We start from the raw sequence: 71,717 nt of genomic DNA on the forward strand, positions 1-71,717 counted from the left end.
ACTGACACAGGAAGAGAAGGGAGTTACCTTACCAATGTTGAGAGGGCCATTCAATCAGTGGCTGTAGTCCACTCCCAATAAAAATATATTAAGAACAGGTGTGTTAAACTTGGGTTGGACAGGGTGTGGGCTTAACTTCTCTTTCCTCGGGCATTCAACAGAATCACAGGTGAAACACATTCTTGAACTATTCTCCTGTACAGGGAGTCTGCAAGTGAGATTCCCATGGGATGATCTGTTCTAGGGAGGGGAGATCCTGCACTCCCAACCACCCTCTCTTTTCCCAGGGACAAAAGAGGGCCCCACCTTAACATTGAGTTCCTTCCCTCTGTGGTTGAGGTCACTGGATGCTTTAGCTTATAACATATATGTCAGCAAGAGCCACAGCTTTTTGAACCAATCCAGGGGTTTACCACAAAGAGCTTGTCTGATTTCTTCAGAAAATATGCTCAGGAATTGTTCTTGTGCAAAAAGATCAAACTACTGATCATAATTCTCTGCCCCTTTCCCTTTCACCCATTTTTTCATCAAATCATATTTATACGAGTATTTTCTGTAACTTTCTTTTTGTCATGCATTTTGAGACATCTAAATTTCATTCTATACACTTTGTAATACACGCTTTTTAAATTCAGCATATTTCAAAGCCTGTTCACTTGGCATTTCATTAAACACGTTGAATGCTTTACTAGCCAGTGTGGGGATGTCAACTACTTCCAGTGGCAGCAAGTTCTACAATCTAAGCATGCATTGATCAGTTTTGAATTTTTTACCTTTTCATTTCATTGAATTTCTCACTGTCCGTTTCTTATGAGACATGGAAACAGAAGTGTGATGCTAGCAAACCAGGTGTCAGCTCATGCCAAGGTCCCCATGCCTCACTTGGATACTGATCAGAACATAGCCGGAATTGCTCTGGTTTGCCTGTGTGTTAGTATTGTTAAAATACATATTCGAGTTATAAAAATGTGCGTAGTGTTAAGACTTTATTGAACAGTGGTAAATCGCCGCATTCATTAATCTAATGTATAACATCTGTAGTCCATATTGTAAGGTAATAAGTAAGCATTTGTGTTTATAATACAATAATTCTACGATGGGGAAGGGTCCCAGAACTCTGGCTCTACCCCAAGACTGATCATCTACACAGCAATTTTAATATGGCAGCCCAAGCCCCAGTCAGCAGTCCGAAGCCTGCTGTGATCATGGCATGGGTCTTCTATTCTAGGGTAGATGTACCCACAGAGCTTGCTTAGTCTAGACACTTTTATTACTTATTGGAATTTAAGATTATACACACAAATGAGTTACAATGACTTTACCTGCTTTAACCTTGTAAATAACTCATTTCTTTTTCTTATATAATAAATCTTCAGATAGTTTACTATAGCACTGACTACAAGCTTTTGTCTTCGGTGTAAGATCTAAGGTGCAATTGATCTGGGGTAAGCGACTGGTCCTTTGGGACTGGGAGTAACATGAATATTGCTAGGTTTCAGAGTATCAGCCGTGTTAGTCTGTATCCACAAAAGAACAGGAGTACTTGTGGCACCTTAGAGACTAACAAATTTATTTGAACATGAGCTTTCGTGGGCTACAGCCCACTTCATCGGATGCATGTATGAATATTACTGTGATCTTTGGTGTAAGGGACCATCTATCACAAATATAAGCTTACTTGGATTGCAACACAGATCGGCATCCTGTCTATGACTCCATGTTAAGGCTGTTACAGTGCCTGAGGAGTGTATACTTGATAATTGGTTGGTGAAATCTAAGTATAAAACTCCCACCCAATCTGGGGTTTGTGCCCTGGTTCTTAATAGTCTGCCCAGAGGGTGGTATTCTTGAGCTATGCATGGCAGGACATCTTAAAGAGAAGGTCCAGGTCTCCCATCTTTAGGCCATTCAGTATTTGACATACTCCTTCCTGAGGTAAACAATCCCAACCTTTCCCATCTCTTCAGATAAGATTTTCCATGTCCTTAATCAATATTTGCACTCTTCTCTGAATCCCTTCTAATTCCGCAATATGTTTTTTTGAGACAGGGCGACCAGTATTGCACACAATATTCCAGATGAGGCTGCACAACTGATTTATATAAGGGCATTATAATATTTTCCATATTATTCTTCATTTCATTGCATACATATCCTCATATTTGTCTTTTTTTTTAAATAAAAACACCTGCACATTCAGCAGCGGTCTTAATTGAGCTGTCTAGCATGACACCCAGGTCCCTGTCCTGCATTAATGCAATTAATTAAGAACTTTATAATGTGTGTGACTAGTTTAAATTTTTTCCTCCAATGTGCATTACTTTGCATTTATCAATATTAAACTTCATTTTCCCCTCACCTAGCATATTTAAATGTCTCTGAAATTCCTCACGGTCCTCTCTGGTCTTCATTAACATCAATAACTTAGTTCAATCTGCAAATTAACTACCTCATTACTCACTCATCTTTCCTGATCATTAATAATTATATTAAACACCACTGGATCTAGTACAAAACCCCTTGATGCATTCTCCTGTTAACCTTCTGCCAGAATGATTTATCATCAGATCAATAGACTCTACAAGAATTTCATACAAGGCCTCAAAGAATATAGGATATACAGATGACCAAATTAACAACTGAAGAGGAGACATGAGTCCAAAGCAAGACCCCAGGATGCTCAAGAACCTTGGACTTTCAGAAAATTTGGATCTGGAGCAGGAATCAACCTGAATTAATAACAGATTATGAAAAAAATTAAACTGAAATAGTCATAGGCACTCTAGTATTACCATTCATGTGTTCTACATATTCAGCCAAATACCTCTTGCACCCATATAGATGTGTGGAAATAATGTTGCCCCAAAGGAAAGTCAAAACTGACATGGAGATCAAATGATGGCTTCACCCACAACTAGCTAGACTGGGGTAGTCAACAGGTGGACCACAGGCCAAATCTGGACCACCAGATGCTTTTGAACAGACCCCGATATCTTTTTATTTACTTGTTGTTATTATTTTTATTATCTTCTCTAGAGTCCGGATCTTGATTATACCTTGACAAAAAATAATCAGCTTCCCCTCAGCTAGACTATGCTGCCATTAATTGGAGCTGGAAAAGATCACCCTAGCTTCCAACAATATAAGAGTGCTAATGTTGGAAGTGACTGCCATCTTGTTATTGGGATGATCCAAATAAAAATACCAGGCAAGGCAGAGGGTATGTATGATACTAGAAAGTTAGCACATCCAGCAGTAAAGGTGCATTTCAAGCTGCAGATGAACAACAGATTCAAAGAGTTACAGACACTGACCAATGACAGAAGAACAATGGCAGCTTTTCAAAGAAGTGCATGTGGATGCAGCCAGGATTACAGTGGGAATGAGAAGGCCTAAGAAAGCAAAGGGGCTCCAACCAAATACATGGAGACTTCTTGGAAAGAGGAAGGAATTAAAGAAGAGAATTCAGCAGGAACAAGCATTGTTCTACAACAAAAATATGTGGTCAAAGACAAGCAAGACAAGCTGAGGAGGTGTACAGAAAACTTTTTCTAGTATCTAAATGACTGACATCACAATTCTCAAACAGTTGTGGCATTGTGAAGACATGAGATGATAGGATTTTAAACCACAGAGGAATGACAAGGAGCCTGGTGGATGGAACATTTTTAATTTGTGTTCAGCCAGCCAGAACCACAAACATACACTGATAGATGTGAAGAAATAGTGGATTTACCTATATTGCTAGAAGTAATCATCTTTGAAGAAATAACTGAGGCCATAAACCAACTGAAGAGTGGTAAAGCACCAGGCTATAATAAAACAGATGCTGAAATGTTAAAAGCTGAAAAGAAAGTGATTTGAATTACATGCGAAGGTTGTACAGAATGGTTTGGGAAAAGCAGATGTATTCTAAAGATTGGCGAAGAGGCGTTATCTGTATAATCCCTGAAAAGTGGAACCAGTTTATTTGTGATAACTGGAGAAGAGCGACACTCCTATCTGTACCTGAAAAAGTGTTTTGCATTATCATTTTGAATAGGATGAAATGGTTGTTGAAAAATATTCAGGAAAGAACAGGCTAGATTTCAATAAGGAGTTATGTTCAAATCAGATTTTTCACCTTGAGAAGACTTACTGAGAAAGGCTTAGAATACCAGCAGAAAACAGTTTTAGATTGCATTGATTTTATTAAAGGATTTGATAGTGTCCATAAAGAAGGCCTTTGGAAGATCTGGACACATTTCAGTATAGATTACTGTCTGTCCTGGTGCTGTCTGCAGACGTGGCCTACAAAGTTTTTACCAAATTAGCAAAGAAATGAAATGGTTTAAGATTATTATTGATGTAATGCAAGGTTGCATACTACCACCACTTCTCTTCTGAACTTCCTTTTTGTGATGAGAAGAGTGATGGTTGTTGTTAACGATATTGTTGTTCTTTGAGCAAGAGATAAGCTGGAGAACCTTGATTTAACAGATGACAGTCATCCTGGATACCAGCATGGATGGAATGAAAAAATTTGTTATGAGCATAAAAGCCGAAGCTGCCTAAGTGGGACTTGGTATCTGTATGCAGAAGTCCAAGATTATGTATATAGGAGAGAATACTGTCAACAATGGCAGATGTGTAATTGATGGGGAAAAATACAGAAGAGTTGATGACTGTTTATCTTGGAAATACAATATCTTCTAATGGCTAGCTTACTAAAGAAGTGAAGGAAAGAATTGACAAAGCAAGTGAATAATTTTCTCATTTGTCAAAGATCTGGAAAAGTAAGAAGATACAGCTACACACTGAAATGAGATTGTACAATGCTATTATCCTTCCAACACTACTGTGTCAGAACTGCAGCAGATGTTGGAATACACAAACAGAAAGATGAATGCATTTCACCAGCTTTGTTTGAGAAGAATTTTGGAAACTCATTGGTTACACAATCTCTCCCATGTAAGTATTGTACGGCACGAGTCAACAGACTGTGGACTTAGTTAAACATAGATGACTATGGTGGTTTGGTAATGTCATCAAGCTGCCTCAAGGCAGAAGCACAAGGTATATCTTAGCTGTGTCTACACCGGATCTTCGTTGAGAAAACTTTTGTTGTTCAGGGGTGTTAAAAACACACCCCCCCCCCGAACGACAAAAGTTTTGCCAACGAAAAGTGCTGGTATGAACAGCGCTTTGTTGGCAGGAGCGCTCTCCTACCAACAAAGCTGCTGCCGCTTGTTGGGGGTGGAATTTTTGGCAGCAGGAGAGCTCTCTCCTGGTTGTTTTTTGGGTTTTTTTGTGCAAATCCTTGCGTGAAAGTCTAATTATTTTAATCTCTGCATTCTCAAACAAAAGGTAGTAAAACAGATGATGTTTCTGAGTAAATGTTAATGTCATTCTGATATTCAAAGATTTAGCATTTGCAGTATTTATCATATTTTAGCCTGGCTCCAAGTTTTGTTCCTGCTAAACATTCTTCAAATTTGGCATCCATTTCTTGGCTTTGAGCCTCAGTGAACCGATTCTTCCAATCTCCAACAGTACCTGCAAAAGAACAATGGAATAAACTAATAACTATTCCTGGAAGTATAAGATCACGTCAGGTAGAGGTAGGTAACAATGAAATGCTGACATAAACAGCTGGAATGACTGAACTTATTGTCACATTTCAAATCAATATGAGGCTTGAAATCTTTATGAATGGGGATGGTTTTCTTAAAATTGTAGGTTAAAGAAAACCCTTTGCACTACATTTTGCAGGTATAGATGCATGCACCTTTTATAACCAAGGGATTTTCCACAGAACTAATATTTTGAAAGAACAGCATTCTGTGCCTGAGTGATCATCTAGCTAGGGATGTCCACTTTCAAGAGAAGAAAATTCATTATCAGCTACGAATTAAACACATTAATTCTGCCTTTGGGAGCTCCTGAAAAGGTCACAACAGTCATGTATCTTATCAAGTCTTTTAAATGTTAATTAGCTCCCATGACCAATTTGGATACCTGCTCTAAACTCTGTGATTATCATTACTCTGTATAAATGTACCTTTTCTGAAAAAGATGGAACCTAATTTGCCATGTGTTTCTTGGGATTTACTGCTCATTGATTCGAATGTGGCATTCTCTGCAGTAGACTGAATCTTCTCCTCAGGCAGAGAGAACCCCAAAAATTGAGCTATTTGTTTCACTCCTCCAAGTAAGTTCTGAAAAACAAGAATGTGATAAGAGTTATGTATGAGTTAAAGCAAACATGTCAGACATTTTCCCTCTATCTTGTCAAATGAATGTAGTTGATAATATTCTCATCCATACAAAGGGCAGAACATTAGAGGAATATATTAAGTTCAGCAGCAGGAGGTTGCAGGAATGGTGGTTACTTTTGATAAGATTTTGGAATGTGCCTCCCTTGCCCAAATGGCAATGTGTTAAGTGAATGCTCTCAATCTTCTGCATGGATCTCTTTCTATTAGTATTCATTACTACTGATAGCATTTATCTAGCCGCATCAATTAGTATTGTTCTATATAAGCACTGGCATTATTTAATTTACCGTTTAAGATCTTCAAACTGCAAACACGGACATGCTTAACTTTAAGCATGTGAACTGTCTCACTGAAGTCAATGGGACTACTCTCATGCATGTGCTTAATGTTGCAGGATCAAGGCTTTCGTGCTTGAGAAGGGAATTGGGCTGCAAATAGAAGGACTAGTAGCCAGCGGGAAAACAGGCTGCAACATCATATACCTGGTCTTTTCACAATAAGGTTTTGCCTGGGACAAAATGAAAACTGGATGGGACAAGATGCTTGAGAATATACTGAAGGGAGCAATTCTGTATCAGAACTGAGTACATGACCTAATAAGTCTTTTCTATTTTTAAATTTCTACACAAATTTACCTCTTTCATTTCTTCATATGTGATGATCATGATATTCTCTTCATCCATGTGTTTGTTCCAGGCAAGAGCATGGTCAAAATATGAGCTCCAGCAGACTAAAATGAAGTTAAGACAGGTCAAAAAACAAGATAATTTAAAGCAGGGGTCTCAAACTCAGTTTACCTTAGGGTCAGTGCCAGTGCTCAAATCTTCCCAGTGGGCCAATAATGTCACTCATGCTGCCCAGAACCTGCCCATCCCAACTCCACCACCCACCTACCTAAGGCTCTGGGAGGGAGTTTGGGTGGGGGAGGAGGTCTGTGGTAGGGGATTGGAGTGCAGGCTCTGGGAGGGAGTTTGGGTGCAGAAGGGGTGAGAGGTTGGGCTCTGGGAGGGAGTTTGGGTGGGGGAGGGGGTCTGGGGTGCAAGTTCTGGAATGGAGTTTGGGTGCTGGGTGCAGGCTCTGGGCTGAGGCAGGGGAGGGGGGTGCAGTTTCAGGCACTGGGAGGGAGTTTGGGGGTGGGAAGGTGTGTGTCGGAAGGGAGGGTACAGGCCCTGGGAGGGAGTTTGGGGGAGGGGAGGTATGGGGAGCAGGTGCAGACTCTGATAGGGAGTTTGGTGGCTGTGGGGTGTGAGGAGGAGGTGCTGGCTCTGGGAGGCAGTTTGGGGGAGGGAGGGTGTATAGGGAAGGGGTGCAGGCTCTGGGGAGTTTGGGCGTGGGAGGGGGTGGGGGTGCAGGCTCTGGGATAGGGTCAGAGGGTGTGGCACTTACCTGGGGCTCCAAGGCGGCGCAGAGGGCCTCTGCACGCTGCTGCCCCCAGGCACCCCCCTCACAACTTCCCATTGGCTGCAGGGGCACTCGGGGCGGGGGCAGCGTGCTGAGGCACAGCCCCGCCAGGGTCCACAGGGAGGGGCTGGAAGCCACGTGGAGCGAACTCAGGAAGCCACTCAGCTCCGCTGCACTGCTGGTGGTGGGCGAGGCCCTAGGCCATTTTAAATCATCCGGGGGGCAACGTGGGGGGAGGAGCGCCCAGGGACAGCAGGCAGGGCCAAAGGAGAGACATGGCCCCAAAATTGCTGGAGCCCCGCAGGCCACACTGGGGAAAGTCTCAGGCCGCAGATGGACTGTGGGCTGGGACTTTGAGAACCCTGATTTAAAGTATATTAAATGGCCCCAAGATGAAATGTCCAGGTTAACTTCAATATAAAGTCCTGGAGAGCTTAGATCTTCTAATCCTTCAGTTCTGCTTGTAGTCCTTCTCTGTATTTTAGTTCTATTTTTTATTTTTTTTTGGCAGATATTATTTTGGAAGTCATTCACTCCAGACTTGACTTTTCACTTTCTTCTTCCAACTATTTTTTCATAATCAAGCTATACAGTTTCTACATGATAAGTTTTTAAAAAAATCTGTTTACAATAAATTAATTCTTGAATACATTTTGTAGTAATCAGTAACACAGCCATGTGCGTATATTCAATCTATCACATAACCAGGCTAACAGTGCACTTATGGCGAAGTTAATAACTCCAACAACACAGATTTAAGTCCTGCAAACACTCACCATATGAATAATTTTCTTTACTTCAGTGGAATTATTAACGTGAGTAAATTTTACTCATATGCCTAAGTGTTTGCAGGAGTAGGCCCTTACAAAATATTGACAATTAGTTTCTACAATAATTGTTTACTAGAATATGGCACAGATGCTTTGCTGTATTAAATTTCCTTCTTTTGCTGCAGGGGCTGTCAGGCATCTTATGGTTATGGTTCCCTGATTCCCTGCCCAGCTCAGACCTGGCTCCAAGGTAACTTCAAGCAGCCTAGAGGCTACTCTAACCTTTGGTAAGTGGCAAGATCCACAAAGAACTATTCATCAGTTAAGATTAGTCTCTTGACACCCCCCCATGCCGGTTATAGCGGCAGAATAGTACAAGAATCAAGTATGCCAGCTTTGCGTCCATGGAGAGCTCTCCTACATGAGGGGATTTCTCAGCTGGCCAGATCCAGCTGATTTTTGGCCTCTTTCATGACAGAACTGCACAAAAAGGGGTGAAATAAAGAGACTTTGTTTATATTGTACATGGACACTGTACTGTACTGTCAGCAGCTTCTCAAAATTCCTGAAATGCACCTCAGTGTCTGAGTAGCTAGTATGACACAGAGGTTGACTCAATATTTTGCTAAAATGCAGTTCTCTGCAAAATGAGTATGTAAAACAAGGCATCCTCTTACTAAACAGCTCTTGTTTCCCTGAGTGCATACAGTGCCCTCTCTGCTTACTTTAGGAAATAAGAAGCATCTTTAATGCTTTTCACTCCTTTTAACTCTGCCAAATCAGCACAGTTAGGAGAGTACAAGCTAGAATCTATTCCATCTTGTGCTTCACCATCATAGCATCAAAATAGCTTGCCAAATTGGAATGATAGGCCAGTGGGGTTGTACAGATGTTACTAAGAGTACAGTTTGGCCTGCAGAGTCCTTATCACTGGCGGCGGTGTTGAAGAAGGAAAGAGCCCAGCTTGATTCACAAATCCCCGATGGAATTTGAGGAGCTGGCAGTTACATAAAACATTGTTTATTTATAAGCCTAGCGCTTCTGATCTGGGAGTAATAAAGAAATGTGCACAAAATCCACTATGCCATTTTTACAGTCTCTTTTTCCCCTTTACACAAGAACTTCATTTGAAATACCTGGTTCTTCAGTTTACAGAAAGGGGTTGATGTAGGTCAGTTGTAGCTCAAACTTCTACTCAATTATAAATAAAGGGCCAAATTTTCAAAAGTGCCTAAGAGACTTAGAAAACCTAAATCCCATTTTCAAAAGTGATTGATAGTATGGGCAGAAAGGTGCCTGGTGGAATTTTCAAAAGTGCTTGAAGTCTATGGGAATTAGGTACCTAGGTGCTTTTAGAAATCTCACTAGGCATCTATCTACATCTTTAGGCACTTATATGCTTTTAAAAATATGGCCTTTAGGTGATTCTCACTGAAAGTCAATGAGGGTTAGACTTCTAAGTCACTATACTTTTAAAATTTTTACCCCAAACCTTTATTTTGAGTTGATCTAAAATGTGTACCCCTGCTCAGAGATGCAAATGAAAGCAAGAGAAAAAAGGAGCTGAGAACAAAGGGGGAGAGGCTCACTCAGAAATCCAGTTGTTAAGATGCAAAATCACAAGAAGGATAATGCCTTGCAGAAAGCTGCAGTTTACCCTTTGTGTGCTGTGGATGAAGTAGAATTCCTGCATACTGCCCCATCCTGACCATTTGAATGTCTCCATAGCAATACTCCCAGTGCTGAGCATTGCTCAGGGTTGAAGAAGAAAGAAGCACCTTCAACTCCTCAGCACCAGGTCCCCGGCCTCCCCAACCCAGATCTTTAATTTGAATCCATTTCAGATTAATTTTAATATGATGATCCCAGATTTCCTTTCTGGACTGCAGACCAAAGAAGAGTTGAGAACATAGTACTAGACTGTTTATAAATGCCACTGAGAAACATTACAAAGATCTAATAACTGTACCTTCTCCACTCATGAACTTCTGAAAGAACTCATCCCAGGAGCTGACATTTGGAAGCCCAGGATTTTTGTTGTAGAAGTGGTAATAGGATACAGCTGCATCTTTTGGATTTCGAAATACCACTAGTACCTTTTAAAACAGCAAAGGCAAAAGAGTCTTCTGTGTTTTAAGGTAACCTTTGATCTCAAGGGTCCTGCATTAAAAATATATCAGCTCTTACAGGAACTGAAATTTGGAAAGTGAGGCCCCAATCCTGCAAACTGATTTGCATGGGAAGACCTTACACCTGCTTGGAGCCCCCATGCTTTTGGGGTGGGGAGCCTCCATGGAGCAATAAGGGCTATCCCATACAGATCACCTTGCAGGGCTGGGATCTAAGATTCGACGTCTTTGTGTGAATTACAAACAACAATCAGTAAAAACTGAATTCCACTGTTATAGTGAAAGATGTCAGATTGTGGGATCTGAAAAAGCCAAGCAGAGAACTAGAGCTGGTTGGAAATTTTCAGTTAAATATTTTTTCACCAGAAAATGCTGACTGGCAGAGAAAGAGGGAGGGAAAAAGAGGCATACACACACACATATCCCAGAATAGCCAAAATCTCAACAGTTAGAGCAGTGGTCCCCAACCGTTTTGTCTGGAGGACACCAGACGAAGGACCGTGGTGGCAGTGGAGCATCCGCCGATATGCCGCTGAATTTCTGTGGCATTTCAGCGGCGACCCCTCTCGATGACACTGCTTGTCAGCGGCAAGCAGCAGCATCGAAAGGCATCGCCGCTGAAATTCGGCGGCATTTCGGCAGATGTTCCACTGCTGGCTAGGATGCAGGCACATTTAGATGCCCCCGTGGGTACCGCGTTGGGGACCCCTGAGTTAGAGCATTAACCTGGAACATGAGAGACCCAGGTTCAAGTCTTTGCTCTTTCTCTCTCTGGTTTTTCACAAAAAGATTCAAAAGTTCTTGGTTACATCCCAATGCTGAACAAAACCAAATGCTGAAACCTTGAATTTTTTTGTGAAACGGAGTTCCTGTTTTCCAGGCAATCCTATAGAGAACTTCTGCAAAGGGAAAACTGGGAGTTGCTTAGAAAGTGGGTAATATCAAACATTATTGAAATGCTCACTTACCTTTGCTTTAGTTCCAAAAACAGCCTTGGGAATATTATCATAATGGAGATGTGTGACAAAAACACGTGGTGAAGGAAAACTTTTTATTTTCTACATGAAAACAAAAAGTACATGTAAAAAAAGGGAACCACAACATTTCTACCTCAAATATGTTGACAATTTACAATATGTATACATTTGCTCTAAACATCTATTTTGCATGGAAAGAGTTTTTATTGGTAATTGTTAAATTGCAGTCGTTCTTTTTGGTTCTTCTCGTCCTTCATGATGTCATCTAGACGGTACTGTTATTAAAGCCTAATTTCTGCAAAACTCTATCATTTTTTCAGATTTCAAAACCATTCCAAAGCAAGTAGCATAGGGAGGCCAGAGAGCTAAAGAAAGAAAGCTGTTTGCATTGTTCTTGCTGTTAGTTCACTATTATTAAAATAAAGGCCTAGCTTTTGTGCCATTTTATGTGGCAATATTTAGGCCCAAAGCAAAAGAAAAAGAGCATGCACCAGCGGCTGCCACTGCAGAAAACACGCGACAAACACAGAGGGACTCCATAGCCTCTGCACTGTAGACAAGAGTTCCAGAGTACATCATGGCAGAGATAAGCATGAGAAGTGAATTTTCTCATGTAGTAAACTGGAGAACAACAGGCTATATTGGCTACTGCCTTGTATCTTGTAGTAGCCACTGCTTTCCTGCTGTGCACCAGCTCCTCCTGTTTAGGGACTTTCCCTTAGACCTTGTCTACACAGGCAAGTTTCTGCGCAGTAAAGCAGCTTTCTGCGTTGTAACTCCTGAGGTGTACACACTGCCAAGCCACTTAGTGCACAGAAACTGCACAGTTGCAGTGCTGTAAAAAAAACCCAGCCCAATGAGAGACATACAGCTTTCTGCACCGGGGGTACAGTGCTGTGGTGCCAGTGTAGACATCCTGGTCGATTACAGCGCTGCAACTGGGCTCCAGGAGGTGTCCCACAATGCCTGTTCTCACTTCTCTGGTCATCAGTTTGAACTCTACTGCCCTGGCCGCAAGTGACTAATCATCATCATCCCCACGCCTTAAATTCCTTGGGAATTCTGAAAGTCCCCTTCCTGTTTGCCCAGTGACGCATGCAGTGTCTCAGTCACACTCCTCTTGCCATTGTAGTTTAAGGAATAACTCCACTGCCACTCATGACATGTTAGAGAGAGCAAGCAGCATATTGGTCAACAGTGTGGGATCCATTCTTGCAGACCGAAGAGGCAGAGCGTGCAGTACACAAACAGTTGAAAGATGGTCCCAAATGCAGATGGAAGCACAGAGATTGCTGGGATGCAAAGCAATGCATTGGGACAGGACCCAAGATTCCCCGTGTCCCACTCCGCCTTCCCACAACTCTTAATGGTAGAAAAGGAAGAGATGCTCTGTGGGATAGCTGCCCAGACTGCAGCACTCCAAATACCGCTGCAAGTGCCGCAAGTGTGAACATGCTATTACGCAGGCAGCTGACAGTGTGAACACACAACAGCGGTTCCCCTTCAGCACTCTCTGAGCGGCACTGTAACTGCTGGCACTGTACCTCTGCCAATGTAGACATACCCTTAGTCCTGCAACACTGTCTCAGATTTTACTCAGGTTTTGCTCCATTGCTATCAGCCCATATGATGTCTTAACTGAGGTTCTTAAATATTTTCAAACGCAAATGAATTAAGTCTCACAGCACCTCTGTGACAAAAACAAATAATATCTCTGTTTTATAAATGAGGAAACTGAATAGGAGAGATTAAATGTCTCGCCTGAAGCCAGACACAGAGCTGTGATTAGAGATCTTCTAACTCTGACTCCCAATCTTGTGCATTACTTATAAAACCACCTAATGAAAAATAACAGTCCATCAGGTGTTACTACTCTTGGTTTGCAGTGATAACATTACACACACACACAGAGCCATATACACTGTTAGAGTCACACATTCTCTTGATCCCACAAAGATTTAGGCATATGCTTAACTTCACCTTGGAAAACCTTAAACTAGGTTAGATAGAAATCTAGATAGTTTAGGTCACACCTTAAACTAGGATAGATAGAAATCAGGGATAATCAACTAATGATTTCATTAAACTTTTCTTTTCAAAACATTTTTTAAATATTGCACTCAAAATCTACACTAAGCATTTGAAATTCTAATATAGCAGTACGAGGTCCAGATTAGAGTTAAAATTAACTTCTGTTCTTTTAGTACACAAAGGTCAATTTCATTTCAAATCACATTTTGTTTCCTGTGTTTTTATATTTTATAATATATTCCCACATACAAAAAGTAATTGAGAGAATTAACTTCAAATTACTTGATGTGGAAGTATATATCCTATCTGTAATGTGTTTTGTACTTATAGGAGATATTGTAAAATAGACATTTAAAAAAATACTATATGCTAAAAATAAGCTTTATGAATAAGTCCATGCTGACCTGAAATTTTTCTGGAACTCCAAATTCAAGCAGTTGCGTATGGTCTGTTGGTGGTACCTCCCCCTTATTCTTTAAAACTGCAGATGTTAAGTCATTTAAAATGTGTTTAACCCAAGTTGTTCCTGAAACACAAAATAACTGTTAGAAGGAAACAAGTAGGAATTTCAGAACTGTAGCCTGTTAAATATCTAGCATAACTTTCTAAAGAGTCATTATACTAGTCCTGCATATAACTTGCAGGTGTTCCATATAACATGTAACAGTTGTAGGTACATAATTTTCAGAAAGAAGTATGATTTTTATATTGTGTGTCCCTTTAATGCAACATTGGAGGTGAGAACGAAATCCTGTACTTTGGCAATTATAAGTTAAGTTACATATCCCCTGAACAACTGTACTTTATTTACATTGCCTATGTGCATATTATGGCAACCCTTGTAAGCACTTCAAGGCTGCTGCTTCTGTGACGTACAGCTTGTGAACAAAGTGTAAGGATATGGCACCCATAGCCTGGGTCAACTGAATCTCAAGGCCTAGATCAACTGAGTAAGGCTTGTGGAGCTAAAATGTCTGGGTTCAGGGGAGCCTGAGCTCTGAAACCCCACAACGACGGAAGGTCTCAGAGCCTGGGTCTAGCCCAAGCACAAATATCTATACTGCCATAGGTGCCGACTTCACGGGTGCTCCAAGGCTGGAGCACCCAGGGGGAAACGTTGGTAGGTGCTCTGCATTCACCAGCAGCTAAGCTAAGCTTCCCTCTCACCTCCCACCCCACCTCCTCCTCCCCTAAGCACGCCACGTCCCCACTCCTTTGCCCACCTCCCTGTTTCCCACCCAGCCACCGCCAAACAGCTGTGGCGCTGTTCTGCACATTCTGCCAGGAACGTGGAATGTTCAGGGAAGGAGGAGAGGAGGAGGCAGGGCCAGGGCAGGGATTTGGGGAAGGGGTTGGAATGGGTGCGAGGGAAGAGGCGGAGTTTGGGTGGGACTGGAGGCAGGCGGAGGTGGGGAGGTCAAGCATCCTCAGAAAGAGGGGAAGTCAGCACCTAAGTATACAGCTGTTTTTAAGATCCATGTCCAAAGTCCTGCAAGTCTGAATCAATTTATTTGGGCTCTGAGACTTGGTGCAGTGGGTCTTTTACTGCAGTGTGGATGCACCAATTGCGGCTCAGACCCTGTTGCTACACAGAATTCTCCTTCATGGGGAAGGAGGAGGGCATTTTTGTTGCAAGACTGAAGAACAGAGAAGTGAAGATAACTAATTAAGAGGTTTCCCTGTAACATCCTCAAACTGCCACCTGTTTTCTCTATTGACCCAGTCAGCTCAGCTACTTCACATATGCTTCCTTTTGGTTTGACAGGGAAGAGTACAGCACAAGCAGTGCTCAGGAGTAGCTATCTGTGGCAAAAAAGAGTATTACTGGGAGAGGAAGGGCTTTGTTCAACGATCATGTGATCCTCTCAAGGGTACTATCATGAGTGGTGGGAGATCCTAGCTCAAGTCCCTTCAGCTCATCAGGAAGAGGAGGAAATTCATCTGGGAATCTCTCATATCCCAGGTGAGTATCCTAAATGCTAGGCTAAAGATTCATAGATTCCAAGAGTCCAGAAGGGACCATTGTGATTATCTAGTCTGATCTCCTGTATAACACAGGACATACACATCCCCCAGATAATTCCTAGAACATATATTTTAGGAAAACATAATATGTCCCCCTCCTCCTCCCCAAAGTCATTTTGTGCAGAGTTAGTCTCCCTCTGAGTACACCTACTGGATCAGGCCCTACAGATGAGATACCTGGGGCAGTGCCTATCTGCCTCTGGCTTGAAGGCTGTGGTGGGGCTTAGGTGTGAGGTAGGCATCAGTGTATTTGCCCAGAGGAAGAAACATAGGTGTCTAGGAGACTTTTACAGCAAAAATGTAGGCGATAAGTACATTTAGTTGTCACTGGGGATTTGTAAATTGGAGAGATGCCTAAAACTAGGATTTTGGTGCCTAAGTCTGGAGTTTGCGCATCTACATTCCTTTGTGGATCTGAGCCAAACAGACATCAACCTGTTACCAAGTATTTTGAAAAAAATCATCAGCCTTGGGCTGAGAACAACTTTGATAAGGGTATTGAATGGCATGTATCTCCCAAAAATGGTGCTATTGCACCCTTAACCTAATGGTGCATGAGGGGGGAGATTCTGCCAAGCAGGACCACGAGTTGGAACATGAGGGTTAAATCCCATCATTGGTTTTGGTATCCCAGGTGGGAGTCTCCCCCACAGCCAAGGTAATCAGGAGCCTAATTAAGCTCACACTCATAAAAAAGCAGAGGGCTGATTTATTTTCACAAGAAAGGAAGACTGGGTTTTGCTAACAAACACCAGGACAGTGCGCTCTGGAGGTATCAGAGAGGCCTTTCCTGTTTCTTTACAGTTTACTGTTAAACTACATTAAAGGAATATGACCATGGATATTCCTGATTTGTGTTATTTTGGCTGAATAAGAACCCTATAAATAAACTGAAAATCTCTCAATGTATTTTACCTGGATTGCCTATGAACTGTCTCTGCAATTGCTCAGCCTATGGTTCTGCCAGAAAAAAAACTTTCAGCTCCAAGAATAGTTTTATTTAGTAAATGGCGTTATAATCTAAGTGCTTTCTCATTCCTGCCTACACACTGCAAGGCCAACAGTATAATTTATTTTTTTATAGATCTCTGGTTAAATTTCCTATATAACTTGAATGGAGATCACCTATTAGTCAATCAGATTCCTTTTAAGTTTGCTCAGAAGAATCTTTCTCTTCTCCTGCATCAAGTAAACTCCTTTCTTCCTTCAGAGCCCTCTTCAAAACATATCTCCTATAATGTCTTTCCTTGTAGGATCCTATTCCCATCTCAAGTTCATACCATCTCTTACAGTGGGATTTTCAAAAGTGCTTAGCTTTGGCCTATCCTTACACCCACTGACTACAAAGGGAGCAGAATTAGGCTAGTGCGGATTGCTTCTGAAAATCCCATCCTTTGTGACCTGTGTGTGAACTGTCTTGTCTGTGTCTGTTCTAAACTAGTGGTGGGGACCATGCCTCCTTATACCTGTGTACAGCTCCCAAGCCTGCCATTAGTGTGTTATTAACAAAATTTTGGGGCAGTTCAGATTCTGATCTGGCTCTGAATTCTGTGGACTGACCTCATCTCTTCATCTTCACCTTCACCATAATGCAGTACACATGCACAAAAAAGATGAATTACAGCAGCTATAGGAATCAAAGAGCTTAGAATACCCTGACAGTTGTGTATTTAAGATCTCCATAATCTTGCACGGTTCTTTGTATTTAATTTACTACAGCCAGAAGCATGTCTGTCACAGCTAGATTAAACACATATCTGAAATTATAGAAGAGGAGAACACACAGCTCACTAACACAGTGCTTCCCTGTGACAAATGAGGATTTACTGCATGTAGCATTTGAATTTCAGTGCTTTTCTGCATTCTTAGAAAATAATCACATGTATTTGACATCTAAGTACTTTTTCTTTTAATTTTGCACCAAAAAAATCCAGACTTACCACATTTAGGATAAGCAACTAGGAACACATCATCTTTTCTAACTTCCATGATGTCCAATGCTTGGAAGGTCTCAGCACGACACAGTGCACTAGGGTATAGCACCCCCTTATACGTGACCAGTAGCTCCTCAGGTTTTTTCCTTTTAGCGGCATCAAGAATTTTGTCTAGTTCCGTAACAGGGCTGTCCACAGCCATGGTTGGGGTTTGCTTTGCCTTTTGCCAGACTCTGCCCTTTAACTATATCTCTAGTTTTCTTTGTGGGGTAGGAGGGAGGAGGAGGCTGATGAGGAACTCTGACATATGAACTCACTGGCTTATCTGTTGCCTCACCCAGTTTCTGTTGCCCAATGAGGGAAATCACAACTAAGTCTTGCATTACAAGATCCTGGTGTGAACTCTTGGTCATGAACTGTATCTGATTTCAGCCAGTGTTGACGATTACATTTAACTTCCACTTCTCTTTGGCATGAATTGTAATGGGAGAAGTAAAGAGAAACTGCTAATTGGCAAAGGGGGAGAAACAAATTGTGCTTGTTCAGCCCCTCAGCCTCTATGTGGAATGATAACACTCTTTCACCTACCTAAAACCCTGCTGTTAAGTTTCCACCTAAGGTAAACTGATCTCTTAAACAACCTGGGAGTTGCCAATGTAGAATCATGCTGCTGTTTGCATGAGAACTAGAAGTTGCAAAACTGAATGAATCACCATAATAAGAGGACTGAAGAGATATGGGTTAACTGCTTCCAGTCACGCTTACAAGATTACAGTGATTTTACAACAGAGAAATTGGGATCTCTTCATAGTAAAGATTGTGCCTAACTTTTTCCTCTAAGCCTAATACTGATAGCCAAGTTAGGGTTTTAGGTAAAACCAACAAAACAGCCCTCACTGTAAAGGCTGGATAGCCCAATATCTAATATTAACCCTCCACATAAAAATCTGTTACTGTCCACAAGGGACTCAACAAGGGAATCCAGTCAAGCCCATTCACCAGTATTCTTCAGAGACTCCACACTTCAGGTATAGGTCAGAAATCAACTTTACTATGGCCTTGGCTACACTGGAGAGTTGCAGCGCTGGTGGTGGCTTTACAGCGCTGCAACTCACTCACCGTCCACACTTGCAAGGCACATACAGTGCTGTATCTCCCTGGCTACTGCGCTGGCTGTACTCCACCTCAGTCCGGGGAATAACGACTGCAGTCACCGGTGATGCAGTGCTGCTCCGCCAGTGTGGCCACCAAAAGCACTGTAATTGGCCTCCAGAGGCATTCGGAGGTATCCCAGAATGCCTGTTCTGCCACTCTGCTCATCAGTTCGAACTCTACTGCCCTGGCCTCAGGTGACCCACCCTTTAAATGCCCCGGGAATTTTAAAAATTCCCTTCCTGTTTGCTCAGCCAGGTGTGGAGTGCAATCAGTGAATGTTTCCAGGTGACCATGCCTCCACGCGCCAAACGAGCCCCAGCATGGAGCAATGGCAACTTGCTGGACCTCATCAGTGTTTGCAGGGAGGAAGCTGCGCAGTCCCAGCTGTGCTCCAGCTGTAGGAATTACGATACCTATGGGCAAATATCAAGGGCCATGCTGGAAAGGGGCCATGACAGGGATGCCCTGCAGTGCAGGGTTAAAGTGAAGGAGCTGCGGAGTGTCTATTGCAAAGCCCGCAAGGGAAACCACCGCTCTGGGGCTGCTCCCCCAACCTGCCTTTTTTACAAAGAGCTGGACGCAATACTTGGGGGTGACCCCACCACCAATCCAAGGACCACGATGGACACTTCAGAGCAGGGGGAGGAGGAGGGGGAAGAGGAAACCGAGAGTGAGGGTACTGGGGTGGGGGGAGACACCCCGGAGTCCCTGGAAGCATGCAGCCAGGAGCTCGTCTCAAGCCAGGAGGAAGGTAGCCAGTCGCAACAGCCGGTACTTGGTGGAGGACAAACAGAGGAGTGGGTTCCCGGTAAGCGGCTTTTATTTTCAGGATCGAAATTTTTCGGAAGAGGAGGAAGGGTTAGGGCTGCATGCATGCATGCCTAGATGTGGAATAGCGCATTGATGTGATCTATCACGTCACGGTAATCGGCCTTGGTAATCTCTTCAAAAGTTTCAGTCAGAGCATGGGCAATGCGCTTGCACAAGTTTATTGAGAGAGCCACTGTGATCCTTGTCCCAGTCAGGCTAACACGTCCACGCCACTGTGCCGCGAGGGGTGGGGGAACCATTGCAAGACACAGGCAAGCTGCATAGGGGCCAGGGTGGAATCCGCATTGCTGTAGAAGACCCTAACGCACTTCCCAGGTGACCCACGGCAGCAAGATATCTTCCAGGATCAACTCCTGTGGAAAATGTTGGGATAGTGTTCAGTGTAGGTGCCCCCTGCAGCTGTTTGCTTTCCCCAATGCACAGAAACCCCGAGGACAGTAGAGTCCTGAAGCAATCAGTCCCCCTTACTTACCATTTTGGGGCTCCCGTGGGTTATGTGTGCTCTCTTTGGGATGGGAAAATTATGCTATTGTGAAGAATGTTACTCCTTAACTGTGTGGGAATAACTGTCTGGTATAAACAATGCTGCCTCTGTTAAGTGTTGTATTTTTTGCGTTTCCAGAAGCTACCTTGAGATCAAAGACTATAAAACCTCTGGAAGAAGCCGCGAAAAAGCAAAGACGACCTGCTGCAAGCAGTTACGGAGCACTCTGTCACAGAGAATCAAAAAGTGCAGGACTGGAGGGAAAGGGAAAGCAGGATCTGCCAAAAAATGCAGCGGGCCAGGAAGAAAAGCACAAAGCAGCTGATAAGCATCCTGGCACGGCAAGTGGACTCTATCCAGGCCCTCGTAGCCATGCAGGCAGAGCACTATCGCCCCCACTACTCCCCCGTCCCAAAGCTCTTTCCCTTGTGCCCCAATGTCAGCTCAAAACCCCCTTCCCCAGCATCCAGGTTCTTACCACCACCAGCTGCCTCCAACACCTGTACGTTCACCAACCAGCCCTGAGAACTACGACCATTACCCTCTGCACTCAACCCCCATCACTATGCAGTATAGCCATCCTGAAGTGCAGCAGTCATTGCACAGGACATATACAAACCTGTGACTGTACAGTTCCCCACCCCACCCCCTGCCCTTTTAGGTTCCCAAAAAGTTGCGTGTCTGTCAATAAAGTAATTTTCTTTTCAATAAATGAATTCTTGGCTTTGAAAACAGTCTCTATTATTGCAGAAAGTCAAAGATATCTTAGCCTAGGAAAGAAACAGGCACTGCAAATCAGCTTAGGAAACACAGATTCCTACTAACATTGTAACCACTGCACTTCACTCCCGTGCAAGGCACCAAACATTACTATTGGTTTTCAGCTTCAAATTCCTCCCTCAAGGCATCCTTAATCCTTGCAGCCCTGTGCTGGGCCTCTCTAGTAGTCCTGCACTCTGGCTGTGCAAATTCAGCCTCCAGGCGTTGAACCTCAAAGGTCTATGCCTGACTTAATCTTTCACCCTTCCCTTCACAAATATTATGGAGGGTACAGCACATGGATATAACCACGGGGATGCTGCTTTCCCCAAGTCTAGCTTCCCATACAGAGATCGCCAGTGCCCCTTTAAACGGTCAAAAGCACACTCCACAGTCATTCGGCACCGGCTCAGCCTGTAGTTGAACTGGTCCTCGCTCTGTCAAGGTTCCCTGTGTACGGTTTCATGAGCCACTGCATTAATGGGTAAGCGGCGTCTCCAAGGATCACAATGGGCATTTCGATGTCCCCTACTGTGATCTTCTGGTCTGGGAAAAAAGTCCCAGCCTGCAGCTTCCTGAACAGGCCAGTGTTCTGAAAGATGCATGCATCATGCACCTTTCCGGGCCAGCCTGTGTTAATGTCAGTGAAATGCCCACGATGATCCACAAGCACCTGGAGAACTATGGAGAAATATCCCTTCCGATTAACGTACTCGGATGGTAGGTGGGGTGGTGCCAGAATAGGAATATGCGTCCCATCTATTGCCCCTCCACAGTTAGGGAAACCCATTTGTGCAAAACGTTCCCCAGAGTCATGGTTCTTCTTAGCAGGATGCAAATAATGGCCCTGCAAACTTGCATCAACACAATTCCAATGGTCGACTTTCCTGCTCCAAACTGGTCCGCGACCGATCAGTAGCTGTCTGGAGTTGCCAGCTTCCAGATTGCAATAGCCACCCGCTTCTCCACCAGCAGGGCAGCTCTCAATCTCGTGTCCTTGCGCCGCAGGGTGGGGGCAAGCTCAGCACACAGTCCCATGAAAGTGGCTTTTCTCATCCAAAAGTTCTGCAGCCACTGCTCATCATCCCATACGTCCATGACAATTTGATCCCACCACTCAGTACTTGTTTCCCAAGCCCAAAAGCGGTGTTCCACAGTGCTGAGCATTTCCTTTAATGCCACAAGCAAGTTCGTGTCGTACGCGGCACGCGACTCGCTATCATCATCGGACTCCTCATCACTTTGGATCCTAAGGAATAGCTCAACTGCAAAAGTGATGTGCTGGTGAAACTCATCAGCATATTCCTCAGCAGTTCCGGCTCCATTTCCCACAGAAATCATGCTGCACAGAAACCATTGAGAGAGTCAAGATGGCGCCAAACGTGGACAGAAATACAGGGATTGCTGGGATGTGAAGCGATGCATCATGGGGAAATGGGCCAGGAAGCAGAATGACCTGCACCCTCCGGCCCCTTCCCACAACCCATCGTGCCAGAATGGGAAGAGGTGCTCTGTGGGATAGCTGCCCATAATGCACCACTCCCAACGCCGCTGCAAATGCTACAAATGTGGCCACACTGCAGCACTGTTAGCTGTCAGCGTGGCCACACTGCAGTGCTTTCCCTATACAGCTGTACGAAGACAGCTTTAACTCCCAGCATTGCACATCTGCAAGTGTAGCCAAACCCTCATGGCACAATCCAGACTAGTGGGGTTGTGTCATCCATGCCCTGAAACCTTGAGTGGCTCATGATGCATTGCTCTAGCAGCTCCTACCTGCGCCACTCAGAAACAGTCTCCCAGCATGCAAGCCACACCTTGAGTGTCTGAATGTAACTGCAGCCTGTTAGCTACACCGCGCTCTGACCAGTATTGGTTAGTGCTTAATTTGTGCTGGGGCTGAGACCCAGCACTTCTGGACTTGGCAGTTTATAGCCGCAGCACCTCTGGACTCAGGGCCGTCCTTAGGCATAGGCAGAATAGGCAATGGCGTAGGGCCCCACTCTGCCTGGGGGCACCACTCTGCAGGCAGCCCAGACAGTGCAGAAGCAGGGCTGCTGGGTCCTAGAGAGAGCCGAATGCAGCACAGTCTGAGGAATGGGATTGGCTGCTGGGGTCTCTGGAAAGGGGAGGGATTGGGGGTTGGGAAAGGAGCTCACCTGTGAGTGTGACTCTTTCCCCCCGGCTGAGGTGAGGTGAGGCAGGCTCTGTGGCTCTGGAACCAGTATCCTTTGTTGTCCCCCATAACATCCATTCTTCTCCCCCCCGCCCCACGGAGCACCCCCTCCTTTCTCCCTCCTCCCCAGGAGCAGCCCTCTCTCTCCTCCCTCCCCTCCGTCAGGGCTGGGTTGGGTGAGTGTGACAAACTGGGAATGTTCCTAATGTTTTCTCTGAATACTGTGTTGGTGCCTCAGTGTCCCCATGGCAGTTCTTAAGTATCTGGCAGAGCAAAAGGCCAGTGCACCTAAATGCCTGACACTCTGTCTCCTAGCAACTGATGGCCTGGGCCCCTCCTCTGCAAAGATGCCAGCTGAAGGTGTTGGAGACAAAGATCAGGTGACCTCCTGGCCCGGGAAATGAGCTGAGCAGAGAGGAGGGGCTGGAAGGGGTTGTTAGGCTGGAGCTGGCTGAGGGCAGACGTGGGGGTTTGGCTCACTGCCCCCAGAATGGACCTGGCCAAGGGGTCCAGTTCGCTGTATCTACAAGCTCTGTTTTAGACCCTGTTCCTGCCATTGAATAAACCTCTGTTTTACTGGCTGGATGAGTCACATCTGACTGCGAAGTGGGGGTGCAGGACCCTGTGGCTTCCCCAGCCTGGGTGGGCTCACTGTGGGAAGCACACAGAGGGGAAGAGGATGCTGAATGCTCCAAGGAGAGACCCAGGAGGTGAAGATGTATGAGCTTCTTGCCCTGAACAAGTCTGCTCCAAGGGAGAGGAGGCTCCCCAAAGTCCTGACTGGCTTGGTGGGGAGCAGTTCCAGAGCATCGCCCGGGGACTCCGTGACAGTGAGGTGCTGCGGGGGAGGGGAGGCTGGCTACCTGCTGAGGAATGAAAGTGAAAGTAACTCACTTCCTGGGCAGTGAGCCAGGATTGGAATGTCACACAGGGCTGGGTTGGGTTAGCCAGATGTGTGAAAAATCAGGACAAGGGGTTGGGGTAGATATCCCTATTTTATAGGGCCATTCCTGATATTTGGAGTCTTTTTCTTATATAGGCTCCTTCCCCCCCCCCCTGCCACTGCTTGTCCTGATTTTTCACACTTGCTGTCTGGTCACTCTAAGTGGGGGTAGTTGGTGCCTATATAAGACAAAGCCCAAATATCAGGACTGGCCTATAAAGTCAGGACATCTGGATCTGGCCACCCTAGCTGGGGAGCGCCTCTCCCCGGGCTGGCAGCTGCCAGCGATTCGTCTCATCCGGGGGGAGCTGCACAGGGCAAGATGAGCTGCTGTGGCTCCATGGGTGACCTGTCTGAGATCAGATGCTGTGCTAACTTCACCATGGTCCATAAGGCTGGTGGTGGTGCCCATTGGCGTGTGATTGCACCTGAGGGTTTGCTGCTGCTGTTGCCACTCTGCACCCCAAGAGGTGGATTTTGGGGTCTATTGCAGCTGTTGGACCAGCAGGCTAGGGGGTGAGCCAAGCATGAAAGCAGTACCGTGTTGCCATTTAGATTGTCATTTAACAACTTTGTTTGCCAAAAATTCTTGCTAACAATCCTGAATCCAATTTCAATATATTTTTTTTTAAAATCAATATCTTAGCCAAAAACAGAAAATTAAGTTGTTGACAATTATTAGTGACAGGTTTGGTTTGAGGCAGGGAGTGGGTTAGTTTTCATCAGAGAAACAAAAAATGTTGACTGACTTTCCTATAGCCTGTTACTCCTGATAAGAACCCCAACAACTGTAATATGCTCATCTCCTTACTAGGGTATAAAGCAGGGGTCGGCAACCTACGGCACACGTGTCAAAGGTGGCAGGTGAGCTGATTTTTGATGGTATGCAGAGGCAGGCTGAGCGGCTCAGCCCATCACTGCTCTGGGGTTCCAGCTGCTGCCCTGTTGCCAGCTGGGATACCAGCCATCGGCCCCACTCAGCACCTGCTGCTGGCCTGGGGACCCCCAAGGAACCCCAGGCTGGCAGTGGACTGAGCAGGCCAGCTGAACCACTCAACCTGCTGTCAGCCTGGGGTTCCATTCACTCAGCTGGCAGCGGGCTGAGTGGGCTGGTGGCGGGCTGAGCGGGCTGGTGGCGGGCTGAGCAGGACCGGTGGGGGGTTGAGTAGCTCAGTCTGCTGCCAGTCTGGAGTGCCAGCAGCACTCAACCTACTGCTACTCCGGAGTTCCGGCTGCCGGCCCCTTGCCAGTCAGGAGCTCAGCCGGCAGCCCCACTCTGCCTCCTGCCAGCCTGGGTGAGCAGAATCCCAGGCCGGTAGCGGGCTGAGGGGGGGTTGGCGGCCGGGATCCTGGCTGGCAGGAGTTGGTGGTCAGAACCCCAGACCAGCAGCGGGCTGAGCAGGGCCTGGGATCCTTGTCTAGGGTTCCAGCCACCAGCCCGCTGCCGATTTGGGGTTTCATTTACTCAGCTGGCAGTGGCCTGAGCAGGACCGGTGGCCAAGACCTCAGATAATAACAATAGTTTATTTATATAATATAGACATAGAGAGAAACCTTCTACAAACATTAAAATGTATTACTGGCACGAGAAACCTTAAATTACAGTGAACTTGGCACACCACTTCTGAAAGGTTGCCGACCCCTGGTATAGAGTGACCATATGTTGTACTAAGATTCTCCTGCTTTTTTTTTTCCCTGTGAGTCAGTATAACTTTTGCCAGCCCAGAATTTGGGCAGCCAATGTTTTACGTTTTCACAATGTTTTCTCCAACTTTCATAAAGTAAATACATAGTTAATATGAGTTAAAAAGGCCAGGGACACTTCTTTGTGAAGAATCTGTACAGCAGATCATGCCCACAGACGATCCAGAAAAGAAATTTGAGGTTGAATTTTTTAATGTTGTGATGGATAAAGCAGTATCTGCTGTTGATGAAAGGTTTAATACTTTGCAAGTACACCATGAACAGTTTGGATTTTTGTATGACATAACTAAATTCAACGAAATAGGAAAACAAGAGCAACTAATGACAAAGTGCAAGAACCTAGAGAGCCTCCTTAAGCATGGTGATAGTTTTGATTTAAATGGACTTGAAATGTACAAAGAATTGAGTACACTGTCATCAATGTTGCCACATGCAAAATCGGTGATGGACATTGTACAGTTTATTCATACCCGCAAACTTGTTGACATATATCGTAATGTGTACATTGCCACTCGTATTCTACTGACAATTCCTGTAACAGTAGCATCAGGAGAACAGAGTTTCTCAAAACTAAAGCTCATTAAAAACTATCTTCGCTCTACCATGAGTCAGGAACGCTTAACTGGTCTTGCTATTCTTGCAATTGAACAAGACACGACTTTGTCTTTGTCATACGATGACATTATTACTGATTTTGCAGCCAAAAAAGCCAGAAAGATTGCTTTTAATTAAAAACAAATCTTTGTTTCATTACCTCTTCATATAAATTTCCAATAAATTTTTGATAAATTAAAAAAAATATATTATTTGCATCATTCGGTCATATCAGAATTTTTTCTATAGTGCTGCTTCTTTAGTGCTAGTCCATCAGCATTACAGTGTGCTTAATTAAGTTAAACTGGTTTTAATAACGTGAATGTGGCAAGTTTTCCAATACTGTAAGCTTATGTTTGTGTTGCTAAGAGCAGATCAGGCACAGGGGCACCAGTTTAATAATCTCGCCTAGGGCACCATAAATCCTAAGGCTGGCCCTGTCTGGACTTACCGCATCACTTATTTTGTGTATGCAAGAGATTCAAGCAGCAGCTCAATCCTCCACCTCCACTCACACATCACTCAGCTGCCAATGTCCATGGAGCGCTGCACGGCTGCTTGCATGATGCTTGAGTCCCGGCATCCTGCCACCTCTAGCTTGTGCCCTGGCACCTCTTTCATTACAAATTAAGCACTGGTTTTGGTTATATTGCAGGGAGACCCCAACACACCACCAGTCTGTATCTTCCCCAGAAATGCAAGTCCTGTACTGCCCACCCCAGCTCACCTCTGCTCCGCGTCCTCCCCGAGCACGCCGTCCTGCTCTAATTCTCCTCCCAGGCTTGTGGTGCCAAACAGCTGATTGGCGCCGCAAGCTTGGGAGGCGGGAGAAGTGAAGTAGCAACTGTGCAGTGGAACCCCTGGGCTGCTGGTGGCACTGACCCGGCATAGGTGGCAAGTTTGTAGAAATTTTGGTGGTGCCCAGAACCTGCCCCCCAAACTCCGCCCCCACTTGCCTAAGGCTCTGGGAGGGGTTTGGGGGGAGAGCTCTGGGGTACAGGCCCTGAGCTGGGGATTAGGGTGCAGGAGGGGTGCAGGCTTTGGGATGGAGTTTGGGTGCTGGGTGCAGGCTCCGGGCTAGGGCAGGAGGTGGGTGTGCAGGAGGGGGTGAGGGGTGCAGGCTTTGGGATGGAGTTTGGGTGCAGGCTGAGGGTGAGGGTGTAGGAAAGGGTGAGGGGTGCAGGCTCTGGGAGGGAGTTTGGGGGTGGGAAGGAGTGTGTGGGAAAGGGGAGGTGGTGCACACTCTGGGAGGGAGTTTGGGGATAGGAGGGAGCGCAGGGGGATGAGGGTTGGGGCTGAGGATGAGGGATTCATGATGTGGGGGGGGCTCAGGGCTGAGGCAGAGGATTAGGGTGTAGGGGGCTGAGGGGTTTGGGTGTTGGAGAGACTCAGGGCGAGGGCGGAAGCACAGGGTAAGGGCAGCCTGCCCTGCCAGTAGGAGTTGGGGGGCCCTAGGACAGCAGACAGCAGTTCTGCCGGGAGCTGTTCTACTCCAGCAGCAGAAGCAGGCAGGGGAGAGGTGCTGCTCTGCTTTCTGTGAGGCAGGGACGCGGCAGGGCGTGGGGGGGGAGACCCGCGGAGGTCGGGGCCGGGGCCGATCTAGGCAGGGCCGGGGGAGAGACCGAGCTCCAAATATTGCTGGAGCGGGGCCCCCAGCCCTGAATATTGCTGGTGCTCAAGCACCGCAAACATATAGAACCTGCCCCCTATAAACCCTGGGCTGCTGGTTGCCGCGGCGGCGCCCTGACCCAGGGGACACCCTGGGCTGCTGGCTGCAGATGCTGCCGGCAGCTCCGAGTCCCTCTCAATCCCAGCAGCAGCAGCCGCTCAACCACTTAAAAAAATGTGGGGGTGCTTTTTAGCGCCCCCAAATCTTGGCGCCCTAGGCAACCGCCTAGTCTGCCTAAATGGTTGCACCAGCCCTGGCTGCCCCCCCTCCCCCGGGGATTGGCACCCCCAGAAATGCTGCCCAGGGACCCCATCACGTGCTCCCCCCCGTAACATTATTAACCCCTTCGTCCCCGGGTCGCTGTGCGGCGCTGGCGCTTGCCGTGCCCTGCACAGGGAGGACACAGCCAGTATGGGGCCGAGGGACACCCGCCATTACCCGCCTTGGGCGGCTGGCGGCTACGTGGCTGTGCAGGGGATTAGGGGCAATAACAAGTTCGCTGGTACCCCGCGTGGGCTGCCTGGCTCAGCGCACACGGGTGGGGGCTGGGTCTCCACTAGGTGGCCCAGGAACAAAGCGGTGGGGAGCGGGCCGAGGGGTGGCTTAGCGCAGCGGCCAATGCTGACATGGGAGGTGGCTGTGGATCTACGAAAGCAGCACGGAAGAGGGGAGGTGCGTGTATGAAGCACTGTGCTGCTTGGGGCCATTTCTGGCGAGGGGCAACTGACACACCATTCCTCGCTTAGGGGTTTCAGCAGTGCCTATCCCTCTGATATCTGAGGCCTTACTTTAGTCATCCTAAATACAGGCTGCACAATTAGGCTGTTTGTTACTATTTGTGATTTGTGTAGCAGAAATTACAAGGCTCTGAAGTTGTGATCACTTATTGATGGAGTATTAACTGGTTTCTTCAGAGATTTATAACAGTTTAGACCATGAGTCTGAACATCACGCTGTCACAGATTCAGCATTAGATTGTGCTAGCCCCTGTGGGAGTATGAAGGATTAACCTCCCACCCAGGTATCCCTTACATCAGGGGTGGGCAAACTATGGCCCAGGGGCTACATACAGCCCTTCAGACGTTTTCATCCAGCCCTCTCCTGCTGGGGAGCGTGGTCGGGGGCTTGCTCCACCCAGCTGCCAGAAGCAGAAGCACATTCCTGCTCTTATAGGTAGGGGCAGCCTGAGGCTCTGCAGGCTGAGCTGCCCACCCCCGCAGCTCCCACTGGCCAGCAAACAGGGCCAATGCGAGCTGCAGGGGCAGCACCTGCGGACCTTTGGCTGCACCTCCACATAGGAGCCAGAGGGGGGACATGCTGCTGCTTCTGGGAGTTGTTTGAAGTAAGCGCTGCCCAGAGCCTGCACTCCTGACCCCCTCCTGTGCCCCAACTCTGATTCCCTTCCCACTTTCCAGACCCCTCAGTCCCACCCTCCTGCAAACTAGAGCCCGTACCTCCAGCCGGAGCCCTCATCCCCCCATGAGCACCCCAGCCACCTGTCCCAGCCTGGAGTCCCCTCCCACACCCTGAACTCATTTCTGGCCCCACCCCAGAGCCTGCACCCCTAGCTGGAGCCCTCACACCCTCCAGCACCCCAACCCCCAATTTTATGAGCATTCATGGCCCACCATACAATTTCCTTACCCAGATGTGGCCCTTGGGCCAAAATGTTTGCCCACCCCTGCCTTATGTGGTCATATTAAGTGTATGCTACACTCAGGGGTGAAGTAATTTACTCGCTCTTGTTCCCTCCCACATACCCTCTGGTGTTGGAGGGAAGCCAAAGCACAGTGCCTTCTGAGGGCTCCTGCTGATGCAGTGGAGCTATGCTTATGGGTTAGTTTTTTTAATAATTCAGTGTTAAGTCACTTTAAACTATGGGCCACATTCTGCCATCCTTACTAATGTTGAACAATACATTACTCAAGGAGTATCCCGATCTAGTTCAGTGGGACTACTCTGGAAGAAAGTAATACTTCATATAAGCCAGGGTGGCAGAATCTGGCCCTAAAGTTTTAATGCCTTATTGTAACCTTCCTTTCCCTTTACATTTGTTAAAGGTAATAAATATTTTGCAATCAAAACATCAGTGTGATGAAGGAGAAGCTCACATGATTTGTAATAAGGTCCAGGAAAAACTCCTCAAAGAATGTCATGATCCAGCTAAGGTGTGCATTACTGATTTAAGGATCTCACATTGGGAAGAAGCAATACAAGAAACAAAGGGTGGTGAGGCTAATCGAAATCTGGCGGCAGAATGTTATTTCCTTTGGAAAACTACACGCCTACAGCATCTAACCCTAACAGAGGAGACAAGAAGCATGCTTACTGAACTTCGAAAAATGGTCCGCTTGCTTTTATTAACTAATGGAGACAAACTCACTCAGAGGGAGAAGATTGAAGCATGTGCCTGTCAACCATACTTTGATGCTATTGTTGTGGGAGGAGAACAGAAAGAAGAGAAACCAGCACCATCTATATTTCATCATTGTTGTGATCTGCTCGGGGTACAGCCTTGGGACTGTGTGATGGTTGGTGACTCACTAGACACAGATATTCAAGGAGGCCTGAATGCAGGTTTGAAAGCAACTGTCTGGATAAATAAAACAATGACAATGCCAGTAAACACTTATCTGCTACCTCATTATATAATTTCTTCTGTTCTTGATCTTCCAGCACTCTTACAGAATATGGACCACAAAACGAATGCTAAGTTAGAAACTGACAAGATGGTTAGTATTAATGACATACATGACAGTGCCAGTATAGAATCTAAGAAATGCTAAGTCCTTAGCCTGCTAATGCTTTTGTTGAAAGTTTGGCCCTAAAATCTTATACATGTAAACATGTTTACTCAAACAGTGGATGGGTGAGTAAGAGTATATTTATGAGTGGAGGTCAATAGAAGAAAAGTATTGAAGTGAATCTTAATGATGGAAATTTTTTGAAAAGAAATGAAGCATAAGTGCAATTGTCTTAAATAAATGCTCTAGATCTGGAAATTACCAAGAGACTTTTTTTTAAGCATAGGTCAGAGACAACCCCGCTTATCAGTCTTTTGCTTTTACAATGAAAAAGGCAAAACTCCATGTTTTGATTTTCATTTTGGTTTGCTGGCTTAGAAATTTTAGCAGGAATTTCAGTAATAAAATATTGTTTGTGGTATAAAACAGTAGAAGGTGGAAGAGAGAATAGGGTAGAATTCTTGATTCTACCCAATCTAATCCATAGACTTCTCAATAAGGATTAAAACGAATTTCCTCATTTGAAAAAGTGATTGGATCTAGTACATAAAGCAGCCCATTCTAAAATTTTTGACTTTGTTTTTTGGGCAAACTTGTTGACTTTGTAATTTTGGAAGCTAGTGACTTTTCACAAATTTTGCAGTGACTGTTCTTAAATGATAAGACATATATCACCTAAAAGCAGCAAAGAATCCTGTGGCACCTTATAGACTAACAGACGTTTTGGAGCATGAGCTTTCGTGGGTGAATACCCACTTCCTCAGATGCATGTAATGGAAATATCCAGGGGCAGGTATATATATGTGTGCTAGCAAGCAAGCTAGAGATAACGAGGTCAGTTCAATCAGGGAGGATGAGGCCCTGTTCTAGCAGTTGAGGTGTGAAAACCAAGAGAGGAGAAACTGGTTCTGTAATTGGCAAGCCATTCACAGTCTTTGTTCAATCCTGAGCTGATGGTGTCAAATTTGCAGATGAACTGAAGCTCAGCAGTTTCTCTTTGAAGTCTGGTCCTGAAGTTTTTTTGCTGCAGGATGGCCACCTTAAGGTCTGCTATAGTGTGGCCAGGGAGGTTGAAGTGTTCTCCTACAGGTTTTTGTATATTGCCATTCCTAATGTCTGATTTGTGTCCATTTATCCTTTTCCGTAGAGACTGTCCAGTTTGGCCGATGTACATAGCAGAGGGGCATTGCTGGCATATGATGGCGTATATTACATTGGTGGATGTGCAGGTGAATGAACCAGTGATGGTGTGGCAGAATGGGAGCCCAGTCTGATAAGGGCTTCTGAGTGCGAGTGTAATAAAAATTAATCTATAATTATGGGATAAGTCTCTCGACTGCAGATGTCCATGGAGCCATAAGGCCAGAAACTCAACTGCTGTAAATTTGTTTTAGATTCATTGACTTCAACGGAACTACAATGATTTATACAAATTGAGGATCTGCCTAATACTTTTTCTTGCCAATAATGCACCACCGTTCTGCCTCAGGCTGCTGCGCCTGCTGGCCTATTTATTGCTGGGAAGGTGTCACTCTGTTTTAGAGAGGAACATTGTTATTTCTGCTGTGCACATGGACAGTGGCTTAAATTATCCATAAAACAAGAAGAAAGCACAGTAACTGCATACTGTGCTACATAGGGGTCATACAAATATTTTTCCTTCATTGCTGAGTACTGTACCAGGATACTTGTAGCTACCAGTGTGCACTTTGGCTACTATTAATTATTACTACGCTGCTGTAAAACAAGAAGAATGTAGAACATATTCTTTTTTCCTATCTAAGGTGCTTTCGGAGTATCAGTCATCATATCTAGGTTATCTGCATGGCTTACACTGCCAGGCTGGTTTTCTCGAGACTGATCTCTTCCAAAATGCCTAGTGAAATTGAAAGGAAAAAAAAAATAGCTGGATCATTTTTATGAGAAAAACAGCAACACAGGAAAGGGTAACAGTCTGTTTTCAGCAGAGTTCTGGTTTTTCCAAGTCTTTATTAATATAACCAGGCAATTACAAAAATAAAAAAAGGTTCCTTTGTTTAAAATATACTGTCAAAATATTCTAATATTCCATCTGCACTTTTACTAAAACTGTTTACTTTGGGAGATAATGTTCCTTATGGGAGGCATATTCTGAAATAGTTTGAAATCTGAAATTCTTTCGATTTTTGTGAAATGCTGATCTGGAACATTTGTTTAACACTAATAAATGACATGCTTTGGGTTTTTAATTGTTAATTTAAAATAAATGATGTACTTATCAAATAAAATCTCCTGTTTTTAAAGCATATTTTCCTTGGCTCTTTGTAGACAGAAATGGTACCAATAAGGTATTTTTTGTTTTGTTTGTTTGTTTGTTTGTTTTTTAAACAGCGTCTGTTTTTCAAAAATAGCAAAGTTAGGCTCCTAAATCCATGATTTTTCACAAGTGCTAAATAGATGTGTTTTCCATTGACTTCAGATAAAGTTGTAGGTGATCAACAATTCTAATAATTGGGCCATTACTGATTTACTAATTTCAGTGGACATGAATTTCATGTTTGTCTTGATAATGCATTATGTTGTTTGTGGATTACAAGTATTTATGAGTAGCTATATGAGATAAATAAACATTTTTGCTAGCACACAAGATATTACAAATATTTTAATGCTTTCTAGTGAGCTCTATTTTGTTGTAACAAGTTGCTTGAAACAAATTTGTAGCCTATTGCTTTTACAGTAATTTATTTTTGTTTTGATTTCAATTTGAAGTACCTATCCCTTGCTGTGCGTGCTTTCAGAGAAACTAAAATGTTTAATTACAAAAATAAAAACTATACAAATGCATCCTCAACCAACCATACAAATCACAAAACAACTCGCTCCTAATAATTTATACATCTGATCACTTGCTAAGCCCCCCAAAAAGATGAACTTCGTGTAGAGATCTGAAGATTAAGCCCTACATAGCACCTTTCTCTGAAAAGAAGCAAAAACACTTTTTGTATGTTAATTACATAGAGAGGCTTGGCAGAATTCAATTTTCTTTTTAAAATAATTTTGACAGATTTTTATTGATTTTAATTTTCACAGTTGTGGGAAATCATGGGCAGACTATTTAATGACAGATGTTGAGATTCGGAAAGTTAAAGTTTTATAATTGTTAACACTCTTAAACTTTTGAAAATTTTGCCAGTTTGCAGAATTCAGAAAAGGATTGGATGTTGTTATAGGTAACAAGAACATTCAGTTACAATAAAAAAAATTAATTAAAAAAAATAGATTTAGAAGGGATATAACAATCTCATGCTTGAGGGAATAAAAGAGCCTTTAATTATTAGGAGTTAGGAAAAAGCCTTCTCTATGGATAGTTTATTCCATCTCTATCTACTAAAAGTTTTTCTTCCATTTTCCTCCAGAGCTTCAGTATGGGATATTGTCCGTGAGAGGATATTGGACTAGATGAGCCACTGATCTGATCCATCATGGTAATTTCTGTTCCTAGGAAATGAGCAAAGTCTTTTTATCCAATATTAATTTTTCTTTAGATTTAATTTTTTATTAATATCCCTCATCCTTGTTTTTCTCTTGCTTTTTTAGTTTGTCATACTAGCTTACTTACTGATAGTCAAAATTTACTTGGAAAGTGGTATGGCCACTTTAAGTACTTCTTCAGTGCAGCTGTTGCTGGAGGGGAGTGCATAATCAGTAATTCTATTCAGCAGTTTGGAAATGGTAGTAAAGAATACCCTACTCAATCAAAATCACACAGTGAATTGAGGTAGCCAAAATGTAATTATCTGATTTTTAGAATATGGCAAGACACTGAGGTTAACACCCCCACACTTACAAAAAGATCCATGATGTCTTTCATGGCCAAGGCACCAAACCTTACACACATCCTTACTTTATGCATTATGAGTAACCCCATGTCACTAGTCACAGTAAATAAAATTACATACCATGTATAAGTAAGTCTTTGCAAGATCAAGGCCCAAATAAGATGATCTTCATTTTGTGTCTTCCAAAAGATGCCACTTCCAGCATAAAGAGCGTAAACCAAAGCCCACAGAAGTCAGTTGAGTGATTCCCACGGATTTCAGAAGGATTTGGACCAGGCCCAAAAATATTGAAATAGGTTATTCTTTCACATGTGAGGTCTGTAGCAAAGTGTTTACCTTCCTTTTAGATCATCTCTGTTCCTTTTAACAATTCTTAGCAGAATATTTAAACAATCACTAATTTACTGCTAGCAAAATATTTCTCCTATAAAACTATGTTTTGGACTCCTTGCCTTCATATCTTAGTTTATTTATTTTGATTTAACATAGAAAAATGGATTATCCCTAGCCATAGGTTCTTTGAGGAATCATTAAGGCCAAGATTTAAAAAAAAAAAAAAAAAAGAGTTCCATAGGTTGACTGATTGCTTCATGAGTATGAGGCATGTATGTGTTGGTACAATAGTTAAGTGAACAACTATATTGAAGCATAAGAACTGTGGGGAAGAGGTGTGCAATGATTATGAACCAAAAAATATACTGAGAACAAAGTAGCCAAGTGTGCATTTCTAATGGGATTTCATGTGGCCCTGAAGAAGCCAGGATGCACAACTGTTTCTGATGTAAATACAGATGCAGCTTAGTGTAAATATTTATTGTTTAACCTTTGTAGAGCCGTAGTAGTGCCTAGGGGCCAAGCAGGTTAGGACCCCATTGTGCTAGGTACTGTACATCCCTATAGTAATGCCAGCCCATGCCTCAACCAGCTTCCAGTCTAAAAGAATAGCTATGTACAGTCATCAGATTCTATAAGGTAGTCTAATAAGATGCATTCTTAATTTTTGCAGTCATTGATAACAGGACATTGACTCTTTCCAGTTCTTCTCTTGTTAACTTCATTGGAAGTAGAATCAATTTAATGGGGCATGATTCTTCCATGGCAGCATACAAGTAACTCCATCTGAAGTCAATGAGACTTACATGTATCCTGCGGGTGTACACTCTGGCTCATTGTACGTTGCTGGCTGTTTTCAAGGAATGATCCAGGACTAGAGTTGTGGTTGTCCAGGGGATGTTGATTGTACCTGTATGTAGGATCTTTGTTTTTGAAGTCTAACCTTAAAAACAAAATTCAAAGTTAACTGCAAAATTAGTTTAAGGCTTTTACCCAAAAGATTAATGATTGTTTGCAGTTGCTTCCTGGATGACAAGCTATCAAAACTAACAAACTAACAGAAATACAATACCTGTATTCTACATAGTGTTTTTCCATTCTTTTACGCATAGCTTTTACTTTTCTACCAAACCTTTTAGTGGATTGTCCCCCATTATAATTCACTATCTAGATCTCACTTTTTACATACAAGAGACATAACAATGCAGGCTTGATGTCAGCTGTGTCTAAAGCAAAACTGCAGCTTTGTGCCTATGTTGTTAGGACCCCAGACATACAGCACTGAATGCTGTCCTTGCTGTATAATATAATTTGTCCACTTATCCCATGTTATTGCAATGGAGTTGCATAGGAGACTTCTAACATCCACATAAACTCATAAGAACATAAGAACGGCCCTACCGGATCAGACCAAAGGTCCATCTAGCCCAGTATCTGTCTACCAAGAGTGGCCAATGCCAGGTGCCCCAGAGGGAATGAAGCTAACAGGCAATGATCAAGTGATCTCTCTCCTGCTATCCATCTCCATCTTCTGGTGAACAGAGGCTAGGGACACCATTCTTTACCCTTCCTGGCTAATAGCCATTTATGGACTTAGCCACCATGAATTTATCCAGTTCCCTTTTAAACATTGTTATAGCCCCAGCCTTCACAGCCTCCTCAGGTAAGGAGTTCCACAAGTTGACTGTGTGAAGAAGAACATCCTTTTATTTGTTTTAAACCTGCTACCTATTAATTTCATTTGGTGACCCCTAGTTCTTGTATTATGGGAATAAGTAAATAACTTTTCCTTATCCACTTTCTCCACATTGCTCATGATTTTATATACCTCTATCATATCCCCCTCTTAGTCTCCTCTTTTCCAAGCTGAAGAGGCCTAGCCTCTTTAATATTTCCTCGTATGGGACCCTCTCCAAACCCCTAATCATTTTAGTTGCCCTTTTCTGAACCTTTTCTAGTGCTAGAATATCTATTTTGAGGTGAGGAGACCACATCTGTACACAATATTCGAGATGTGAGCGTACCATGGATTTATATAAGGGCAATAATATATTCTCAGTCTTATTCTCTATCCCCTTTTTAATGATTCCTAACATCCTGTTTGCTTTTTTGACCGCCTCTGCGCACTGCGTGGACATCTTCAGAGAAGTATCCACGATGACGCCAAGATCCTTTTCCCGACTCATTGTAGCTAAATTAGCCCCCATCATATTGTATGTATAGTTGGGGTTATTTTTTCCAATGTGTATTACTTTACATTTATCCACATTAAATTTCATTTGCCATTTTGTTGCCCAATCAGCTCAAGGGCTAGAGCTAAGAACTTTTTAAAAAAATATAAACAGTCTGGGTGTTTATTTTATTTAAATTTTCAGTCCTTATGAATGAGAGATTTATTAGCAATGCCCAGATCTAATGACAGGCCCAGGTCCTGCAGAAACTTACACATAGGCCTTATTTTACATATGTAAGTAGTCTCACTGAAGTCAATTGGACTACTTGCATTTAAATTAAGAGTGTGCATAAGTCTTGGAAGGATCAGGGCCTCAGTACAGACAGGTGATTTCCAAGTCTCCCCTCTTTGCTCCAACTTTTGCTAATGCTTCTCAGTTCTCTGTATGATCACCTGTATTCCCATTGCCCACTGAACTAGAAATACAGTTTATGCCTGAGGGAAAAAAAATGACACAGTTGCAACAGGAATGATTGGGAGAAACCCCACTTACACAGAGAGGAGATGAGCCTCTGAATTTATCATCAGCTGGTTGACAAGTATAGGCTGCAAGTATTTTTTAAAAGGCTTCTCTCCAAATATATTTCTCTCTATAATATACAGCCTATTCACATTTGATCTTTTTGTGGCAAATAACTGCTGTCAACCAATGGGTATCCAGGCACAGCAGACAAGTATAAAGGATTACAGTGTAGATGTTTTTCCCTATGATTTCAAACAAAATGTTGCAGATTAACTGATTTCAAAAATGGATCTGTGGAATCAGTGAATATGGATAATTCTTGCAACAATTTCCATCTGTTCAAGTACTTTTTGTTTTTGAAGGAATATAGTATATTGCATATGCTAAAGTAATGTCAAAAGGGGTAATATCACATTTTGATCAAAACAGTAATATATTATTGTTCAGGCTTTCTGAAAAAAACCATGACAAGGTATCATTTTGGCACGGTATCATTTCATTGAAAAGATGCTCTGTGGTGTTAACATTGCATATTTTTTTGGCATGTAAAATCTCACAGGATGGAGGGAGGAGGGCTAGGATTTATCAGGATGGCTGCAGTAGATGAGTTGACAGGTTTTGTTTTCCAAACTGTTGATGTCTTCCATTGTGTTTTGTTTCAGATATTTAAAAGAGAAGGGTCTGGAACATTCTAAGTGTAAGCAGAGTCAGGATAAGCTCTACCCTGACATCTGGTGGAAAGAATTTCAGAGAGTGTATTTGCATAGGCACGCCTACCCTATCCCAGACTGCTGAGCTGTGGGACTGCTTGGTGACAAATGACTCACCCTCAGTTGGGTGGTACTTGCTAGACAAGGGACATGGGTTCCAAAACCCAGTGAATTGAGAGAGGCTGGGGATGGGTATCTGTGCCCGGTGGTGCAGTCTCCTTGTGGTGCCAGAAGCACCAATTCCACCTCCTCCTCTCTCCACTGTGGAATGTCAGAGTTGATTTTATTTTATTCCCTCAAGAATCTAAATACTGGTTACTGAGCTGAACTCACTTTGGGCTAAAGGTGCACTAGCAGTGGGGCTCCCCCACTAAGAGCTGAGATCACTAAGAGTTGAAATCACTAAAGAGCTGAAATAAGTGAGCTGAGAGCACTGAGTACTGTGCTAACTAGTGGGGGAGCCTGAAGCTATACTGTGGAACAGAGCAGCTGGTGGAGTGGAGCAGTTGCGGGGACGGCTGGAGCGGATCACGGGACAGCTGGTGGCAGCAGAGCGGCTGGCAGAGCGGAGTAGCTGTGGGACGGGTGGAGCGGCCCACAGAGCGAGCGGAGCCGAGCAGTTTGCAGAGCAGCTCATGGAGCAGAGCAGCTGGTGGAGCGGAGTGGAGCGGCTGGTAAAGCGGAGCAGTTCGTGGAGAAGGCAGAAGCAGAACCCATGGAGAGGCAGGGCAGTTGGCCCCGGACCACGTAAGGTGCCCCTTTCTACCCAGGCTGGGAGGAGGGACCTCTACAGATAAACTCTCGAACTCTGGGGTGGCATTGACCAGAGACTTTTGGGTTGTTGGACTTTGGGGTGATTGGACTTAAAACCCTAAGGGGAAAAAGGACAGTGCCAAACATACTTGGAGGTGGGTTTTTGTTTATAGTTTGTGTTATAACCCTGTTTGTGATGTTTCTCCAATGGGATGCCACATTAATTCCTTCCTTTATTAAAAAGATTTTGCTACACTCAGACTCCGTGCTTGCGAGAGGGGAAGTATTGCCTCCTAGAGGCGCCCGGAGGGTGTGGTATGTGAGTGTCCCAGGTCACTTGGTGGGGGCTTGAGCCGGTTATGCATTGTGTTACTGAAATGGAACCCCTGGATACTGAACCCGGCCCTTGTTGCTGCCAACTCAGAGGGGCAGAAGGGTTACATTTTTGGGGGCTCGTCCGGGATACCTGGGTCAGTACCCCTCGCAAGCATCTGTTGAGTGTTCCACTGTATTGGGAAATAATTGTGTTTATATTTTGAGGAAACTACTGTTTGTATAATGGCTAATATGTCGGGTTTGTTGGGCCCCAGTCCTGCAGCCTCTAGCTCAGGGGCGGCAGACTCAGCCTATGATTGGGCAAAAGCACTGGGGCATATATTGGAAAAGATTGTGTTGGCCTATGCTACGTCGAACTCTTGTCGTAAGTTAAGGTTATTTGATGGGAAAGAGGAGTTTGAACTCTGGTCGGAGCATACTACTGAAATGCTGCGGGAGTGGGCCGTACCTGATGTAGAAAAGCGACGATGTCTAATAGAGAGCCTTAGTGGCCCAGCATTAGATGTAATTCACACCCTGAAGCTCACTGACCCTGAGGTCAGTGTGAAGGACTGCCTAGAGGCCCTTGATAATACCTTTGGGAGCGTAGAGGGCCCTGAGGACAGTTACTGTAAATTCATTAATTCCCGACAGCAAAGGGGTGAGAAAATTTCAGCCTATATACAGAGGCTGGAGAGACTACTTCAGAGAGCTGTTATGAGGGGAGCAGTGACTGCTGAGCAGATGGATCAGACCAGACTGGCTCAAGTTGTAAGAGGGACTCAGTATCAGAACCCAATCCTACTTCATCTCCGACTAAGAGAACGGCAGGAACATCCCCCAAGTTACTCCCAGCTGATAAAGGAGGTCAGGGAAGAAGAAGAAAGGCAGGCAGCCAGCGAGTGTTGGGAAGCCCAAACATTGGAACCAGCCAGCACGACGCCACTGCCAATGGGCCAGTGTACTGATGGTGAGCACCACAGAGGAACTTGCCCAACAAATGCAGCTCCTGACAGAACGGATAGCTGAGCTGCAAAGCGTCATTGACCGAGCTAAGATTTCCAGGAATAAGGAGCCTCAGACTGTGATGATAGAGAAGTCAGTATCTAGAGTCACCGTCCCACCTCGCCGAATGGGGAAAGGACAATTCTTTTGCTTCCAGTTTGGTCAGGATGGGCACAATGCTGCTAACTGCCATAAGGAAGAGAACCCCTCCTTAGTGTATGAAAAGCTGAGGATTAGTTGGAAGAGATCCAGTAGCTGCCAGAAGGTCCGGGGACAGAGATCACCTAGGCCTAGAGGATTTAAAGATTCCCCCAGAAGAGACCATCCAGCTGGGATCCCTGCAGGACTGATAGGGCCTCGAGCAGAGGTCATGGTGAGGATTGAAGGGGCGGATTGTAAAGCCGTGCTTGACACTGGATCTCAAGTGACTATTATATTTCAGTCATTCTACCAACAGATGCTTAGGCACCTGCCCATACAGCCACTGACTGGCATTGGTCTGTGTGGCCTCAGCATGGATGAATACCCCTATCAAGGGTATGTCATAGTGCACCTGGAATTCCTAGAGGAGGTTGCTGGGGTAAAGCAAGAGGTGGACACCGCTGCCTTAATATACCCTGACCCGAAAGGGACCTCTGATGTGTCTGTGCTGATAGGGACCAACTTCAGCCTCTTCAAGGTGCTCGCGGATTACTGCAGACAACGGGCTGGGGACCAGTACCTGAATACCCTGATGATCCATACGCTTTGTGCTGAAACCTATAGGAAGATTGAGAGCACCAAGAAGGAGACATCTGAGCTACCGATTGGGGCACTGAAGTACATGGGTACAACCCCCTTAGTAGTGCCTGCAAGGACGGAGCAAGAAGTACTTGTCATGAGTACCAGGCTGAAAGGCAGTAAAGGGGCATTAGCAATGATAGAGCAGCCGGCTGAAGGAGAGCTCCCGGAAGGAGTGCTGGTCCCCAGTGGAGTCATAACCCTACCTGCTGAAGCCCAGGAAAAGGTGGCTATACTGATTGCTAATGAAACAAGTAGAGATGTTGTTGTGAGGCAAGGACAAAAGATAGCAGACCTCTTTGAGCCTGAATCAATTGTAAAACCCCAGTGTGAGACTCAAGTGCCAACAATAGACCCAGCAAAGTTTGACTTTGGAGATTCACCATTGTCCGAGGAGTGGAAAGATCGCCTAAGAAGGAAACTTTGTGAAAGATCCAAGGTGTTCTCATTGCATGAGTGGGATGTGGGATGTGCAAAAGGAGTAGAGCACAACATCAGACTACATGACTCTCGACCTTTCAGAGAGAGATCTAGGAGGCTTGCTCTCTCCGAGATGGAAGATGTGCGACAACATCTTCAAGAGCTGGCTGCAAATGGCATCATTACAGAGTCCCGCAGCTCATACGCCTCGCCCATTGTGGTGGTCCGTAAAAAGAATGGGAAAATCCGAATGTGTATTGACTACCGCACCCTAAACCGCCGTACTGTGGTTGACCAGTACACAATGCCTCGAGTTCAAGATGCCTTAGACTGTTTGCTGGGAAGCCAGTGGTTCTCTGTGTTGGATCTTCGGAGTGGATACTACCAGATCCCTCTGGGTGAAGAAGATAAGGAGAAGACAGCCTTCATCTGCCCAATAGGGTTTTATCAGTTCGAACGCATGCCCCAAGGGATTTCTGGAGCACCTGCCACATTTCAACGTCTTATGGAGAAAGTTGTGGGAGACATGAATTTACTGCAAGTGTTAGTTTATTTGGATGACCTGATTGTGTTTGGAAGAACTTTGGAGGAGCATAAAGAAAGACTTCTTAAAGTGCTTGATAGGATGGAGGATTATAGTTTGAAGCTTTCAATTGACAAATGCCAGTTCTGCAGGACCTCGGTGAAGTATGTGGGGCACATCGTGTCCCAAGAGGGTGTGAGTACTGATCCTGATAAAATAGAAGCACTCACTACACGGCCACGTCCAAGCAACTACAGAGAACTCAAGACCTTCCTTGGGTTTAGTGGTTATTACCGCAGATTTGTGACAAACTATGCTACAATTGTAAAACCCCTCAATGATCTTACCAGGGGATATCAGTCCAGCAAGGACAAATCTAAGACCAAGAATAAAAGGCCTTCCGTGCAGAGACACTATGGCCCCTTCGAACCCTTTGGGCCACGGTGGGATGAGAGATGTGAAAGGGCTTTTCGAGCAATCATTACTTGCCTAACTCATGCCCCAGTCCTAGTATTTGCTGACCTAAGCAAGCCATTTATCCTGCATACTGATGCCAGTTTGGAGGGTCTGGGGGCAGTACTGTACCAGGAGGTGGAAGGCAAGCGTAAACCTGTAGCCTTTGCCAGCCGAGGACTGTCTGATAGTGAAACCCGCTATCCCACCCACAAGCTGGAGTTCTTGGCCTTGAAATGGACCATCACTGAGAAATTTCGAGACTACTTGTATGGGGCTCAGTTCCAGGTGTGGACAGACAACAACCCACTGACTTATGTGTTAACAAGTGCTAAACTGGATGCTACAGGGCAAAGATGAATGGCAGCTTTGGCTAGCTATGACTTCAGCATTCAATACCGATCAGGGAGAAGCAATATAGATGCAGATGCATTGTCCAGGCGTCCACAGGCACCACGACTTGCTGTGATACCCACGGATGGAGTGAGAGCTATTTGCAGTGTAAGTCGCCGAGAGCCGGAGGCCCATGAGAGCCTTCATGGATGTGTTGCTGAAACTTTGGGCCTACCCCCTGAATGCATGCCTTCTGCTTCAGTAAACTATATTGCTTTGGACCAATCTTCCTTGCCCATGCTCAATACGGCTGACTGGCAAGAGGCCCAGCTGCAAGATATTGACATTCGTGATACACTACTTGCCAAAAGAGAGGGGCGAGGCCCAGCTGAGGTTGTCCCACCTACCCCAGAGGGCAAACTACTATTGAGAGAATGGACCAAACTAAAACTGATTCAGGGAGTGCTACACCGCACGACCACAGACCCTCTACAAAAGCAACGGAATCAACTAGTGCTGCCAAAAGATTACAGAGCCCTGGCCAAGAGGGCCCTGCATGATGACTTTGGACATTTAGGGATGGAGAGGACCCTGGAACTTATCCGCAGTAGATTCTATTGGCCACGGATGGCTGAAGATGTTCGCAGGAAATGTGAGACCTGCGCGCGATGTGTTCAAAGGAAAACTCTGCCCACGAGGGCTGCATATCTGAAGAACATCACCAGCAACAAACCTCTGGAGCTGGTTTGCATTGATTTCTTGTCTTTAGAAGTGGACAAGAGGAATATTGGGAACATCCTAGTAGTGACTGACCATTACATGCGATATGCGCAGGCATATCCCACACGTGATCAGAGGGCCACCACTGTCGCTTGAGTACTGTGGGAAAAATATTTCTCAGTCTATGGATTCCTCTTTTCATTCAATAAGAAAATACAGCAGTGACAGAGTATTTTTCTTTCTGTTTAAGGTATTTAAAAGGTGCCTACTATCTCGATGCCTTAAGACACATTGATTTCCTTTCTATATCAGTTTGCAAGACTTTCCATGTCCTGGTAGATATCTGCCTATACCTCAGTCACAGATTCATCATTCCTGCTGTGTTCTATTCTTTTTGGTTACTGGACACAAAATAAGCACCCCTATTTTAGAAATACATTCATTTGCAACAACAGATCTGTCAACTGTCATGGAACAGTCAAGATGTTCAGAAAACCATCAGCTTGTTTACCTACATTCTACCCAGAATATTTCTTCTGTCTATAGGGCTACCTCTGTGTGATCCCTCTGTGAGTATTTACAATATGAATGTGAGGAAACAGATATATGTGGAATCTGGAAAACTTTATATATCGTTTCTAACCTGTTACTATGTTTTTCAAACTTTTTAGGCAATGGTAGTATTTAGGCTGACAGATTTTCCCTGTAACGATTTCGATCTTCAGTTTGAGTGTGAGCAAGTGCAATTTCATGTTTTTTTAATTGTGTGATTATTTGAGTTAAACTGAACAATTAATTACACAATACAGTAATACATTCAGTAGGCTGCAAGAAATAGCTGTAGTGGGTCCAATTTTCCACTCCTTTACAACAGGATCACTCCCAAGACAACAGTGGACTTATGCTGGTGTAAAACTGGTGTAGCAAACAGGCTCTACCCTGTTTAGACATTTTTAAATAGGCCAGATTTTTAAAAAGTGCATCAACATATTTGCATGCATTCAAGTGCTCTTCATTTGTGTGTCAATTACTTAGGGTCACATCCACAACTCTTGATAGCGATCTGTGCCACACCAGTGGCACAAAGGACTTTAAAGCTACCTTAACCAGGCAGCTGAGGATTCCCCATTTGCTCCATTATGAGCATGCCAGAAAGGGGTATGTACAGTGCTCTGTGTATGTACAGTGCTTGTTGAATCTGATCTGTGGTCAGCAGTGCAGGCCCTAGTGGACTATTCTAGCTAGCACAATTTAGAGTAGCCCTTAGGAAGTAGTAAATCTAGGAATAAGAGAAAATGAAGGCTGAATATAAGGAGAAACTTCCAGCTTATGGAATAGCTTCCCAAGGGAAGTTATGGAAGCCATTATCATTTGTCACTTTTTACACTAGATTGGTGAAAGTACTAGACAAACAGTGTGCTCAGGAGAAGTTTTGCATTTATGGGAAGATGGGCTGAATGATCTAATAACTCTTTTCCACCTCTAATTTATGATTCTGTTCCAAACACATCCAGTTAGACATGGTTTTGCAAAGACTTCTGGCATTCTCGGGTTCAAATCAGATGGCCCCAGATATCTCACTAGCTATTGGCATGCAGAAATAGCAGATTTACACACATACTCAGGTTAACTAGTCTCACAATTTCTCACCTAATTTTATAAAAATCATTCCAATGTTCAGACTACAGGAATTTGAAAATAGACCAAGAAGAATATTTCAGTAGTGTGTGTCTCACATTTGGTGCTTGTTGAATATTGTTATTTACAGGGTTCCGTCAGGAGGTGCAGTCAGAAAGTTATAAATTTTAGGTATAATTTAGATCTAACATCTATTGTTGTTTTCTTTTTTCTTCTCTATTATCTGTGTTACATCAACACTTAGAAACCACAAATGAGATCAGGGATCTATTGTGCTAGATACTGTACAGACGTAATAAAATAATCCCTATGCTGAAGAGTTTGTAATCTAAATAGACAAGATAGGAAACAGAGGTGCAGCAAGATTAAATGATTTGTGCGAGGTCACATAGGAAATCAGGCAGAGCTAAGAATTTAATCCAGATATCAAGTCTTAGCCCAGAGCTGTAACCACAACGCACTCCTATTTTTTTTTTTTAAATGTGGATCATAGTTTTGAAATATGTGGTGTAGTCTTTGTAATTCTTCATCAAAAGAGGGAAGATTTCTAAAGTTTTGGAAGCCTAGAAGTTTATCATAAGTATGATGACAAACAGGACTGACTTAAAAAAGGTAAAGGTAGTGGTTGATGAAGTTGTGCCAATGAAGTTTGATTTATCAGGTGTAATCATTGGATTTATTTAAGAAACAAGTATGTTTATTTTCTGTTTGGTTAGTTCAACAGAAACACTTATTTGATCTATGAAATGCTGCTTATAAATTACTTTTTACATTTAAAAAATGGTACAGCAGCATTTTCTTTCTGCAACCTAAATTTATAGACTACATTTCTATATCTGACTTACACACACACACACACAATATGGGTATATTTAGACAGGTATTGGTCTAACTTGCTCTTAAAAATTTCCAATTATGGAGATTCCACAACTTCCCCTAGGCAATTTATTCCAGTATTTAACCATGCTGGAGTTAGTGTTATACCAATTATATTAGACCAATAAAAACCAGCAGGATCTTATTAAAGGGGACTAGACATTTGTCACATTTATTGTAAATACCATAATAAAACAAAAGATAACAGTAAACAACATTGTTTGGCTACTTATTCCTATTACTACTTACTTATTTCTTATACACTTATATATATATACTCATTTGCACAATCATTTATACAAGTTCTGTATAGATGTTATAGTTACCAGCCCAAATGTTGCTTGTGACAGAATACTGGCCAGGTATCCTGTACACAAGAGTGGAGCCGAGTCCGGGTCAGGTGCGCACCTGATGCTCCTGGAGGGTGGTAGCAGAACCAGAGACTCAAAGACTTATTCCTCAGAGTCCAGTTTTATAGGCACCCCCTCCATCCAATGTTGTTCCCGGCCTACGGGGACTGAGATGTTTGCTTGTAGTCTCAGTTCCCCTTCCCCAACATATACATGAGTTTCCCCTAAAGGTGTTATTGTCAGATTAGTTTTCAAATCGACCCATCTTAGGTGTATATCTGGTGGGTGTGTTGGGGTCCATGGCATGTTGTTTATGTGTGAGTTGTTGTGTATTAGTAATGCGGTGAGGATTGTTTTACCTTGTCCCAGGTATACTGGAGCATGGGGTGCTTTGTTAGGGTTTGGCGTGGGTGTGCCCGGGTGAGTGTGTTCTTCGGAGATAGGTAGCATCTTTATCATCGGGATTAGGGCGAATATTGTGAGCCAGACCAAGAACTGCTGCTGCTGTGTGCTCCATTTTGAAGGATTCATCTTTGTCTGGTTTCCCACTCCCCTTAAAAAAAATTAAAGCGGAAGTAAGGTTAGAACCGGTGGTCTCAGCAACTGCATTTCGTACTGTTTATCTGCAGGGATAAAGATACACCGTGTCCACGGGGGGTGTTTTATCTGGAAATATAGTTGCAACAGAATAAAATTAGTTTATGCAAACAGCTTCATTTGTGAAACGTGAACCCACTTTAATTTACCATTTTTGTCTATATGGTAAATGAGAAGGCTGAGGCGATCCACTATGGAGCAGGGACCGGTCCATTTTGACTCGTGTGTGTGATCCTTTTTGCCCAACTTCAAATACATTACCTGATCCCCTGGTTCCCACAGTAGGGAATCTCCATTCTTATTCTGATCCATTTTTGTATTCATGAGCTCAATGGCTTGGCTTATCCTATGCTGCAGGGTGGCTTTGTCTTCCTGCAACTGTTTTGACCACTGCCAGTGTTCATGAGTTGCAAGCGGATTGTTCGTCTCTGTGTCTGCTGCTTGTTCTGGGTTGATGACCAACCTCATTGCCTGTCCGAAGAGGATCTGGTATGGCTGGATCTTAGTTCTCAGCCTGTTACTGCTGCGAATGGCTGCTAATATTAGCGGCAGTTTTTCTGGCCAGTTCTTACCGGTGTTGTCTACAACTTTCCTAAGGGCTTCTTTAATAGTGCGTTTCATCCTCTCTACTTGTCCGGAAAACTGTGGTCTGTATGGGACATGGAGTTTGTGTGAAACTCCTAATGCTTTAAGCAGTAGAGTAAATATGTCTCCCATAAAGGATCCTCCGTTGTCTGAGTCAATAATCTCGGGAGTCCCATATCTGCAAACTACTTAGGAGAATAGTTTCTTAGCAGCTGTGCGGGCGCTATTGTTCCTAGTAGGGAAAGCTTCCACCCAACCTGAAAAGGAATCTATGATTACAAGTAGATATCGAAATCCTCCTTTACTCCTTGGCAATTTATCAATGAAGTCAATTTGGATTCTATGCTAGGGTCCCAGCCTTCTTAGATGTAGCATCTGAGGCTGGTGTGAAGGACAAGCTTTATCTTTGACACACTGTATACAATTTCTGACCCATGTATCCACATCATCTCTCATCCCCTTCCATTCTGCCACTTGCTTTAACCTTCCCAGCATCCCTTCCACTCCTTCATGCATGAACTGATGAGCTATGTTCACCAGTTCCTGCCTTTCAATTCTTCCTGGGATGCAGACTGCTTCTAATATCTTCTTTTCCTGCCTTCGGGTCATCACTGCTATCCCTTCGTAATCTCTGGCTATGGCATCAGCACGGTTATTCCATACAGTTTCAGCTGCGGAGCCTTTTCCATGTGCCTTGACATGTTTAATTTTAAGCTGGTTGGGATGAGAGGTAACCCAGGCATAAATCCATCTCCATTCATCTACATATGCTATCTCTTTTCCGTCTGTGGCTTTCCAATAGTTCCTCTGCCAATCAAACATCCAATATTGCACCCCGTTTACATAATAATTGCTGTCAGCATAGATGTATACAGTCTTGGGGCAGTTCTCTGTTTCATATTGTTTTAGGACTTGGTATATGGCATAGAGTTCAGCATGTTGTGCTGAGCCATGATCCAAATACCCCTTTAGTACCTCCTCTTCTAAATTGATGGCTGCATATCTGATTCTCTTTTTACCATGCACCACCATAGAACTGCCATCGGTGAACCAAACATGTCTTTCCTGACCCACAGTATCCAAGTCTTCCAGGGGGGGTGCTTGGGCTTGTGCTATCCTCTGTTCCAGTGTGACTGCTGGACAAACATGCTTAGTCCTCTTTTCAATAAGAGCATGTGTCAGCATGTCAGGTTTGGATACTGTGTCAGCCCGGACTCCTCTGTTTACCAGTGTTAGTCCATTGTGCCATTCAGGTGTTGGACACCCTGCCTCCTATTAGTTTTCCAGATAGGATGTATTTTAGAGGCGTATGTGTACTTTGTATAATAATTGGGGCACATCCAGTAAGTGGCTCGAAAGACTGAACGGCCCGTACGGCTGTCAGGCATTCACGCTCACAGGCGTCAAAATTTAGTTCAGCTCCCTGTAGTTTTTTAGAATCATAAGCCACAGGTACCAATGTTTGATTTTCATTTTGTTGCAAGAAAGTAGCAGCCATGGCCACCTCATTAGCTGCTAACCGGATGACAAATGGTTAGATTAATCCGGGAAGCATAAAGCAGGGGCTGTTAGGGCTTTTTGCTTCAGGATATTTAAAGCGTTCTCCTGGTCTGGACCCCATTCCCAATGTGTCTTCTTTTTTAGCAGTTTCCATAAAGGAAGTGTAATCTCTGCATATTTATAGATATGGGGTCGTAGAAAGTTAAATCTGCTCAGCAAAACCCTTAAGGCGTGCACATCGGTAGGGGCTGGCATTTCAATTAAAGCCCATACCTTCCTTTGATCTACATGCCTTCCCTCCTGGCCAATGATAATACCTAGGTAGACGACCTGGGTTTGCACCAATTGTGCTTTTTCCAGGCTTACCTTGAAGCCGATGTCCTGGATCAATGCAAGGACTTCCTCTGTAACTTTGCACCTGTGCCTCGAGTTGACCAAAAACCAAAATATCATCCACATAGGAATAGACAAGTGCTCAGTCAGAGGGACTTAACTGTTCCAGCATATCTACCACATGTCTGTGGGCAATGGCTGGAGAGTCTTGGAATCCTTGGGGTAGGCTCTGAAATGTGTACTGCTGGTCTCTGATGGTGAAGGCAAACCGGTCCTGTGAATCAGGATGTAATGGGATGGCAAAGAAACAGTTAGCCAGATCTATATTAGCCAGTTAGCTAGATCTATAACTGGAGGTGGCTTGCACCTTTTGGATGACCTGTGTCATATCTGCCACGATGGGGGCCATGGGTATACTTCCTTTGTTAATTCTTCTATAATCAATGCTTAATCTCCAAGACTGCCCGTCTGCCTTCATGACTGGCCAGACAGGGGAGTTAAAAGGGGAGTTAGTTTTTCTAATTACTCCCTGCTCTTCCAGGTCCTGAATAATTTGGACGAGCTGTGTCTCTGCTTCCTTGGGATACCGATATTGTTTCTGTGGGGACACCAGTTCACCTACAATTTTAACACAAGCGTTAATTCTACCACAATCAGTTTTCTTCTGGGTCCAGACCGTGGGGAATTTAGAACGCCACTTCTCCTGCTGTTCTGCCGTGAGCGCAGCAACGAGTTTATCACTTCTGTTAGTGACAGACTTATCACGGCTAGCTGTAGGGAGATAAGGGGGAAGGGTTTCCAGTCTTCATAGAGCGCTTCTGGGGAGATCAATAATAATGTTATTTTTGAACAACCAGTCTGTGCCCAGGATCACGGCATCAGTCATATGTTTTGTCTGAATCAGATTCCCAGTGGTGTGGAATCCTTGTACAGAGAATGGTACCTGCATCCATTCTTGTCCAGTGCTGGGTTTTCCCTGAAATGAGTGTAAGATCATATTTTGCCCTTTTGTCCCTGCTAGAGGAGCGGTTTTAATTAGAGAGACCAAAGCTCTAGTATCAATTAGAGCCATCATAGGAGCTTGATTTCCCTGCTGGACATAGATATAGGGTCTTCCTCCTGGATCCCAGGTCAATTCTCCTATAAACCTCCACTGTTGGGCTCCTATGCCAAGTGGGGGTTCCACGTCCAGTGGGCTTCCCTAGGAATATTCCTGACAATCGAAAGGAGCGCTTGGGGTGGTTACCCCTGATACGCCTCCTTGCTGGTCCTGCAATCTAAGAATCTCTGTCATAATATCAGCCAAGGGGGCCTTATCCCATTTTTCTCTGTCTCCTCCCAGCTGTAATAATAGCCTCCATGCCATGCAGCGCACATCAGCGACGGGTTTTCCAGCTGTTTACTGCCTTCGGCTGACAGAGATCTTTGAAGGTCTGGGTACAGCTGACCTCTAGACTGGTTATTCCCCCTTCCCCTGAATCTGATTTTTGAGCGCCCTCCACGGGATCCTGCAAATCGCTTTGTTCCACTTTCATTTGAATTAGGTGACTGTTGGCTCCATTGCTGCCACGTACGCCACCCTTTCCTTTTTAATATTGGGTTTTGGTCCGGCGTGAGTAATTATCTGTTGTACCATCCCTTTTAATTCTCTTAAGGTGACAGGGTGCCTGTCCTGCCAAACGGCAAGCTTGCCTGAATAATAGGGAAGTAATGAGGCAGCACAATCCCTGAGAGATTGTATGGAGAAGGGGATTAAATCTAAATCCGTATTAGCGGGTATGGTTACTATACCGGCCATAATCTGCATTAGGGCCCACCGGGTGAGATAATTTTCAGGATCTTCGTTAGTGTCCTGAGTAGAAGCCATGGCTTGGGCAATAAAATTTCGCCTGCCTATCTGTTCTCCAAAGGTGGGCCATTAGGGCCAGCTCACTATCACCAGCGCCAATTCTTATGCGGTCCAGGGCTGCTCGTATTTCTGGTGCCGCACATATGCCCATGAGGCGATAAATTTCCTGAGTGGTGAGTGCTTCTCTTCCTGCCAACAGGATGGCATTGGTACACCATCGGGAAAAGGTTTCTCTATTTAGTGTTCCCAAATGGTCAGCCATTGCTTTTAAGTCTGAGGCTGACGCTGGAACGGTGGTGTCCTGTTGACTCCCCCCACCGTCTACTGGAGTGGTCACAGTGCGCTGTTCTATGGCTGCCACCGGAGCCACAAGACCCTCTTGTGGGTCATGCCAAATATCTCTCTCCCCTATTTCCTGGGGGTCCCAAATATCTGTCTTCCAATCCGATTGTATTTTACATTCAGTTGGGTTCCATTCTCCTGATGTGATAGCCACTACTTGGCAGGTCGCAAAACCTAATTTGTGTTTCAATTGCTTAATAATAGAAACGCAGTGGGTATGGCTTCCCAGGGCTTTGCCCTGTTCTAATGTTAATTTCTTAACCATGCCTTGGAGGACCTGGTTTTCTTTGATCAAAGCCTGATTTTTTTTCTCTAATTCTGTGAAGGCTGTCATTTGGTCCGTCAGGAATCTTTCTTTACCTTTACTTTCCTGTAACGCTTGTTTAATTATTTCCATTTGGTTGTGAGGATTTGTTGCCATCACTTTCCAATTTTCTACCCCTTTTTCTAATTGGGATATTTTTTCTTTTAGAAATATTTTCTCCTCTTTACACGCTGTTAGGCAGAGGTAGCTGTCATTACATGCCTCCCATAGCAGCCAGATTCCTGCGGCGTCTCTTTTTGCCGCAGTTAGGGGTTTGCATATGAGGATATTTTGGGCCAATCTATCCTCTAGATCCGAAATGGAGCAGATATCTGCAAGGGCTTGTTCAGTCCAAGGACTGTGCCCATATCTCTGCAGGATTTGTTTAAAAGGCATTATCTCTTTAATAAAAGGTGAGGTAGAAGCTACTTTTGACTCTGTTCCTCCCTCTGAGACTGTTTTCCCTTGTCTTTTCTTAAACATTTTTAATTTTGTTCAGCGAGCAGCACTGTCTGGCCCCTGGGACCCTCTTGCCGTCCCTGATTTTTCTTTCTTTTCCTGCTACCTATCCGGAGGCCAGCAGGTTTTGTTAACAGTTTTGTGAGCTCTTTATTTTCCTGCTTCCTATCTGGAGGCCAGCAGGTTTTGGTTAACCAAGAATAGAACCGTGCTCTGTAGAGCCGGTTGTGTGCACACAGATTGGTTTACAATAAGTGAGGCAAAAATACTAATAATCCCCCTTTTGCTATTCTCCACCAAAATGTTATACCAATTATATTAGACCAATAAAAACCAGCAGGATCTTATTAAAGGGACAAGACATTTGTCACATTTATTGTAAATACCATAATAAAACAAAAGATAACAGTAAACAACGTTGTTTGGCTACTTATTCCTATTATTACTTACTTATTTCTTATACACTTATATATATATACACACACACACTCATTCGCACTATCATTCATACAAGTTCTGTATAGATGTTATAGTTACCAGCCCAAACGTTACTTGTGACAGAATACTGGCCAGGTATCTTGTACACAGGAGTGGAGCCGAGTCCGGGTCAGGTGCGCACCTGATGCTCCTGGAGGGTGGTAGCAGAACCAGAGACTCCAAGACTTATTCTTCAGAGTCCAGTTTTATAGGAATTTATCCCTATGTCAGTCCATGAGAGTTGCTTCATTCTGCTGTTGTTAAATCAGTCAGCAGGTGGCTGGCTCCATGCTGTCAAATGTTTGTTTTTCCTTCCTTGGAGGTGGTGGGTGGATTCCAGTTTGCCCTCCAGGGGTTATCTGGTTGATCCCACTTGATACCTTCTTCGGAGGACACTGAATTCTTCAGGCCGGTAACTCCCTAACCATTCATTCATTATTTAAACTAGGCACTCATTCACATACATTTTCTGTCTTAATCCCATCTACTTCACTGTCTCTTTAACTTTCGGGGTGTTACCATTTTGTGTAATTGCTACTTTGGAATCACCGCGGTAAGACAAAACAGTAGCTGTTATAGTACATAGATAGAGACCCCCACCCTCTGTAAGTTTTCATCTCACTTTATTTTTAAATGATAAAAGATAGAGAGTCCCACATAAATTGGTAAAAGCAAAGAAGTAATCACATTTTTAGAACAGACAAATGACCAAGTAGGAAATCAGACTATTCATATTATACATGCCAACGGGGATATGTTAAGGATTGCCACTGCAGAGAAACAAATAACAACTTATCACTGGTATGATATATTCTCTGGCTGGTCCCCAACCACCTCTGGCACCCTATCAGTAATGCAGTCGCACATAAATTGGTAACACCCCGAAAGTTAAAGAGACAGTGAAATAGATGGGATTAAGACAGAAAATGTATGTGAATGAGTGCCTAGTTTAAATAATGAATGAATGGTTAGGGAGTTACCAGCCTGAAGAATTCAGCGTCGGCTGAAGAAGGTGTCAAGTGGGATCAACCAGATGACCCCCAGAGGGCAAAGTGGAATCCATCCCACCACCTCCAAGGAAGGAAAAACAAATATCTGACAACATGGAGCCAGCCACCTGCTGACTGATTTAACAACAGCAGAATGAAGCAACTCTCATGGACTGACATAGGGATAAATTCCTATAAAACTGGAGTCTGAAGAATAAGTCTTTGAGGGTACGTCTACACTACGGGATTATTCCGATTTTACATAAAGCAATTTTTTAAAAAGGATTGTATAAAGTCGAGTGCACGCGGCCACACTAAGCACATTAATTCGGTGGTGTGCGTCCATGGTCCGAGGCTCGTGTCGATTTTCTGAGCGTTGCACTGTGGGTAGCTATTTCGTAGCTATCCCATAGTTCCCGCAGTCTCCCCCACCCCTTAGAATTCTGGGTTGAGATCCCAGTGGCTGATGGGGCAAAAATCATTGTCGCAGGTGGTTCTGGGTAAATGTTGTCAGTCATTCCTTCCTCCGGGAAAGCAACAGCAGACAATCATTTCACGCCCTTTTTCCCTGGATTGCCCTGGCAGACGCCATAGCATGGCAACCTGGAGCCCATTCAACTTTTTTTTTTACAGTCACCGTATGTGTACTGGAAGCCGCTGACAGAGGCGATACTCCAGCGCTACACAGCAGCATTCATTTGCTTTTGCATGATAGAGACGGTTATCAGTCGTTCTGTACCATCTGCTGCCGGTGTAAATTGGCAATGAGATGACAGTTATCTGTCCATCTGTACTGTCTATTGCTATCATGGGTGCCCCTGCCTGAGGTCGACCGGGGGCGCAAAGGCAAAAATGGGAATGACTCACTGAGTCAATCTCTCCTTTATGGTTTCTAAAAATAGAGTCAGTCCTGCCTGGAATATGGGGCAAGTGTGCTACAGAACCAGTGTATCAGAAAGCACAGCTGCTCCGTGCCAGATCCTGCAGAAAGGGTGAGCTGCATGCCATTCACAGGAGGTGCCCCTGCAACAACCCCACCTGTTGCTTCCCTCCCCTCCCAATGTTCTTGAGCTACTGTGGCAGTGTCCCCCCCATTTGTGTTATGAAGTTATAAAGAATGCAGGAATAAGAAACAGTGACTTGTTAGTGAGATAAAATGAGGGGGAGGCAGCCTCCCGCCGCTATGACAGTCCAAGCAGGATATTAAGCTATGCGGGGGAGAGGAGCCCAGCATGCCATTTCTATGACAGTCCAGGCGGGACAGAATCTTTTCTTTACACAGGAAAGGGAGGGGGCTGATGGAGCTCAGCCCCCAGTTGCTAGGATGAGGACGGTTACCAGCCGTTCTGTCCCATCTACTGGGAATGACCGAGAATCATTCCTATTTTCACCCAGGTACCCCCGGCCAGCCTCACCTGAAGCCAGCCAGGAGCTCTCACGGGTTGATAACAAGGATGACTACCAGTCCTACTGCACTATCTGCCAGCGGGCTGGGAAGAGGAGTGGATACTGCTCTTCTCTGCTGCAGCCTTGCATCTACCAGCAGCATTCAGTAGACAAAGGGTGACATTGAAAGAAGTCAAGAAATGATTTATTTCCCTTTTCTTTCACATGGGCGCGGGAGTAAATTGATGAGCTATTCCCTGAACCACGCCAGGCAATGTGTTTGAACCTACAGGCCTTGGGAGCTCAGCCAAGAATGCAAATACTTTTCGGACACTGCTGGGGACTGTGGGATAGCTGGAGTCCTCAGTACCCCCTCCCTCCCTCCATAAGCATCCATTTGATTCTTTGGCTTTCTGTTACACTTGTCACGCAGCACTGTGTAGCCTGGAGCTTTTTTTCAAATGCTTTGGCATTTCGTCTTCTGTAACGGAGCTCCAATAGAACACATTTGTCTCCCCATACAGCGATCAGATCTAGTATCTCCCGTACGGTCCATGCTGGAGCTCTTTTTGGATTCGGGACTGCATCGTCACCTGTGCTGATCCTGACCTGACGGAAATTTGCCACTCATGACTGTCCCTACAGAGTGAACTCTCTTTGAAATTGGAACTATTTGGCAACAGATGATAGAATAAAAAATTGAGTTCTTCAGTTTAGAAAAGGGGTTTTATCTATTTTGATTGTAGCTCCAACCTCTGCACAACTGTAAATAGATAAAGAGTCTAAGTTCTGGGGTGCACCTAAGAGAGTTAGAAGCCTAAGTCCCATTTCCAAAAGTAACAATGTTTAGGATCAGATATTTAAATGTATCTAGGCATCTAAATATGTCTAGTACAATTTTCAAAAGTGTTTAAATTCAGTAGAAGTTAGGCACCGAGGCACTTCTTGAAAAGCACACTAGGCATCTATTTTCATCTTCAAGTGCTTTCAGGGCCACCACTTCCATTAGGCGATTCTAGGCGGTTGCCAAGGGCGCCAGGATTCGGGGGATGGCATTTTGTGCGCTCCCCACAGTGTGCACAAGAGCTTCCAGTTCTGCTCCTGTCGCGCCGCTGAAGAACCTTCTGCCGACATGCCGCGGAAAACAGCGGCAGGCAATTGAGCAGCTCAGTGACTGCCGCTGTTGCCTGCGGCATTTTGGCAGAGGGTCCTTCTTCGACGGTGCGATGGGAGTGGAACTGGAAGCTCCTATGCACCCCGTGGGGAGCGCACAAAATGCCGCCTCCCGAATTCTGCCTACGGTGCCAGAAACCCTTTTAAAAACTTTTTAAAATCTGGCCCTTAGAAGCGTAAATCTGATTGAAAAACAATGGGAGTTAGGAGCCTTAGTCACTTAGGTACTTTTGAAAATTTACTCCAAACCCTTATTTTGAGTGTCTCTAGGGCTATGTTTACACTGTCTGATTCCCCTGCTCATGTATACTTGTGCCACCTCTCATTGTGCTAGTGTGAGCCTAACTAGCAGTGTAGCCATGGTAGCATGAGGTGTGGCAGAGGAGCCATGGCTGAGCTGCACTAAGTATAAAGCCATGGTGAGTATGAACTCTTCACAGCTTAGCTGCTGCTGCTACCTGTGCTACCACAGCTATACTGCTATTTATACTCACACTAGCTTGATGAGAACTAGCATGAATATGAACCTGTACATGAGAAGGGAAATCACACCCCAACTCACAGTATAGACATAGCCTAAAACAGATACACCTGCTCTAAGATGCAGATGAAAGAATGAGAAAAAGGGAGCTGAGACCAAAGCGGGAGAGATTCACGAATCTAGTTATTAAGATGTGAAATCACAAGGAGGAGGTGCCTTCTGGAGGCAGAGTAAAGCTGGGGATGAAGTAGAATCTCAGTTAAAAGTATCAGTCTGATTATTCGAATGGCTCCACACCAATGTTCCCACTCCTGAGGACTCTGCCAGGGTTGGCCAAGGGAGAAGCACCTTCAACTCCTTAGCACCAGGTCCTCCACCCAGATCATTAGTTTGGATCTATTTGGGATTAATTTTAACATGATTATCACAAATTCCCTTTTTTGACTACAGACCAAAGAAGAGTTGAGAACTTTGTACTAGAGTGTTTATACATGCCAAGATCTAACAACTGTACCTTTTCCACTCAGAACTTCTGAAAGAACTCATCCCAGGAGCTGACATTTGGAAGACCAGGACTTGTGTTGTAGAAGTGGTAATAGGATACAGCTACATCTTTTGGATTTCGAAATACCACCAATATCTTTTAAAACAACAAAGTCACATCAATCCTGGGTATTTAAGGTAACCTTTAAGCTCAAGGGTCCTGCATTAAAAAAAAACATATCAGCTCTTACAGGAACTGCAGTTTGGAAAACGAAGCCTCAATCCTGCAATGTAGGGAACAGGAGAACAACTTATTGACTTCAGAGGATGACTCCATGGAGCAATAAGGGCTATCCCATACAGATCACCTTGCCAGGCTGGGATCTAAGATTTGACCTCTTTGTGTGAATTACAGTGATCAGTAAAAATTAAATTCTATTTCAATTACATTGATCGGTAAATTTACAATTTTCTATTTCAATTACATAGATCAGTAAATCTACATCAATTGCAGTGATTGGTAAAAATTAAATTCTATTTTATCTATTTTGATTGTAGCTCCAACATCCGGAGGTTGGAATTTTTGGCCAGGCTGGAATTTTTGATTAATATATATACAAGAGAGAAAAATAATTAAACAAATCAATCAATAGCCTAGTGGTTAAACACGTATCTGAGCTGTGGGAGACCCATGTTCAAGTCTCTACTTTGACTCTGGTTCAAATGTCTGCTCTCTTTTTCCTCTTAAGTTTTTCACAAAAAAATAAGTTCTTGGTTGTGGAACAAAACCTTGGACATTTTTGCAAAAACAGAATTCTTGTTTTCCAGGCAGCCCTAAAGCTAATAACTTCCCAGAGAAAATGGGGAGTCACTTGGAAAGTGGATAGTGTCCTCCATTATTAAAATGCTCACTTACCTTCACCTTCTTCTCAAAGACAGCCTTGGGAATATCATCATAATGGAGATGCGTGGAAAAGAGACATGGAGAAGGTGCATTTTTTATTTTCTAAAGCAAAACAAGTGACAAAAGTGAACCATAATATCCTTAACTTAGGCCTGGTCCACACTACACAGTTAAATCGATTTAAACAGCGTTAAATCGATTTAACACTGTACCCGTCCACACTATAAGGCACTTTAAATCGATTTTAAGGGCTCTTAAAATCGATTTCTGTACTCCTCCCCAACGAGAGGAGTAACCCTAAAATCGATATTACTATATCGATTTAGGGTTAGTGTGGACGGAAATTGAAAAGTTATTGGTCTCATTCTTTTACAGTAGCTACCCAGAGTGCACCGCTCTGGAAATCGATGGTAGCCTAGGACCATGGACGCACACCACCGAATTAATGTGCCCTAGTGTGGATGCATAAAATCGATTTTATAATATCGGTTTTATAAAACCGGTTTTAGTAATTTCGATTTTATGCTGTAGTGTAGACGTAGGCTTAAAGATGCTGAGAATTTATAGTATCTGTACATTTACCCTGAAAAACTAAATCAGTAATTCCTCACTTAACGTTGTAGTTATGTTCTTGAAAAATGCAACTTTAAGTGAAAAGATGTTAAATGAATCCAATTTTCCCATAAGCTTTAATGTAAATGTGGGGGATTAGGTTCCAAGGAAATTTTTGGGGGGCAGATAAAAGGCATTATATACTGGTTGGGAAGTGCCCCGGCTTACCTCACACAGGCACAGCCTACTGCAGGCAAGGATGCTACGAAGCACCTTCACAGCAGCAGCAGCAACTTCCCCAGAGAAAAACAGGCACCGACTTTGCCAGGGGATGCTCCAGGCCCACCTCTTCCAGTCCCCGCTCCACTCCAAGCCCACTTCTTCCCACTTCCACTCCACCTCCTCTCCGGAGCAACCACATCCCCGCTCCTTTGCCGCCCCCACCCCCAAAAGTCCAGCTGTTTGGCAGTGCTTAGGACTTTCTGGGAGGGAGGGGGAGGAGCAGAGATGCAGTGCTTCCCAGCTGTTCTGGGAAGCACTGGGAGGGAGGGGGAAGAGGTGGAGACGAGGAACTTGTGCAATGCTCCCTTGTAAAGTTGCTGCTCTTCCACAGAATCTTACAAGCAGTTGCCAGAAGAGGCAGCCAAACAACATTATAAGGGAGCATTGCACAACTTTAAGCTATCATGTTCTCTAATTGAGCAGCAACATAACTTTGAAACAACATTAAGTGGGAGGATGTTAACTGAGGAGTTACTGTTTTATATATATACAGTAATTGTTAAATTGTAGTGTCTCTTCTTACTTCTTATCATTCGTAAGGTCATTGAAGTGACATTTGTTACTCAAAATAAGGTGTAAAATTTTAATGGTGAGAGTAATTAACCATTGGGACAATTTATGAAGGGTCATGGTAGATTCTCTATCACTGACAGTTTTAAAATCAAGATTGGATGTTTTTCAAAAAGATCTGCTCTGGGAATTATTTTGGGGAAATTCTATGGCCTGTGTTACACAGGAGGTCAGACTAGATGATCACAATGGTGCCTTCTGGCTTTATAATTTATGAACCTATGAAGAAGAGAGGTTAAATGTCTTGCCTGAAGCCAGACAATATACCAATAGCAAAGCTGTGATTAAAAATCTCCTAACTCTTTAATTCCAATCTTGAGCTTTAATCATAAGACCACATAAAGAAAGGTAAGAGTCCAGCTGGTGTCACTACTCATGATTTGCAATTATCACTTCTAGATAGACAGACAGATTTTGCCATATTCATTAGCAGAATTACATATGCTCCTGATCCTGCAAAAAATTTAGTCATGTTGTGACAGATTTTTGTTACTAATTTTCCTGGAGCGTCAGGTGATTAGGTGGCCATAGGATTGTTTGGGGAGGAGATGACATAACACACCAAGTGTTTACATTTTAAAGCATTATTAATAAAATAATAAAATACAGCAGAGAGCACTGGGAGTGTTTTTATGTTACGTATGGGAAGAAAGGAAGCGTTAATGCCCCCCACACCTGTGGGATGTCCACGAAAGCAGCGGGACCAGCGGACCCTCCCCAAGCAAGCCACAGAAGGCAGCCTGCCTGCCATGCTTGGGGCAGCAAAATCCCTAGAGCCACCCCTGCCTGTAAATAAACTGGAAAACTCAGAGTTGCTTTTGTTTTTAATTTATTAAGCCTGGGAATCCTGTGAACTGTCTTCCTTATGTAGCTGCTCAGTCCATGGCTGTGCCAGGAAAAAATTAAGCTTAACAGTTAGTTTCTTTCATAATGGGAGTTATAATTTAAGTGCTTGCTCAAATATGCCTACAATGCTGCTTAGGCAACAGTATAATGTATTCATTATTTAGGTACTCTGGTTAAATTTCCTAAATAGCTGTAATGGTGATTTCCCATTACCCAATCAGATTCCCTTTCAGTTTTCTTAGAACAAACTTCTTCTCCTGCATCTAGAAAACTCCTTTCTTCCTTCAGATCCGTCTTCAAAGCACATGTCCTACCGGGCCTTTACACACACGACGCTTGCAAGTCTCTGTCACCGCCTCCAGCTCTTGCCATTTCTTACAGTAGGATTTTCAACATTTCTCAGCACTGGTCTAACTTTACACCTATGGACTTCAATGGGAGCAGATTTAGGCTAACACTGATCACCTTTGAAAATCTCACCCTAAATATCCTGTGTGTGTGAACTGTCTAGTCTGTGCCTGTTCTAGGCTTGTCACAGGGCTAATGTGTCTTGATAACTTTGTTCAGCTCTAAACACATGGTTGGTGTTTTATTAACAATAAAGCTCTGGGGCAGATTCTGGCCTGGATCTGAATTCTGTAGGTTGATCCCATCTCTTTACAATATATATGAAGGTTTAATCGTGCAGAAGCACAGAGACTGACATATGCAAAATTTCCTGACAACTGTATTTTTAAGCTTTGTGTAATGCTGGATGACTCTTTCCATTTAACTTAATACAGCCAACAACATCTATGTCTTGGTGCTCAATCACTGCTGGATTCAACCCATGTTTCTGAAATTATGGAAGAGGAAAACACACAGCTTACTGATACGCTGCTTCCCTGTGACAAATGAGGATTTACTGCAAGTTGCACTTAAACGTCCATGCTTTTCTACATTTTCAGTATGATCACACACATATTTGACACCTATCATGTTTACTTTTCATTTTGCACAAAAAAATCTACACTCACCGCCATGGCCGGTGCAACCATTTAGGCGAACTAGGTGGTTGCCTAGGGCACCGAGATTTGGGGGCGCCAAAAAGAGTCCCTAATTTTTTTTTAAATGGTTGACTGGCAGCTGCTGCTGGGACAAAGAGGGAGTATGAGCTGCCGGCAGCAGTCGGCAGCCCAGGGTGTTCCCCAGGTCAGGGCGCCACCGCGGCAGCCCACAGCCCAGGGGGTCCACCGGGTCAGGGCGCTGCCGCGGCAGCTGGCAGCCCAGGGGATCCCCTGGCCCAGGGAAACCCCGGGCTGCCGGGTGCTGCGGAGGCGCACTGACCTGGTCCCGGGGTCAGTGTGCACCGTCGGGGCAACCGGCAGCCCAGGGTGTCCTCCGGGTCACTGCGCCGCCGCGGCAGCCAGCAGCTGAGGGTGTTCCCCGGGTCAGGGTGCCGCCATGGCAGCCGGCAGCGCAGGGTGTTCCCTGGGTCAGGGCGCTGTTGCCGGCAGCCCAGGGCTTCCTCTGGGTCAGCGCGCCAGCAGGGCCACCCAGAGAGGGGGGCAAGGGGGCAATTTTCCCCAGGCCCCGCAGGGGCCCCCACGAGCTTTTTCGAGGCCCCTGGAGTGGGGCTCTTCACTCACTCCGGCGGGGCCGGCCCCTGGAGCTTCTTCTGCTCCCGGTCCTCGCTGGCGGGGGGGGTCCTTCCACTCCAGGGCAGAAGGACCCTCCCACCGTGAATTACCGCCAAAGCGGGACCCGCTGCCGACATGCAGCCCAGTCTTTGGCGGTAATTCGGTGGTGGGGGGCCTTTCCACTCTGGGACCAGTCGCTGAAGTGCTCCGGAGACCCGCGGCGGGGGCCCTCCGCCACAGAATTACCGCTGAAGACCCGGCTGCACTTCGGCAGCTGGTCCCGCTTCGGTGGCAATTCGGCGGTGGGGGGGCCCCGCGGTGGGTCTCCGGGGCACTTTGGTGGCAGGTGCTGGAGCGGAAGGGCCCCCCCGCCACCGAATTACCGCCAAAGCAGGGGCCCCCTGCCGCTGAAGAACCCAGGCCCCCGGAATCCTCTGGGCTGCCCTGGCGCGCTGCTGGCAACGCAGGGAGGTCCCCTGGGTCAGCACGCTGCTGCTGGCAGCCGCCAGCCCAGGGGTTCCACTGCGCAGTCCTGCTTGGAGAGGATGCGGAGTAGAGGTGAGCTCGAGGGTGAGGAGGTACCGCAGGGCTCCTCAGGCCATGGGGTGGGGAGCTGCCACGGGGGCGGGCGGCACACTTCAGGGCAGGGGGGGGGCGGGGATCTGCTGCAGGGCTGGGGGGGGCGCAAGGTGGAAGTTTCGCCTAGAGGGCGAAACTTCCTTGCACCAGCCCTGCTCACTGCATTTAGGATAAACCGCTAGGAACACATTGTGTTGTCTAAATTCTATGGTGTCCAGAGCTTGGAAGATCTCAGCACTGCACAATCCAATAGGGTACAGAACCTCCTTGTAGGAGAACAGCAACTCTTCAGATTCCTTTCCTTTAACATCATCAAAATATTTCTCTATTTCCTTAATAATACTGCTCTCAGTCATGGCTGGAGCTTTCTGTGCTTCTTGCCAGATTCTCTCCTTAAACAGCATGTCTCTAGCATTCTTTAAGGTACGGAGGCAGAGGGGGAACTTTTAACCATAAACTTCTAGGCACATGCACTGTCTGACTCTGCTCCTCTTGCCCAGCGGTGAGGGAAACTGCAGCTAAAAAAACAGTTCTGAATTGCACAGTCCCTGGTGTGAACTCTTGGCTGTAAACTGCAACTGGTTTCAGCTGGTGCTGTAGATTACACTGAACTTTAGCTTCTCCTGGGAGCCAGTAGTGCTGGAGGAGTAACTGTCTATAGACATTACTAGCGGGGAAGAAGGAGGATAAATTATGCTGATTCAACTCCTCGGACCTCACACAGAATGATATGAATACTCTTTCACCTGACCCTCTTGCTGCTAGTTTTCCACCTTGTGTAAAATTATCTATGTGGGCCAGCCTGGGATTTGCTGCTGGAGAATCTTTGCAGTTGGTTGCGTGAAAACTGGGAATAGCAAAACTGGATGAGTCATAATGGCAGGAGAGAGAAAAGAGTAAAGGTGGAGCGGGGCAACTGCTTCTCATGCTTCTAGGATTACAATGGTTTTACTAGGGAGAGACTGGGAGCTCCTCAGAGTAAAGATTTTCCTAACTTTCTCCTATAAAGCCTAGTAATAATACACAGCTAAACCCAAACTTGGCCAACACCGACCAGACAACCTTCATCGTTCAGGCTAGCTACCACAATATCTAATACTAACCTTCCACATAAGAACCTGCCAGCTCAACTTAACCCAGTTAGATCCATTCACCAACATTCTTCAGAGACTCCATAACTCAGTTATAGGCCAGAAATCAAGTTAATTATATCCAGTCTCAGTATGACTCCAAGGTCATGTAAAAAGTCTTAGAAGTCAGATTTGGCATCCCCTTGTGCAGAGTATATGCAAGGCCCAGCAAAACACACGTTTTATAATTCATATATACAGTAAGGAAGACTTTCATATTTTGCAAAGTAATGTAATAGTTTTCCCCATTAGTAACGGGAGGATCAGTAAGGATAAACAAAGGCAGTGGTGAGCTGGAGCCAGTTCCCACGGTTCGCAGGAACTGGTTGTAAAATTTAGAAGCTCTTTTAGAATCCGTTGTTCTGGGACAACCAGTTCTATAAGGGCTTTATTTTACAAAAGCTCCGGCAGCTGTCCACTCAGCCTCGGACCCAGCTCACTTCCCCCTTCTCCCCTGAATGCTCCACTCTCCTTCTCCTCCCGCTCCCCTGCTTCCCGCGAATGAGATGTTCGCAAGAAGCCTGAAACAAACAGCAGGCACGCAGGTAAGCTGGGGCGTGGGGGGAGGGGAGGTGTGGCCGGCCCAGCCCAGCCAAGCAGCTCCCTCCAGCCCAGCTCCTGGTCCCTGCCGAGCGGCTCCTCTGGCCTGGCACCCCTGGCCAAGTGCCCCCATCCCCAGCCTGAGCTGAGGGCCCTTGGCTGTGGTCCCACTGCTCCCTCTGGCCAGGCTCCTGGTCCTGGCCTAGTGCCCCTAGCCCTGTCCTGTCCCAGCCCCAGCCAAGCACCGCCAGCTCCGCCCCGGCCCCTGCGGGTCTGGCCCGGCTGCCGCGGGGCTGGTGCTGGTCCAGGCCCTGCAGCTCTGGCCCGGCCCGGCTCCAGCCCCACAACGATCGTGCTGGTGCTGGTCCCGGTCCTCCGGCCTGGCCCGGCTCAAGCCCTGTGGTGCCGATTCTGGTCCCAGCTGAGCAGCTCCAGGATGCTCAGTAAGGGAGCAGGGAGCAGAGAGGGGGTGTTGGAAGAGGGCACAGGAGTTTGGGGGATTGTGGGGGGGTGGATAGGGGTGGGGCAGTCAGAGAGCAGGCATCAGGGGATTGACTGGGGGCAGTTGGGGCAGGGATCTGGGGGGGCAGTCAGGAAGAAGCAGGGTTGGATGGGGCAGCAGGGGGCAGTCAGGGGCAGGGATTCCAAGGGCAGTCAGGGGACAGCGAGAAGGGGTGTTTGAATGGGGTAGGGGTCCTGGGGGCTATCAGGAATAAGAGGAAGGCTTGGATGGGGCGGCAGGAAGCAATCAGGGGACAGGGAAGGGGGGGTGGATGGGACAGGGGTCCGGGGGGGGCATCAAGGAACATGGGGGGTTGGATGGGGCAGGAGTCCCGGGGTGGGCGGCCATGACCCCCTCGTGGGGTGAGGAGGAGGGAACCTGTTATTATTTTGGCAGCTCATCACTGAACAAAAGTAAAGTTACATTTGGGGTTGGTATCTTGACTCAGAATTCCCACACTTTCTGGAATTCAGGGTTGTTATGAGCTGCAACATACTCTAGATTCGTGGCTTTCAAACTACTATTTTTAAATAGCTAAAGTGTTGTCAATCAGTGGTGTAGTTACAGTCTTAACATTGACAACGTTTTGCATTGGGCATTCCTCCTCTCCCCAGCTCTCTGCAACATCAATCTTTCTTTCAGAAATACTGATAAATTCTCTACATGGCTGTTAGAACAAAGGTCTGAGACTGAGTGAGGATTACCAGCTATTATCAGTGCTCAAAGGTCATACCTGTTAGAACAAACACTTTTAAAGGAAAATCTTCCAAGTGTTACTCTGTTTCTGGAGTGGGTTAACAATCTCCATTTTCCATTGTGGGCTCTTGTCGCCCACCCCACCTCACTTTCATTTTGTTAGGCCTGAATAAAGATATAGCAGACAAAACCAGGTAGGCCATCCTGACCAAAGTCAGGCTAACAGAGGTTTCTGGGAAATCCTTGAGTGGAAAATACTGAGAAGCAGCATGTCTCACAAAGAGCTGGGAAAAAGTGAGATAAGGGAGGGGCTGTATTCCTGGCATAGTGCCAGCTGTGCTGTGTTAGGAACAGTTTGTTTGAAGAACTGATAAGAAACCCCAGCTTCCCAGCCTCCCTGCAATCACTCTCTGGTTCTGTTCTCTGCCTGTTTTAACTCCTCTACATTTTTAACTTCTGGTGCTTGTTAAGATATTATTAATCACCTAATGCTGTAAAACATGTATACTAAAGGTGTTTAGTTTCTAGTTAGAAGAAGGGGGTGGGTTGCTCAAGTGAATAATCTATGACGCGATGGAACTGTTAATATAGGTTTATACTAAGATGTAAAGAGGAAGCTGGTTCTCTCTGGAGACGAGCTGCTCTCTATTGAAGCGTGCACTTGTCAATAAAGAGCTTTTGATCGGACTTTGCTGGTGTTGCCTGTCTCTCTCATGGTCAGACAACGAACCTCGCCATCTGGGTTCAAGTCCTCGACAATTTCTAAAAATGGAGAAAATGCAGGGATATATGTGTAGTAACACGTCTATCTTTAAGACTTCATACAATTGTTTAGAATTGTATTAACTGCATAATGAGCATGTCATTTTTCTCAAAATGGCTGAGAGAACCAAAACAACCATGAGTCCAAAACAAAAACTTACTGGCCCCAGAGAGGGTGAGAAGGGTAAGAGAGACATCCAAAACCATATGGTCAACGCATTGGACAAAAAGGAGAGAGACGAAAGGTGGGGGCATTGAAATCTGTTAAAAAGACACGGAGATGAAATAGCATAGCATTATTACTACTAGGGAGCAAATCCGTATCAGATATGAATACATCATCTAATAGCTTTTTTAATTTCTACAAAAATTCACCTTTCATTTCTTCATATGTGATGAACATAACATTCCCTTTGTCCAAGTGTTTGTTCCAGGTAAGAGCATTATCAAAACAGGAGCTCTAGCAGACTGAAATTAAATACAAAAGGCATTTTAATTTATTTCTGTTTGTGACCTGTATTTAAATTAGCTCTTACATTAAATATACAAGCGAAATTTAATGTGTCCTGGAGAATTTAGATCTAATACTTCAATAGTTGCTTTCTTTCTTGAATGGGGTTATTTTAGAAATTCATTGCAGGCTCGAATTTTTACTTCCTTCCAAATATTTTTCATACTGCAAGATTCTACATGGCAGTTAAAGAAATGAACACAAATTCATTCTTGAATTCATTTTAAAGTAATCAGGAACAAAGCAGTGTGTGTATATTCATAGAATGTGTGTACAGTCTATCACATAACCTGGCTGATATTGCACTTGTGAAATGGTGAATTATTTTTAAAAGTTAAAAAAAATACTTGTTTAAGACTCTGCAAACACTCACCATGGGAATAATTTACTCCAGTAGACTACTTGTCTATGTAAAGTTACTCACAAACATAAATGTTTGCAGATCTAGGCCCTTACACGGTATTAACAATCAACCAGTATACTTTATTTTTCCAAGAATCATTTATTAAAATATGCACAGATTCTTCGCTGTACTGGGATAATGGGGGAAGGAAGTATTATTTCTTTTCATCTGGTGGATAAGGACTGGTCAACACTAGAAAATTAGGTTGACCCAGCTCTTTTGACAACTTAAGCCCCAGTGTAGACAGAGCTGGCTACTGCCTCTCAGAGAATTGGATTTACTACACCGACCGAAGAACCCCTTCCATTGCTGTAGTGTCTATATGACTGTGCTGCCATAAAGTTTCTAGTGTAGAAATAGCCTTAGTGATTCAAATAAATCTTTGCAGGCACAAAGTTGTCAAGTTTTGAGGTGCAATGGAGACCTGTGAGAGGTTGTGTCACTGCCTTCCCTGCAATCCTGAGTGCATTAAAATGCTCTGCCTTTGCAGCTCATTGTCTGGACACCCCCAGCCAACCTACAGGCATGCACTGAGTGTGTGTGATAAGCAGCCCTGGTTCAGTAACTCTGACTCCAGCAGCCTGCTTTTTATACCATAGCCACACTCTGGTCTCCACCAGCCTTGTTTACTACTAGCCAAGTGACCCAAATACACACCTCAGTCCCAAATTTCCCCAAACCTTCTACCCCGGAGTATCCAGACATCTCCTGGACTACTCAGAGAAATAACATTCATTTGGTCCTATAAAGAGGCAATACCCAGCAGCTTGCCACATTAACTGGAGTTAACAATTACTTCAATCCTAACATAGCACTGGGTTGTTCAGATTAAAATTAAGAACAGGACTTATTTACAAGAGGACTTATGTTCAGGGTTGCCAAGTAAAAGAATTAAAAGCAAATCAAAGTGAAAACACGCAGCTAAAAGTCTGAAACTTAATCTAACAAGACACAGTATTTGTGTAAGATGGTTTTGGTTGCCAGCTACCCTTGGTTCAGCATGGCTGACTGTCTCTCCATCAGGACCTTCCATAGAAGTACAAGGTGTTGGTTTGTCTTCTTAGCTGAAAGATAACGTAGGGGTTCACTGTCCCTCTCTTTATAGTTCAGTAAACCTTTGAAAAGCATCTTTCTTAAAGCTCATTGACCTAGCTTCAAGAAGCAGAGAGGCTTTCTGGGGGGTGCAGTTTCCATCTCTTGTTGACAGCTGAGTCATTACCTGCCCCCCCTTATTAGCTTGATGGCTTTGTTTACCTTTTGTGTGAGTGAACCTTTCTTGTCTCTGCCTGACGACCCAGCTGGTTACACAAGCAAATACACAATTCTTTTTGATCCAGACATGCTGACTTCCCAAACACCTTGTGAGCTTTGATGGTTCGGTTTGCCGCAGGTGTAAATTGCAATTCCATTGTCACTGGTCACCCTGCTTTATTTGTTTCTGTTTTGTTCAAATACAGAGTTTAAAACAATATCAGAGGACAGCTGTAATTCCACATGCAGCATTGTCACATATATTCTCCAGTTATACTATTGACCAGTATGGTGTTAGTTTTAAAATGATACCTCCCAAGGCATAGCTTGTATAAATATCATTGCAGTAGTGTGTGGGCTGTGAATACAGGGGTTCTTAAGGTCCCACCTCCCCCTTTACAAAACTGTAGAGGGATTAGCCACTGGATGAACTATATGCAGAGGGTCAGTACCCTCCTTCCCAGACAGGGCATCAGCCAAAAAAATTTTCTTTCCCCTTAACATATACATTCTCTATTGTCATATTCTTGGAGTGTGATGCTCCAGCATAGTAGTTTAGAGCTAATGCCTCCAAACTAGTGAGAATGGTCAGTTAGTAACCTGAATTTCTTGTTAAAAGATAGGGCCATAACTGCTTGACTGTCCGCACTATGGCACAACATTCCTTCTCTATGACAGAGTAATTCTGTTCAGTAGGTGTCAGTTTCTTGCTTAAGAAAGCAATAGAATGTTGTTGTTTTTTTTAACTTTCCACTGACTGCATCAAAAGAGCACCTAACCCAACATCTGATGCATCTGCGCAGACTTCAAACATTTTGTCAAAATCTGGACAGGCTAGAAAAGGGTTTTCAGACAAAATTTTCTGTACCTAATCAAACCCTTCTTTGACAGGCAGTTGTCCACACAACCTTGTTTGGTTTTGTCTTTTTATACAAATTTGTAATTCCGGATACAATGTCACTGAAACCAAACACAAATCAGTGGTAGTAATTAACCAGGCCTATAAAAGACTGAACCTGCTTTTTGGTTTGGCACAGTCCAATTTAAAGTGGTTTCTACCTTTAAGGGATCGGAGAGATTTGATTATTCCCTACTCAGTGATCTAAAAATGGAAATGTTCTTTCTCCTATTTTATACTTAGAGGCTTTTATAGTCAGGCCTGCCTCTTTTGAGCTTTGATAAAAGTGTTTCTTGTCGTCAGATCAAAAATTGCTGAACACTGCTATAGCATTGATTTAAGTCCTTGTGAAGTCCCGCAATCCATTTAACTTTTGGTTGGTCAGCTGCTGAAAAGTGCATCCTGCATTAATTAACCCAAATGGTAACATTTTGAAGTCATACAGTCCCCTATCAGTAATAAATGCAGATTTCTTTCTGTGCATCAGGGTCCAAAGGACTCTGTGGATACACTTTTACAAAGTCAAATGTGCTAAGACATCTTGCTTCGCTTAAAATATCAAGCATATCATCAATTCTGGGCATTGGATAAACATCTGAAACAGTGAGAGCATTGAGTTTTCTATAGCCCACATAAAACCTTAAGGTTATCTTTCTTGGGGACAAGCACAATGGGTGATGCCCAAGAGCTTTCAGATTCTTTTGTCACCCTGAAGTTTAGCATGTTCTGTATTTCTGTATGGATTTGCTTTAGCAATGTGGCAGTGGTATGATAAGGCCGGCTGAGTGCAGGCTGAGGACCTACAGTATCAATCTTATGGGTGATCACAGGTCTTCCCTGGTTTGCTGGAGAAAACCTGCTTGTGGCTTTTCAATTAGCCAGAATCTCTGCCCTTTAAGTCTGTGTTAATTCATTGCTTTCAAGTGATAAATTGTCTTGACATTCAGCCATCAAATCAATGAAGTGGGATGCCTCAGTTTCCCCTTCAACACAACAAATGTTGACCATTGCTTCTCTGCTGTGATAAAACTTTAGACCTGTTTATATCAGCATCTGTGAGCATTACTGTGACATCTTTTGACATATGTATATGTCATACATGTTCCTCTTCTATTACTTTAAAAGGTCCCTCGCATGAGTTTTGTATTTTGCATTTTTTCACCAACACCAAGTCTCCTTCTTCAAAAAAGCATTTAGAGGTATGTTTGTCATACCGGACCTTTTCTCTGGACTGTCTGAGGTTAGCCTGAACCACATCCATCGTGCTCTTTAACTCTTACCAGAACCTTTATACATATTCAGTCACAGGCACCCCTTCTACCTCAATGTTCCCTTCCCAAGAGTCTCTGGTGAGCTCTAAAGGTTCACTCACTTTCCTGCAGTATGGAAGATTAAATGGGGGCAAATCATGTAGATTCTTGGGACATTTCACTTTAAGCAAATAACATAAGGTAACTTTTCATCCCAGTCCTGGACCCGCTTGTTGGCCTATATTCCCAGCATAGACTTCAGAATCTCACTGAATCTCTCCACCAACCCATTTGTCCCTGGGTGAAAAGGGGTATCTTTCATCCCCCACACAAATTCCATAACTCACTGAATGATTGGGACATGAAATTTGATGCATGATCTGATCACAGCTCTTTAGGGAAACCAGTCTGCTAAAAATAGTGAAAAGGACTGGCTATAGAATCAGCTTCTATGTTACTCAGCACAACTGCTTCTGGATACTTAGTGGCAAAATCCACTATAACCAAGATATATTTTTTCTCTTTTTACTAGGACATTGCACAGAGCGCCCAAAGTTCATTGCTGTCTTATAAAATGCCTCTTGTATTACAGGCAAGGGGTGTAGAGAGACTTTTTGAGGTCCTGCAGGTCTTTTTTGCTTCTGACATAAGTCACAAGATCTGCAATAGTTTCTCATTATCATCCCTGGCCAGTAAAAATTCTTCTTTAATCTCTCGTGGATTTTCTGTGCCTCCAAGTGATCAGCAAAAGGGCAATCATGGGTAGCAACACTGACTCCCCACAGTGCTGGAGTGGCTGCTTGTAAGGTTTCCCGGGGCTTCTGTCTTTCCCCTCTGTACAACTTTTCTTCCTCTTCAAAAAACCTTTCCCCATTTCCCTTACTAGGTGTCTCCTTGTGGATGTACCCACAGATGCCTTATAGCATAGGGTCTGCTCTCTGTTTATTTGCAAAACCTTGGCTACAGGCAACCTGAGCTACCTCTCTAGTTACAACAGACAGCAACTCCCCTTTTAGCTCTGTATCTGGGCTATCCTCCTCTGCCTTGGTCCCTTCCGCACCTGAAAGCACTTGCTTTTTCCTGATAAGCTGAGGCTAGGATCATCCCCTCCCCCATAGCTGCTTCTTTGTCCATGCAATTCTCTTCTGAGATCACAGA

General features: G+C 44.5%; 2 protein-coding genes and 1 long non-coding RNA gene across 3 annotated transcripts; 1 reads left to right on the plus strand and 2 right to left on the minus strand.

Annotated features, from left to right (window-relative positions):
- Nucleotides 1-5,385: 5,385 nt before the first annotated feature.
- LOC115648863 (sulfotransferase 6B1-like) lies at nt 5,386-17,845 on the minus strand. Its single transcript, XM_030557114.1, has 7 exons — nt 17,531-17,845; nt 13,970-14,091; nt 11,526-11,615; nt 10,398-10,524; nt 6,893-6,987; nt 6,041-6,197; nt 5,386-5,535 (listed from the first exon to the last, which is right to left on the minus strand). The coding sequence occupies exons 1-7, from the start codon at nt 17,724-17,726 to the stop codon at nt 5,405-5,407; spliced, it is 918 nt and encodes a 305-aa protein (XP_030412974.1). The 5' UTR covers nt 17,727-17,845; the 3' UTR covers nt 5,386-5,404.
- Nucleotides 17,846-28,183: 10,338 nt separating this feature from the next.
- LOC115648862 (N-acylneuraminate-9-phosphatase-like) lies at nt 28,184-30,762 on the plus strand. The gene is made up of 2 exons (XM_030557112.1): nt 28,184-28,511; nt 29,900-30,762. Exons 1-2 carry the CDS (start codon nt 28,251-28,253, stop codon nt 30,623-30,625), a joined length of 987 nt encoding a protein of 328 aa, XP_030412972.1. The 5' UTR covers nt 28,184-28,250; the 3' UTR covers nt 30,626-30,762.
- Nucleotides 30,763-53,023: 22,261 nt separating this feature from the next.
- Nucleotides 53,024-59,452, minus strand: LOC115648865. Its single transcript, XR_003999676.1, has 3 exons — nt 59,370-59,452; nt 59,332-59,336; nt 53,024-53,036 (listed from the first exon to the last, which is right to left on the minus strand). It is a non-coding gene; the product is annotated as an uncharacterized LOC115648865 (long non-coding RNA).
- Nucleotides 59,453-71,717: the final 12,265 nt, after the last annotated feature.

The sequence above is a fragment of the Gopherus evgoodei genome, chromosome 3 (genome assembly GCF_007399415.2).
Source record: "Gopherus evgoodei ecotype Sinaloan lineage chromosome 3, rGopEvg1_v1.p, whole genome shotgun sequence".
Classification (NCBI taxonomy): Eukaryota; Metazoa; Chordata; order Testudines; family Testudinidae; genus Gopherus; species Gopherus evgoodei.

Bases quoted from the DNA above. Each gene is read 5' to 3' on its own strand.
- LOC115648863 (XM_030557114.1), bottom strand. From the start codon at position 17,726: ATGGCTGTGGACAGCCCTGTTACGGAACTAGACAAAATTCTTGATGCC. The intron at 6,198-6,892 runs GTAAATTTGTGT...CTTGTTTTTCAG, and splicing joins CATATGAAGAAATGAAAGAG to AACTTACTTGGAGGAGTGAA. The intron at 5,536-6,040 runs GTACATTTATAC...GTTCTTTTGCAG, and splicing joins TTCCATCTTTTTCAGAAAAG to GTACTGTTGGAGATTGGAAG.
- LOC115648862 (XM_030557112.1), top strand. From the start codon at position 28,251: ATGGGGCCGAGGGACACCCGCCATTACCCGCCTTGGGCGGCTGGCGGC. The intron at 28,512-29,899 runs GTGCGTGTATGA...CATTTGTTAAAG, and splicing joins AGCAGCACGGAAGAGGGGAG to GTAATAAATATTTTGCAATC.